This window comes from Alosa pseudoharengus, unplaced genomic scaffold (assembly GCF_046254945.1).
Source record: "Alosa pseudoharengus isolate Yale_2024_CS ecotype anadromous, Long Island Sound unplaced genomic scaffold, YU_APseudo_1.1 YU_APseudo_1.1_scf_13, whole genome shotgun sequence".
In the NCBI taxonomy this organism is placed as follows: domain Eukaryota; kingdom Metazoa; phylum Chordata; class Actinopteri; order Clupeiformes; family Clupeidae; genus Alosa; species Alosa pseudoharengus.
In genome coordinates this window covers 39,764,898-39,829,712 of record NW_027468598.1, presented here as the reverse complement: position 1 = coordinate 39,829,712, position 64,815 = coordinate 39,764,898, and the positions used below count along the sequence as shown (strand labels likewise).

The 64,815-nt window shown below is 43.9% G+C and overlaps 2 protein-coding genes across 8 annotated transcripts in view; both read right to left on the bottom strand.

Moving 5' to 3' along the window:
• Positions 1 to 5,256: 5,256 nt before the first annotated feature.
• Positions 5,257 to 27,727, bottom strand: slc36a4 (solute carrier family 36 member 4). Of its 2 annotated transcripts, XM_076283030.1 has the most exons (12): positions 27,314 to 27,727; positions 26,204 to 26,339; positions 25,168 to 25,270; positions 23,045 to 23,135; positions 22,136 to 22,224; positions 21,788 to 21,883; positions 19,025 to 19,109; positions 17,136 to 17,321; positions 16,071 to 16,169; positions 11,616 to 11,785; positions 10,577 to 10,746; positions 5,257 to 6,268 (listed from the first exon to the last, which is right to left on the bottom strand). In XM_076283030.1, the coding sequence occupies exons 2-12, from the start codon at positions 26,223 to 26,225 to the stop codon at positions 5,910 to 5,912; spliced, it is 1,470 nt and encodes a 489-aa protein (XP_076139145.1). In that variant the 5' UTR covers positions 26,226 to 26,339; positions 27,314 to 27,727; the 3' UTR covers positions 5,257 to 5,909. The 2 variants fall into 2 exon arrangements, with proteins under 2 accessions (XP_076139145.1, XP_076139146.1); XM_076283031.1 differs by lacking the exons at positions 17,136 to 17,321; positions 19,025 to 19,109; positions 21,788 to 21,883; ... (3 more) ...; positions 26,204 to 26,339; positions 27,314 to 27,727 and adding an exon at positions 16,454 to 17,071.
• Positions 27,728 to 55,483: 27,756 nt separating this feature from the next.
• cep295 (centrosomal protein 295) overlaps positions 55,484 to 64,815 on the bottom strand; it is a 67,884-nt gene continuing 58,552 nt past the window's right edge. For 3 of the 6 annotated variants that reach the window (XM_076283032.1, XM_076283034.1, XM_076283037.1), the window contains 7 exons: positions 64,766 to 64,815; positions 63,890 to 64,176; positions 60,287 to 60,598; positions 59,368 to 59,443; positions 59,119 to 59,179; positions 58,840 to 58,939; positions 55,484 to 55,589 (listed from right to left, as the gene is read on the bottom strand). The exon at positions 64,766 to 64,815 is cut by the window's right edge. In XM_076283032.1, coding sequence (XP_076139147.1) covers positions 55,539 to 55,589; positions 58,840 to 58,939; positions 59,119 to 59,179; positions 59,368 to 59,443; positions 60,287 to 60,598; positions 63,890 to 64,176; positions 64,766 to 64,815 — 937 coding nt within the window. In that variant the 3' untranslated portion in view covers positions 55,484 to 55,538. The remainder of the gene's footprint in view (positions 55,590 to 58,839; positions 58,940 to 59,118; positions 59,180 to 59,367; positions 59,444 to 60,286; positions 60,599 to 63,889; positions 64,177 to 64,765) is intronic. The other 3 variants (XM_076283033.1, XM_076283035.1, XM_076283036.1) reach the window with 3 other exon arrangements.

Sequence of the window (64,815 nt, the reverse complement as noted above, 5' to 3'; positions counted from 1 at the left end):
GAGCAATTCTCAACAATATTAGGACAATTTAAAAACATTAGAGTACAGTAATAATAAGTGCATCAGTTAGTGCTGTTTTTAACAGTTACGTGTCAGTTTAAGACGGCTGGTGAGTGCTAGGATCAGCAAGACTTCTTGTAAGTGTTGCTATGAGAGGAGATGTTCTCTAAAGAGCTGGGTCTTCAGGAGTTTTTTGAAAATGGAGAGGGATGTCCCTGCCCTTGTAGGAACTGGCAGTGTGTTCCACCAACGAGGAACAACAGATGAGAAAAGTTTGGATTGGCCTGAGCGTACTGGTGGTAGAGCTAGACGTCGTTCGTCTGAGGAGCGCAGCGGTCTGGAGGTAGCGCATGTCTGTATGAGGGCATTTAAGTAGGTGGGAGCAGAACCGGAGACTACTTTGGCAAGCGTTAGAGCCTTAAATTTGATGCGGGCCGCCATAGGTAGCCAATGTAGCTGGATGAGTAGCGGGGTAACATGTGCCCTCTTGGGTTGGTTGTAGACCAGGCGCGCCGCCGCGTTCTGGATCATCTGAAGTGGTTTCACTGCGCAGGCTGGGAGACCTGTCAGGAGGGCGTTGCAGTAGTCGAGTCGTGAGATGACTATTGCCTGAACCAGAAGTTGGGTGGCATCTTGAGTTAAGTAAGTCCTGATTTTCCGTATATTGTAGAGTGTGAAACGGCATGACCGGGCGACTGAGGCAACATGATCTGAGAAGTTTAGTTGGTTGTCGAGAACAACTCCTAGATTTCTTGCAGTCCTGGTAGGTGAAACAGACAGGGAGTCAAATTTGATGTTGATGTCGTGGTGTATGGTAGGTTTAGCTGGGAGGACCAGCAGTTCAGTCTTTGAGAGGTTCAGCTGGAGGTGGTGTGCCTTCATCCATGTAGCTATGTCTGAGAGGCAATCCGAGATCCGATGATAGTAGCTTAGTCAACACTATGTCAGTTTTATCAACCGAAAAAATAGTAATCCAGATTTCACTTGAAAATCAGAGTAGCTCCCGATGACAGGCCTACGTTAGCTACGTTAGCTATGTTAGCTATGTTAGCTATGTTAGCTACGTTAGCTGCAGACGCAGACAGCTGCAGACAACACGGAACAGTTCGCTGGAAGGACCCGTAGCCCAGGCGCTGCCAGCTTTGGATGCAACTTCATCTTCGCTAACAGCCCCTCAACTTCATCTTCGCTAACAGCCCCTCACGTCGACTCGTCCAGGCACTTAGGCGCATATTTTGTTTGTTCCTGTAGGCTACTGCCTGTCATGTTCAATAATGTGGTTATGTAACCATGTTACATAACCATAACCATGTAGCCTGCGGAAGACTAGGCCTAGCACTATTTAGGACTGAGTAGACTACGTTAGTCCAGCCAGAAAATAGTCTTCAAACTCTTAAGCTTTAATGGTCATGCGTGTATTAAGACGTGGTGTTAACTAAAATCGCAGGTGTATCGCTATTAGACTCCTACATTTTTTGACTCCCAAAATGGCAGTGTTAATATCTCCATTCTGGTTGTTATGGGAACAATAAGCCGGAATCCTCTATACGATTTGTAATGTCATCCTACTCCAGACCCTGTGAGATTGGTGATGTCATCCTACTCCAGACCCTGTGAGATTGGTGATGTCATCCTGATTAGACTGGACAGCCGTGAGGGTAACGATAGGAGGTAGAGATGGGTAGCCTGATGATAAAGTTATTCTTGCTATTATTTAATTAATTCCTATGTTTCATTTATTTATAGCACGTTGTATTTTTATGTTATTTTGTTAACACACATGTGCTTTTGCAACGCTGCTTTGTAGTCTTACTGGAATTTAAGTCTGGTCACACGCCATTTGGATTTGATAATGGGTCGTTTTTTAGCCCAGCCTGGAAGCTTCAATTTACCCCGCTCACAAAATTGAGGATGTCAAATGCTTCAATTGCTGTTTTCTGTTTGTCCTCTGAAAGTTATTTTGCTATTAATATCTCGTATAACAGACATGGTTCTCCAATGGAAGCTGTTGTGTTGTAAACGAAATCAACTCTAGCGCACTTACTTGGGAGTCTCTGGGGTAATAAGTCGTCTCTAGCGAGCTTACTTGGGAGTCTCTGGGGTAATAAGTCGTCTCTAGCGAGCTTACTTGGGAGTCTCTGGGGTAATAAGACGTCTCTCGCGAGCTTACTTGGGAATCTCTGGGGTAATAAGACGAGTCTCTGGGGTAATAAGACGTCTCTAGTGCTTACTTGAGACTCTCTGGGGTAATAAGACGAGTCTCTGGGGTAATAAGACGTCTCTAGCGGAGTCTCTGGGGTAATAAGACGAGTCTCTGGGGTAATAAGACGTCTCTAGCGGAGTCTCTGGGGTAATAAGACGAGTCTCTAGTGGAGGCCCCCGTCCACCATCCAGTCACAATGTATGTGTATGTGTGTGTGTGTGTGTGCATATGTGTGTGTGTGTGTGTGTGTGTGAGTGAATGAGTGAGTGTGCGTGTGTGCGAGTGAGAGAGACCTTGTTGTTCCCTGACCATAGAGAGAAACAGAGAAAGAGAGAGAGGAAGGAGAAATGAAGGGAGGAAGGGGGGGATAGAGAGAGAGACTTAGAGGAAGAGAGGAAGGGGGGATAGAGAGAGAGAGACTTAGAGGAAGAGAGGAAGGGGGGATAGAGAGAGAGAGAGACTTGGAAGAGACTTGGAAGAGAGAAGCATGTTGTCACAGGAGACTAGGGTGGTTAAACTCAGGCAGGAGTGTGTGTGGGTGTGTATGTGTGAGAGAGATTGGGTGTGTATGTGTGTGTGTGTGATGGGGGACTGCATTGTGACGTTGCTGATAGTGTATAGTTGTGTTTCTTTAGACTGATTGTACAGTGTAAATAGACCCCAGAGCAGAGTTTATACCAATACATCTGCAGGGAGGCACACACACACACACACACTCATACAAATACACACACTTGTACAGACACACACACACACACACACACACACACACACTTACACTTATACACACACACACACACACTTTCTCTGATCCCTTTCTGAATGCTTCCAGTAAGTTCTGTACTCTGAGGGCGTGTCGGGACAGATCAAATGTTTTTTAAACAGAAAATTAAATAAACAGTTCAACTCAACAGGTAGCCTCTGAATGTGTGTGTGCGTGTGAGTGTAAGTGAATAGGACTGTGTGTGAGTTAGTCTGAGAGTATGTGTGCGTGTGTGTGTTTGCAGCGTTAATGTGTTTGGTTGTTGTGTGGTGTAAGTGTGTGTGTTAGAAGTGTCTACTGAAGCATGGGTCTGAAGCAACGAATGTGTATTTTAGCAATCTGAAACAGCTAGTGTGTCCAGTCCACATTTGCTAATTTAACGGTGTGATTTTGGGATCAGAGACCGCATGCATTGTTCAAAAGGGTTGTTCTTCTGTTTCTTAATCAGTCATGGGTGTGTTTTGGACGTAACATCTTTCAAAAAAACAATGAGAGTGACATTTGTGAACGTAGCCTGAAAAAAAACAACCTTACCTCAATAATGTTCGAATGACTGAATAAAACTAGAATTGCATCTCCGAGGAACTGTAAGAGTGGGTTTGATCAGGGGCATGGAACCCGGCTTCATTCAAGGATTCCAACAGTACCTCATTTTGGAAAATCGGACATACAAGTCAAAAGTTACATGCAAAAACCATCAAAAACCGCCGAAAAACAGGAATAACGCATAAACGACAAGGGGCAGCCACACAAAAAACGCAAGCAACATACACCTGTTCGGGCCTGAATTTTTAGAGATGGAACCGTGTCGATAGCTCAAACGCTCTAGGAGTCCGCACAAAAAGTGAGTGAACGGAAAAAATAAATAAAAAAAGTAAACTTAAAGGGGTGGTTCAGGATTTTCAACACGTTTCATCCAGACCTTCTAGTTGCAGAGTTCGCAGGTGCTAGGCTAGCGCAAGTCATCAGTATCTGTTAGCCAGCCACTAAAAACAGTCTTACCCACTCCACAGTACACCCAAGGCAAATAAATTATAATGCCAAACTATCGATGTTGATGTCTGTGTTTAGTGTTAGAAATAAAACTACCCTTGCATCGCATTGCAATAGTTATACTTTGTTCCCTGAAGTTGGTAGTAAGGCTACGTTCACAAATGTCACTCTCATTGTTTCCATAAATGCACAAATAGGCTGACACCAGACATAATTTCACTGCATTTCTTACTTCCAGTAACTATATGCATGTGACAATAAACTTCCTTGTATCCTTGTATAAGCAACGGCAGCGGCGGACTGATATTACCTAGGCTACTACTAGGTGTCCCGATTGGAGTGCGCTTCTCTGTTTACTTTTCGGCGCAGTACTACTAACCGGAGCAAGTAAAATTCAACCGCTGCTGAGAAACTAGTCCCTCTAAATGTAATGCGATCATTTAAAATGCAAGGACAGAATAATGTTAGAAATAAAATTATCACCACAGACATTTACATCGATAGTCTGAGAGAGAAGTCCGGACTCACAGGCTCACAGACTTTGGTGCGCGTTATCGCAGAATTCGTAAGGGCTGTCCCAAAGTTACATTTCAATAAGGGCTTAGGGCTGTCCCAAGTCGCATTCGTAAGGGCTTAGGGCTGTCCCAAAGTCGCATTCGTAAGGGCTTAGGGCTATCCCAAAGTCGCATTTTAAATTCGTAAGGGCTGTCCCAAAGTCGCATTCGTAAGGGCTGTCCCAAAGTCGCATTCATAAGGGCTTAGGGCTGTCGCAAAGTCGCATTTCAAAGGGTGTGAGGGTTTGAGTACACACTAACTGAGCCCTTTCAGGGTGTGAGGTACTCTAACTGAACCCTTTCCGTGAGTCTGCATCAGTGCACACTTCACCAAAGGGAGACCATGGGGAATCCGGAAGTGTGTGTGTGTGTTGCTCAGTGTGTGTGTGTGTGTGCATCGGTGCAGGCTTCACCAAAGGGAGACCATGGGAAATCCGGAAATTACAAAGGTAAACAACAGCACGACACACGTGCATGGTGCAAGTGTCAGCAACATCTTTGTTATTAAACATCGCCAAGGTAACCTGTGATGTCGTGAAGTGCTGTCCCAATCCCAGTTATACCCATCTAAGCCCATGTGGCCTCACACACACACACACACTCACTCACTCATCACCTGAGATCAGTTAAGTCTGAGTCCTCAGGGCACTTTGTGATTCAGCAAGAGAGAGAGCGAGAGAGATAAGAGTGATGAGGTATTTAAAGATTGAAAATTCATTTATTAACAATTTATTATTCAAATTCTAGTAGTGTTAACACTCGGAGGCCTGACGCCCAACATTCCATGTGTGTGTGTGCCTCAAAGAGTCCATGTAAACACATACCTGATGAGTGTGTGTGTGTGTGTTAGGGTCCATGAAAGCTGTCCATGTAAACACATACCTGATGAGTGTGTGTGTGTGTGTGTGTGTGTGTTAGGGTCCATGAAAGTAACCCGTGACCAACAGGACAGCTGTGTGTGTGTGTGTGTGTGTGTGTGTGTTAGGGTCCATGAAAGTAGCCCATGTAAACACCTGGTGGTCTGGAATGTAAGCAAGGTCAAATCCAAAACATACTGTACACCCATTTTCATTTCACAGGGTGTGGCACTGTATGGTCCCTCTGTGTGTGTGTGTGTGTGTGTGTGTCTACAGTTTGGTCATTGTGTGTATTTGTTTGCACACAGTTGTTTTGATCAGTATGTGTGTGTTTTGGTCAATGTGTGTGCGTGTGTGTGGGGGTGTTGTTCAGTGTGTGTGTGTGTTCAGTGTGTGTGTGTTGTTCAGTGTGTGGGGGTGTTCAGTGTGTGTGTGTGTGTGTTCAGTGTGTGTGTGTGTGTTCAGTGTGTGTGTGTGTTCAGTGTGTGTGTGTGTGTGTGTTCAGTGTGTGTGTGTGTGTTCAGTGTGTGTGTGTGTGTTCAGTGTGTGGGGGTGGCAGTGGACAGGCCAGTAGGGGTGGGCGTTGTCCAGGTGGCATTATCGTTGTGAAGGGTCTGGTCGCCAGGGGCGATGATCTCCTCCAAGGTGGCGTAGGTTCCGGTGAGGAACCCCAGAATGCCAATCAGCACGATGGTCAGATCTTTGGCCAGGACGGAGAGAGGGAGGGAGGGAGAGAGCGAGGGATGGAGAGAGAGCGAGGGAGAGGCGGACGATGAGGCGGACGACAGAAGCAGCAGCTCCACCAGTGGTGGGAACACCAGCGCCAACGCAGAGCTGCTGAAAGCCCCCACCAGAGAAATGACCACGTCCAGCCGGGGAACCAGCACCGCCATCACACCTGCACACACACACATTATACACACATTATACACACACATTATACACACACACACATTATACACACACATTATACACACATTATACACACACACATTATACACACACACACACACACATTATACACACATTATACACACATTATACACACACACATTATACACACATTATACACACACACACATTATACACACATTATACACACACACACATTATACACACACACACATTATATACACACACACACACACACTCACAGGGATGTTAAGCTAAAGGTGGTTTGCTGGTTAACCAGCTTGTTTGACCACCCTATGATGGTTGACCTGCTAGACCAGCAAATCTCTTGCGAAAACATACCTTCAGCTGGTTTACCCAGCTTATGATGGTAATTCAGATGGTTTTCCTTGTCGTACCACCTCAAGCTGGTCATTTTAGCTGGTGTTGCTGGTCTACACTGCTGGTTTAACTGGCCGTGCCAGCTTATGTTGGTCATTCTAGCAAACCAGCTTGACAAAGACCAGCTAAAACCAGCTAAACCCAGCTACCAGCATAAGCTGGTTTCTAGCTGTTTTTTTCAGCAGGGTTTATAACTCTGCTGAAACCCTGCTTATGCAGGTAGCTGGTTTTAGCTGGTCTTTGCTGGTTTTCTTCCAGCTCTTGCTGGTCTTTGCTGGTGTAGCTGGTTGGGCCACCAGCTGGATGTGCTGGGGTGACCATCTGAGGAAGCTGGTCATGCTGGTTTGACCAGCCTGTCTTGTGGGAAACAGCTGGTGCAAGATGGTCATGCTGGTGACCAGCCTGCCAAGCTTGACATTGTTTGTGTAAGATGGTCATGCTGGCTTGACCAACATAAGCTGGCACGGCCAGTTAAACCAGCAGTGTAGACCAGCAACACCAGCTAAAATGACCAGCTTGAGGTGGTACGACAAGCAAAACCAGCTGAATTACCATCGTTAGGTGGGTAAACCAGCTGAAGGTATGTTTTCGCAAGAGATTTGCTGGTCTAGCTGGTCAACCATCATAGGGTGGTCAAACAAGCTGGTCAACAAGCTGGTCAACCAGCAAACCACCTTTAGCTGGTCAGGCTGGTTTTTTCAGTACCCTGCTGAAAAAAACAGCTAGAAACCAGCTTATGCTGGTAGCTGGTTTTAGCTGGTCTTTGCTGGTTTTCTTCCAGCTCTTGCTGGTCTTTGCTGGTGTAGCTGGTTGGGCCACCAGCTGGATGTGCTGGGGTGACCATCTGAGGAAGCTGGTCATGCTGGTTTGACCAGCCTGTCTTGTGGGAAACAGCTGGTGCAAGATGGTCATGCTGGTGACCAGCCTGCCAAGCTTGACATTGTTTGTGTAAGATGGTCATGCTGGCTTGACCAACATAAGCTGGCACGGCCAGTTAAACCAGCAGTGTAGACCAGCAACACCAGCTAAAATGACCAGCTTGAGGTGGTACGACAAGCAAAACCAGCTGAATTACCATCGTTAGGTGGGTAAACCAGCTGAAGGTATGTTTTCGCAAGAGATTTGCTGGTCTAGCTGGTCAACCATCATAGGGTGGTCAAACAAGCTGGTCAACAAGCTGGTCAACCAGCAAACCACCTTTAGCTGGTCAGGCTGGTTTTTTCAGTAGGGTAGGGATAACTCTGCTGAAACCCTGCTTATGCAGGTAGCTGGATTTAGCTGGTCTTTGCTGGTTTTCTTCCAGCTCTTGCTGGTCTTTGCTGGTGTAGCTGGTTGGGCCACCAGCTGGATATGCTGGCGTGACCATCTGAGGAAGCTGGTCATGCTGGTTTGACCAGCCTGTCTTGTGGGATACAGCTGGTACATGATAGTCATGCTGGTGACCAGCCTGTCAAGCTGGTCATGCTGGTTTGCTAGAATGACCAACATAAGCTGGCATGGCCAGTTAAACCAGCACTATAGACCAGCAACACCAGCTAAAATGACCAGCTTGAGGTGGTACGACAAGCAAAACCAGCTGAATTACCTGGGAAAACCAGCTGAAGGTATGTTTTCGCAAGAGTTTTGCTGGTCTAGCAGGTCAACCATCATATGGTGGTCAAACAAGCTGGTCAACCAGCAAACCACCTTTAGCTGGTCAGGCTGTTTTTTTCAGCAGGGAAGTTACCCGAACACATGGTAAAGACCAAAGAAATTAACAGACAATTACCATATTTTCTGGATTATAAGTCGCACCTTTTTTCATAGTTTGGCTAGCGACTTATAGTCAGGTGCGACAAAATATATATAATTAAACATGTTGTTAAATGTTAATTCCTGCTGGCAGACATGAATCTCTGCACGAACCATACCATTAGCGTCTACAGCCACGAGAGGGCGCTCTAGGCTTGTGACTCGCTGGCTTGTTATGTTAATTTAGCCTATTCAGCTTCCCAGGCACTTCCCATGCGGGGCAGCTGTGGCCTACTGGTTAGGGCATCGGGCTTGTAAATGAAGGGTTGCCGGTTCAATCCCCGACCAGTAGGAAAAAATGTGGGTGCGGGAAGTGGTTGAGCACTGCTCTCCCATGCAAGGAACCTAACCCCTCACTGCTTCCCGAGCGCCGCTGTAGCAGGCAGCTCACTGCTCCGGATTAGTGTGTGCTTCACCTCACTGTGTGCTGAGTGTGTTTTACTAATTCACGGATTGGGATAAATGCAGAGACCAAATTTCCCTCACGGGATGAGTATATATACTTATACTTACTTATGTTCAACACAGCCAACCATTAGCATTTCGCTATTCGCTAGCATCTAGCTAACAAATTACACAGCAAAGGACAACGGCAGTAAGCAAACAAACGTCTAGTCATTGTTAATATTCCTCATCTGGCATAAAGGAGACATCATCTCAACAAACTGCAGCCAGGACATTTTAATTTCCTTGTCACCAAGCTAACCAACTTCAAGCTGAATAGTGTTGCTGAATAACTGTGTTGCATTAACATACCTACCGGACACCTATTCAGCCTGTTGTTCTGTGTGCTATTGTGTAGTTGAATAACTTGCCTTTCCAGATTAAATGTTGGTTCTTGGTTTTGGATTTTGTGAAATAAATGTCTAAATAAATGCGACTTATAGTCCAGTGCGACTTATGTATGTTTTTTTCCTCTTCATGACACATTTTTTGACTGATGAGACTTATACTCCGGAGCAACTTATACTCCAGAGCGACTTATAGTCCGGAAAATACCGTACAATGATTTACAACTAACTTTGCCCTTAAAATTAACTACACGTATTTACAACATTTTAACAATATCTAAATACATTGAATTAAATAAAATATATTAAAAGAATGTCAAATATCTGTCAAATATTGAAACAAACATAATATCTAGGCTACACTTCAGGCAAATGCAAAACTATATCTTTGATTTAGGCTAAATAATTTCCCCATTAAAAAAATAGGCTATAGCCATGCTGTCATGCTATCTGACATATGCATACGCGATATGCCAACTGACATGGGGGAATTCGATGACTATTGCATATGACTATTGCATATGACTATTGTATATTACTATTCAATGACTATTGCATATGACTATTCGATGACTATTGCATTGCACATGGCTGGGGATGTATAAAATATATGTCAAGTTACATTGATTTCCCTCTGAAAAAAATGATGTTATGCTTTTTTTTCCCTGGATTCATTTTGATTTTCCTTGTTGTGCCCCGAGCTTCACAGAACTCCTCACGTCTGTGACAGGCACAAGTAAGATAAGTATAAGTAAGTATAAGTATATATACTCTTTTGATCCCGTGAGGGAAATTTGGTCTCTGCATTTATCCCAATTCGTGAATTAGTGAAACACACTCAGCACACAGTGAACACACAGTGAGGTGAAGCACACACTAATCCCGGCGCAGTGAGCTGCCTGCATCAACAGCGGTGCTCAGAGAACTCAGAGAACAGTGAGGGGTTAGGTGCCTTGCTCAAGGGCACTTCAGTCGTGGATGTGGGCATGGGAGAGCAGTGCTCAACCACTTCCCCCACCCACATTTTCCTACTCCACATTTTCGGAAATCGGTAAACCGGCAACCCTTCGGTTACAAGCCCGAAGCCCTAACCAGTAGGCCACGGCTGCCCCTATAGCCAAATGACCAGCTTGTTTAGGACCCCCCTGAACGCTGTTAGATAGGATGCACTGTGTCCGATGCTGCCTATGAGGTTAGATAGGATGCACTGTGTCCGGTGCTGCCTATGAGGTTAGACAGGATACACTGTGTCCGATGCTGGGGTTAGTATTAACCCTAACCCTAACTGCCTATGAGGAGTTGGTGCACCATCTGGTCTCTGGGCTACTCACAGGTCAGGCAGACGAGCAGAGCCCTGAGGAGCAGCTCGATTGGCCGCTTCCAGCTGTCCGTCACGCGGGCCAGGATGGGCGGGAGCAGGATGTCTGCAGGGACAAAGAACTGCACGACGAAGCTCACACACACCCCGAGAGAGTACAGCACCTTCACCAGCTGGTTGGTCCTGCGCGCACGCACACACACACACACACACACACACACACACACACACACACACACACACACACACACACACACACACACACACACACACACACAGATTAGTATGCCTTGTATTTACTGATGATATTGAGGGGTAGAGTGTGTGCATTCGTGTGTCTGTGTGTGTGTTTGTGTGTACCATCTCTCCCTTCTTTGGTGAATGTATGTGTGTGTGTGTGTGTGTGTGTGTGTGTGTGTGTGTGTGTGTGTGTCCTTGCATGTTTTTAAGGTCTGCCATGGAAAAGGTTGAGAATCTACCAGCTATCGTGCGACAGGTTGAAAGTTTGTGTGTGTGCGTGCATGTGTACCAACTATTGTATAGGAGGTTGAGTATGTGTGTGTGTGTGTGTGTGTGTGTGTGTGTGTGTATCAACTATAATATAGCAGGTTGAGTGTGTGTGTGGGTATGTGTGTGTACCAGCTATCGTGCAACAGATGAGTGTGTGTGTGTACCAGCTATCATGTGGCAGGTTGAGTGTGTGTGTGTGGGTGTGTGTGTACCAGCTATCGTGTGGCAGGTTGATTGTGTGGGTGTGTGTGTACCAACTATCATGTAGCAGATTGAGTGTGTGTGTGTGTGTGTGTGTGTGTGTACCAGCTATCGTGTGGCAGGTTGAGTGTGTGTGTGTACCAGCTATCGTGTGGCAGGTTGAGTGTGTGTGTGTGTGTGTGTGTGTACCAGCTATCGTGTGGCAGGTTGAGTGTGTGTGTGTATGTGTGTGTGTACCAGCTATCGTGTGGCAGGTTGAGTGTGTGTGTGTGTGTGTGTGTTTGTGTGTGTGTACCAGCTATCGTGTGGCAGGTTGAGTGTGTGTGTGTGGGTGTGTGTACCAGCTATCGTGTGGCAGGTTGAGTGTGATGCTTCCTTTGATGTCATCACCAAAGTGAAGGTATCCCAGGGTTGCCAAGGAAACGTAGAGCACAATGACCACACCCATCCCAACATTTAGCGCCTGAGGAAACCGAGCTGGTTCCTTCATCTGGTTCTCCAGCGGCAGCACCTACACACATTATACACACAAACACATTACATACATACACACTGATTATACACACATTACACACACAAACACATACACACATTACACACACACATTATTCACACACACACCGATTGTACAAACATTACACACACAAACACATTATTCACACATACACAAACACATTACACACACACACACACGCACACACCTATTATACACACATTACACACACAAACACATTATATGCACGCCCCAACACACACACATTATACTGTACATACACATACAGTGGTGTGAAAGTGTTTTTCCCGAGTTAAATTTCTCTAGCCACACTCAGGCCTGATTACTGCCACACCTGTTCTCAATCAAGAAATCACTTCAATAGGAAACACTCTGTACTAACACTTAAGTGTAACAAACATGCAACACAATAAGAGATCAGGAAGGGGGCAATAAGAAGTCAGGAAGGGGGCAATAAGAGATCAGGAAGGGGGCAATAAGAGATCAGGAAGGGGGCAATAAGAGATCGGGAAGGGGGCAATAAGAGATCAGGAAGGGGGCAATAAGAGATCAGGAAGAGATCAGGAAGAGATCAGGAAGGGGGCAATAAGAAGTCAGGAAGAGATCAGGAAGGGGACAATAAGAGATCAGGAAGGGGCAAACACTTTTACACCACTCTAGATAAGGTTGGGCATCGTTTGGGCTTTATCCGATACCGGTGCTAAATCGATACTTTTAAAACGGTGCCGTTGCCAAAACTGTACTTTGTTTTACAATAAAATGCTCTAAAGCATGAATCGCTTTTTTTGATTCATAATACAAATTTGAACATGAAATTGAACTGCTATATTGAATTTACTATCAATATCTCATTGCTTCTATGCACAATAAATGTAAGGCTTGCCGTGGATGCAGGCACAATGGTAAGCTCTGCTTTCATGTTTATCCAGTGTAGGCGGCTTGCCATGGAACTGCCAGGTCATGGACAACAGCATTTGCAAGTAGCCTAATCTTACAATGAGGGACTCTGCTCAATTTCGATTTCTTCCCCCATAACACGCAATAGTTTTAAACATGTTAAATATGCCGGTGTCGAAGTGTTTCGATTCCCAGCATTAGTAGGCATTTTAACAGCAACTAACAAAGGCTACCCCCTGCCAGAGCAGCTTAATTAGCGATAACGTGCGGAGATGGTTCCGTAGCCTTTTAGAAAGTTCCAGAATATCAATGCAGAGGTATGTTTGTCATGTCATTATGTTGTACGGAACACACCATGAAACAAAGTTTTCACAACTTTGCTGATTACATTTCAAATAGATGCCAGTTAGCGCATTAGCAGGTTGTTGTGTAAAGTATACTGTTGAAGCCTTTTGCTGTGTATTGTGACGTTCCTGCTCGGTCCGTCTGCTTGCGCTTGTTCTGCTGGTTGTCTCTCTCATTGCAGGTATTGGCGGTGTGGGCGTGGCCAGCGCACCTGTAGGTGCTAACTGGCCGGTGCATAAAGGTTCCGCTGGGAAAGTCAGACCACAACCTCATTCATCTCCAGCCAATGTACAAGCCCAAAGTACAGAGGCTACCAGTTGCCCCACGCACCTTCAGAAAGTGGACACCTGAAGCGGATGAGGCTCTGAGAGACTGCTTTGAGTGCACTGACTGGAGTGTGTTACAGAATGGAGAGGACTTAGAGGAGGTCACACAGTGCACAACTGACTACCTTAACTTCTGTATGGACATTGTTGTTCCCACCAGAACTGTACGCTGCTTTCCCAATAACAAGCCTTGGATAAGCAGCAATGTCAAGACCCTTCTTAACAGGAAAAACATGGCGTACAGAGAGGGGGACATGGCAGAGCTGAGGCGCGTGCAAGTGGAACTCAAAGTCAAGCTGAAGGAGGCTAAGGAGGACTACAGAAGGAAGGTGGAACAGAAGCTGCAGGAAAACAACTTGAAGGAGACATGGGACTGCATGATGGTCATCACTGGCCTGAAGAAGAGCAGCAGCTCTGTGGAGGGGGACCTGGACAGGGCGAACCAGTTGAACCACTTCTACAACAGGTTTGACTGCCCTGCTCCAGCTCCAATGGGAGTGGTCTGTCCTCCACCCCCGGCTGACTCAGACACGGCTCTTGTTTGCGTGCCTGCCCAACCCCCACCTCCCAGCTTCCCAGTCTCTCCAGCTCTGCATCCCGGTGACACCCAACGACCTAAACCATCACCACCTCACGCCCAACGACCTAAACCACCATCCCCTCACGCCCTGCCCTCGCCTGACGCCTCCTTGCCTGTGCCTGTTGAGGTGTCCACGACTCTGGCAGCCTTGACAGGGACATCAAGGAGGTGGTCATCCCCCAGCCCCAGCCCCCAGCCCCCACCCCCACAATACCAGTGCAACACTCACCTCCACATCACAGGATATCGTACCCCCACCATCACTGGATATTGCACCCCTCCCCCACATGGCGATCACAAACAATAAGGTGACAACGACCTCAGTCAACAGCCATCAGACACACAGATCCCAGATGCACCCCTCCCCCTCCCCTCCTCTTACACCCCTCACCATTACAACAGATCAAGTGACAGTCCAACTAAAGAAACTGCACACGGGTAAGGCAGCTGGGCCTGACAGACTGTGTCCAAGGCTACTCAAGGCCTGTGCTGCTGAACTAGGGGAGCCACTGAAGCACATCTTCAATCTGAGTCTACGCCTTGGACAAGTTCCAACACTGTGGAAGACATCATGTCTCACCCCTGTCCCTAAAAAGCCACATCCTAGTGAGCTTAATGACTACAGACCTGTCGCTCTAACATCACATGTGATGAAGACAATGGAGCGATTGGTCTTAGGTATGCTCAGACCCCAGGTACGCCATGCACTAGACCCGTTACAGTTTGCATACCAGGAGAAAGTGGGCATGGACGATGCCATCACTTAACTTCTACACAGGACACATTCTCACCTGGACAAGGGGAAAAGTGCTGTGAGAATCATGTTCTTTGATTTCTCAAGTGCTTTTAACACCATCCAACCCCTCAGACTGGGAGACAAGCTCTTGCAGATGGGTGTGGACGCTCACCTGTTAACCTGGATTATAGATTACCTGACTGAGCGACCACAGTTCGTCAGACTGAAGAACTGTCTCTCTGACACTGTGATCAGAAGCACCAGAGCGCCACAGGGAACTGTGCTCTCTCCAGTCCTGTTCACCCTGTACACATCTGACTTCTGCTACAACACTGAGTCATGCCACATGCAGAAGTTTTCTGATGATACTGCAATTGTGGGGTGTATCAGGAACGGGCAGGAGGAGGAGTACAGGAGCCTGGTGGAGGACTTTGTGCAATGGTGCAAACTCAATCACCTTCAACTCAACACTTCAAAGACCAAGGAGATGGTGGTGGATTTCCGCAGGTCTAAGCCCACTCTGCTACCAGTCTCCATTGATGGGGTCAATGTCGAGGTGGTAAGCACCTACAAGTACCTTGGGCTCCACCTTGACAATAAACTGGACTGGTCAGCCAACACCGACGCACTCTACAAGAAAGGGCAAAGCAGGCTGTACTTCCTGAGGAGGCTGCGCTCCTTCAATGTGTGCAGCAAGCTCCTCAGGATGTTCTACCAGTCTGTTGTTGCCAGCGTCCTCTTCTATGCAGTGGTATGCTGGGGAGGAAGCTCAAGGAAGAAGGATGCGGGGCGATTTGATTTTTTGGACGGCCGAGTTTTTCTTTGTCTGTTTATTTTGGCATCCACGCATTTCACTTCTCAGTCCATATCGCACTCACGCACTTCGTTGGCATACTCACTCCTTCATACACTGACATGGACATTCTCGCTCATTGTGATTAGTTTTTGTAAAATAAATAAGTAAAGTTGATCCCTTCTACACTTGTCCTCCTCTATTCTGGTTATGGCCTCTGAGCCAGGCCGTAACACCACACACACACACACACACACACACACACACACACACACACACACACACACACACACACAGGCCATAACATGGGGGCTCGAAAGAGCTCGAAATATTGCTTACACTGTCCACTAGCCCATGTAGTGCACCCCTCTACTTTAAGCTACATCTAGTGTTTATGTTAGCTAACTGTATCTGGATGCGTGTCTGGATGGACACACACATTACAGCAGTTCCTCCAGCTGATTCTTAAGTGTAAGCATCAGCACACTCACGCACGCGCGCACAAAAACAAAAACACACACACACGATTCTCCAGTGGAGGCACCTACACTCCCACTGTATTAACACACACACACACACACACACACACACACACACACACTCACCACTCCAATGCCCTCGAAGGCGAAGATGGCTGTGCCAAAAAAGAAGGGGAACTTCCTCCAGCTGGACACAAAGGGCAACCGCCCTGGATCACCAACATCCTAAACACACACACACATGATCACCAACATCCTAAACACAAACACACACACACACACACACATGATCACCAACATCCTAAACACACACACACACACTTACGGAGGTGATAAAGATGAGGCTGATGGCCATGGCGGTGTTTGCACACACACACACACACACACACACACACACACACACACACACACACTTACGGAGGTGATGAAGATGAAGATGAGGCTGATGGCCATGGCGGTGTTTGCACACACACACACACACACACACACACACACACACACACACTTACGGAGGTGATGAAGGTGAAGATGAAGATGAGGCTGATGGCCATGGCGGTGTTTGCACACACACACACACACACACACACACACACACACACACACTTACGGAGGTGATGAAGGTGAAGATGAAGATGAGGCTGATGGCCATGGCGGTGTTTGCACACACACACACACACACACACACACACACACACACACACACACTTACGGAGGTGATGAAGGTGAAGATGAAGATGAGGCTGATGGCCATGGCGTTGTTTGCACACACACACACACACACACACACACACACACACACTTACGGAGGTGATGAAGGTGAAGATGAAGATGAGGCTGATGGCCATGGCGGTGTTTGCACACACACACACACACACACACACACTTACGGAGGTGATGAAGGTGAAGATGAAGATGAGGCTGATGGCCATGGCGGTGTTGGCACACACACACACACACACACACACACACACACACACACACACACTTACGGAGGTGATGAAGGTGAAGATGAAGATGAGGCTGATGGCCATGGCGGTGTTGGCACACACACACACACACACACACACACACACACACACACACACTTACGGAGGTGATGAAGGTGGAGATGAAGATGAGGCTGATGGCCATGGCGGTGTTGGCACACACACACACACACACACACACACACACACACACACACACACTTACGGAGGTGATGAAGGTGAAGATGAAGATGAGGCTGATGGCCATGGCGGTGTTGGCGAGGGCTGAGAGGACGGCCATGTTCCTCAGGTCTCTGATGAATGACATCATCACCAGGAGCGGCAGAAGGAAGAGCATATACAGACGCACATCAATCCCCTCCTCGCCGTTACCACGGTTACCCTCCACCACCTACACAAGCACACACACAGACATATTACATTTACGTTACATTATCAGACACTTTTAACCAAAGTGACATTCAAGCTACAGTGCAGAGGAGACCTTAGAGTTACTGAGAGAGCAGACGTTATCTAGACTGGAAAAATTGCATGATGATGGTGCAAGCGATCTACGCACCCAATTAGCAAATGCCAATAAAGTGTCACTGACGACAGATTCGTGGACAGCGCTGACAACCGAGTCCTATCTCACAATCACTGCTCACTTCATACATAACTGGGAGGTGCACAGTGCCATGTCAGAACGGCATACGGCTGAAAACCTGTCAATTGTGCTCACAAACGCGCCAGATCCGTGGGCTCTTGGAGGGAAAGTGTCCGTGGGCTCCGCCTGCGTGCATGACAACGCCAGCAATATGGTTCTAGCCAACACTGGCCTTGACTGGGACTCTCAGCCTTGTTTCGCCCACACATTACAACTGGCCATAAACGACGGCTTCAAACTACAGCAAATAAATCAAGTAATTCCATCTGCCCGATAGCGATGACGAGAGAGACCTAGAAGATGCAGCTGCATCAAATGAACTTGAACCATCAGCTAAAAAAACAAGGAGTGATTGCCTGTCTGCATCTGCAATTGCGGTACTGTTTGGTGAAGATTACAGTGGGGAAACACACACAACACACACACAACACACACAACACACACACACAACACACACACACACAACACACACAACACACACACACAACACACACACACAACACACACACACAACACACACAGCACACACAACACACACAACACACACACACAACACACACACACACAACACACACAACACACACAACACACACAACACACAACACACACAACACACACACAACACACACAACACACACAACACACACACAACACACACAACACAAACAACACACACACACAACACACACACACAACACACACAACACACACAACACACACAACACACAACACACACAACAGAGCTAAATCATTACTGCCCACCTCTCCACATTGATCCCAATGTCAAAACATCATGTTAAATAGACATCATGTTAAACTAAGTTAACTCTTAGTTATCTCCTTTGCAGCAGATCTAACGTGAACATTATGTGATCCATTTAATTGGGAACGCGTCTGCACTCACGAGAGGGAGAGAGAGCCGCAGGTTCCAGCTGGCTTGTGATTGTTGATAATTGATATCTCCTTCTTATAAGAAAGTTTTAAAAGGAAATCATGAAGGCAACAGTAGTTCCCACTACTGACCATTTAAAAACTGTGAGAGGGCCCAGCGGTAGCACTAGCCATAGCGGAGCAGGCAGAAGATCATTGAGAAATAAACGTGAATTAAAGCGACTGTCTTAAAGCGACAGTGCACAATTTATACATTTGTTAAACTGCATAAAATTAGCAGTATTGCAGTATTTTTAAGCAATTCATATTTTAAAGCAAATACTTTTCATACTAAATTATAGGCTATAAAAAATGTATTTTTTTATGTGTGTGTGTCGTGGGGGGGGGGGGGATGTTGTTGTGCGGCCCGCCGGCCAATTTTCAAAACCCAATGTGGCCCTTGAGCAAAAAAGTTTGCCCACCACTGGAGTAGACGCTATGAGAGTGTGTTTGTAAGGTTATGTGTATGTGAGTGAGTGTGTGTGTGTGTGTGTGCGTGCGTGCGTGTCTCTGTATACCTGTTTGATGTTTTCTGCGAGAAAGACAAAGTAAACACTGCAGAATCCCAGCTGTGTTAAAACCAGGAAGAAGCTCACCAGCAACCTAAACACACACACGCACGCACACACATACACACACACACGCACGCACACACACACACATAAGTGCACACACACACACACACGAGAATGAAGGGTTATATGTCCAGAGAGGTATTTCACAGATAAGTGATGGTGTGGTGGAGGTTTGACATGGCGTTGTCTGGTCATCCTATCTCAACTCGTTTCACTAACGCCAATCCAGGATGAGTAGGAGCGACTTGGACAAGCCAGGTGTAAGTAATTCAGGATGTGTGCGCGTTCTCGTTTCTCCCCCAAAGAACTCAGGGTTTAAATAAAAAAGATAAGTCAAATAGCGACATTTACACAAAGTGAACAGCCGCTTTTGATATAGACTAACAATGAAGTGAAGTTTTCCATTTTTGAATGGAGAATCATGGCTATTTCTGTAAATCAGTGGGAGTAGGTGTGGTGGACCAACTAAATGCAAATCTACGTATGCACCCATGTGTGAGTGCTTCCTTATCTCGGAACGCGACATCATTAAGAAAGCGCTTCCCACTGCAAAGATGCACATGTACGACTCTGTATACCATATTGGCTTTATAACCGAATTCGGTGAAAACACCATTGAAAAATTGCCCCTCCATTTCTGATCAACTACCACAGTAGGCAATTCATTAAACGTCTATCAACAAAAGAAGCAAACAACGAGTATATTAATAATTACAAGGTCATCACAATTAAAATGATAACCATATGGTAGTAGGCAAACAATCGGTTGTGTTTTGCGAGCAAATACATTTATTAAATAATATATAAATGGAATAAAGCTCCTTAAAAATGTACACGGAGGTCTGATTTGAATGACAGCTAGTTGAACCAATAAGACAACATAATTACCATTAGAATGAACTAAGCCTGGCTGTTAGCCTGGTTGGGACCAGGCTAGGTGCAGAGAAAAAATCCCCATGGTAACTTATGTGCCATCTCTTTTGTGAAACCAAGTCAAAGCTAAATTCATCCAGGATAACCAAAAAATCCCAGCTTAATCCCTTATCTAGGTTTTGTGAAATACCCCTCTGATTTACAGTCTGTGTACCTGCCTAAAGGAGTCACACCTGTACCTGCCTAAAGGAGTCACCTGTACACCTGTACCTGCCTAAAGGAGTCACACCTGTACCTGCCTAAAGGAGTCATCTGTATCTGCCTAAAGGAGTCACCTGTACCTGCCTAAAGGAGTCACACCTGTACCTGCATAAAGGAGTCATCTGTACCTGCCTAAAGGAGTCACACCTGTACCTGCCTAAAGGAGTCACCTTTATTAGGCAGGTACAGGTGTGACTCCTTGTTTAGGCAGGTACAGGTGTGACTCCTTTAGGCAGGTACAGGTGTACAGGTGACTCCTTTAGGCAGGTACAGGTGTGACTCCTTTAGGCAGATACAGATGTACAGGTGACTCCTTTAGGCAGGTACAGGTGACTCCTTTAGGCAGATACAGGTGACTCCTTTAGGCAGGTACAGGTGTACAGGTGACTCCTTTAGGCAGGTACAGGTGTGACTCCTTTAGGCAGATACAGATGTACAGGTGACTCCTTTAGGCAGGTACAGGTGTACAGGTGACTCCTTTAGGCAGGTACAGGTGACTCCTTTAGCAGATACAGGTCACACCTGTACCTGCCTAAAGGAGTCACCTGTATCTGCCTAAAGGAATTACCTGTACCTGCCTAACAAAGGAGTCACACCTGTATCTGCCTAAAGGAGTCACACCTGTACCTGCCTAAAGGAGTCACCTGTACATCTGTATCTGCCTAAAGGAGTCACACCTGTACCTGCCTAAAGGAGTCACCTGTATCTGACTAAAGGAGTCACACCTGTACCTGCCTAAAGGAGTCACCTGTACCTGCCTAAAGGAGTCACACGTACCTGCCTAAAGGAGTCACCTGTACCTGCCTAAAGGAGTCACCTGTACATCTGTATCTGCCTAAAGGAGTCACACCTGTACCTGCCTAAAGGAGTCACCTGTACACCTGTACCTGCCTAAAGGAGTCATCTGTACCTGCCTAAAGGAGTCACCTGAACCTGCCTAAAGGAGTCACCTGTACATCTGTACCTGCCTAAAGGAGTCACACCTGTACCTGCCTAAAGGAGTCATCTGTACCTGCCTAAAGGAGTCACCTGTATCTGCCTAAAGAAGTCACATCTGTACCTGCCTAAAGAAGTCACATCTGTACCTGCCTAAAGGAGTCACCTGTACACCTGTACCTGCCTAAAGGAGTCATCTGTACCTGCCTAAACAAGGAGTCACACCTGTACCTGCCTAAAGGAGTCACCTGTACCTGCCTAAAGGAGTCACACCTGTACCTGCCTAAAGGAGTCACCTGTACACCTGTACCTGCCTAAAGGAGTCATCTGTACCTGCCTAAAGGAGTCACACCTGTACCTGCCTAAAGGAGTCACCTGTACACCTGTACCTGCCTAAAGGAGTCATCTGTACCTGCCTAAAAGAGTCACCTGTATCTGCCTAAAGGAGTCATCTGTACCTGCCTAAAGGAGTCACACCTGTAGAAAACAAACCCATGAGTCTTGGTGTTCTCCGTCAATGCTTTCCAAGACACAACTATGCATATGGGCAATACAATACCTACCAGTATTTCCAATGCTGTCCAAGACACAACGTCAACCACGACTCAATGGAGGGATGTTACAGTAGTTACTCACCTCCCACAATGGGCTCCTCTCCTGAGCATGTTGGAGGAGCTGGTCTCCATGGCAATGGCCACTGTGTCGCTGTAGCCCAGAGGAGGACGCTTCATCCTGGGAGAGCAACACACACACACACACACACACACACACACACACACGGGCACAGTTTTATACTATGAGAGTGTGTGTGTGTGTGTGTGTGTGTGTGTGCACCCCTGTAAGAACAACACACACACATGGGCACAGTGCTATGCTATGATTGTGTGTGTGTGTGTGTGTGTGTGTGTGTGTGTGTGTGTGTGTGTGTGCAATGAGTGTCACTCTATGCTATGAGTGTGTGTGTGTGTGTGTGTGTCTGTATACCTGTCGCTTAACTGATGACTGCAGTTGACCAGCATGTGCATGCAGTGTAGACACACCACCCCCATCAGCACCAAACACAATGGGCCAAGCTGCAGAGAATAAACACACACACACACACACACACACACACACACACACACACACACACCATCAGTGCCAAATATCAGGCCGAGTTGCAGAGAAACAAACACACACAGACACAGACACAGACACAGACACACACACACACACACACACACACACACACAGCAGTACGAAACACAGACTCACACGCACACACCAAATACACAAAGACAGCAGTGCCAACTTAATAGAAACACACAAAATCAACTGTATGTGTGAGTGTGTGTGTGTGTGTGTGTGTGTGTGTGTGTGTGTGTGCGTGTGTGTGTGAGTGTGTGTCTGGCCCCCGTTGTGGTAAAACACGCAGAGGGTCAAAGTGTGTGAACAGTGTTTTTTTAGTATTGTTCACAACACATGTGCACACACAGACACACACACACACACACAATCAATCATGTGTTTGAGAAAGAGTGTGTGTGTTTGTGTGTGTGAGAGAGAGAAAGAGTATGTGTTTGTGTGTGTGTGTGAGAAAGAGTGTGTGTGTTTGTGTGTGTGTGAGAAAGAGTATGTGTGTGTGTGTGAGAAAGAGTGTGTGTGTGTGTGTGTGTGTGTGTGAAAGTGTGTGTGTGTGTGTGTGTGTGTGAGAGAGAGAGAAATAGTATGTGTATGTGTGTGTGTGAAAGAGTGTGTGTGTGTGAGTGTGTGTGTGTGTGTGTGTGTGTGTGTGTGTGTGAGTGTGTGTGAGAGAGAGAGAGCGAGAGAGAGAGAGAGAGTATGTGTATGTGTGTCGTTGTGCATAAACAGTTTAAGTTCACGTGTGTGTAATGCGTTACTATGGTAACTCACGACAATGCCAGCGTTCTTGAGAGCTAGTGGGAGTCCCAGCAGGCCGGTACCAATGTTCCCCTTCAGCAGGTGGAGCAGAGTCTGCAGGAACCTGGAGAACCAGGGGAACCACAACTAGATAAAACATACGATACATTCTGCAGATGTTCTACTGCTGTATTTTACACACGGAGAGTCCGGATAGAACATACGATATGTTCTGCAGATGTTCTACTGCTATATTTTACACACGGAGAGTCCGGATAGAACATACGATATGTTCTGCAGATGTTCTACTGCTGTATTTTACACACGGAGAGTCAAATAGCAAGGCAGCCTACAGCAGGCCCCGTCTCAACTGAAAATGCTAGAAACTAGAAAATGCTTCACAAACTAAGAGATTTGAAGAGATTAGACCCCAAAATGTGTGTGTGAGTGTGTGTGTGTGTGTGTGTGTGTGTGCGATTAGTCCCCAAAATGTGTGTGTGTGTGTGTGAGTGTGTGTGTGTGTGTGTGTGCGTGCGTGTGTGTGTGTGTGTGTGCGTGTGTGAGAGAAGAGATTAGACCCCAAAATGTCTTAAATCATATATAAAAAGAGGTGGCCACCGCTCACTGTTATATTTTTTAGTGATTTTTATTGAGCAACGCGTTTCGCCAGTTACTTCTACAGTTACATTTTTAATAGAAAGGTTAACTGTAATGAATTGTCTAAATGGTGCTTAAAAGTGTAACTGTCTATTGAATATTTGCTGTTAACATCTGTGTTTTTATGGATTCATGTGATTGCAGATATGTACACAAATATGGACATTTGAATACTGTAAACAATGTAATGGACTCTAATATCAGGATGACTAAATGTGATACTGAAATTGTGAAATGTTGACCAGTAATAGAAAAAGATCTCTATTTAGCCTCTAGTAGGGGAGATGACTAGTTGAGCTGTGTGATAGATTTACTAATTGATGACCTGAGTCAATGGACTATGTGACTAATTGATGTGATGACTTGATGTGATGACTTGAGTCATGTGATGTATCAGTGGCCTATCACCTGTTGGGATGGGACCTTATTTTATTTCACTTGCTTAGTTTTGAATTGAGCCTTATGAAGCAACTGGCGAAACGTGTTAAAAAAAGGAGCCTGATGAAGCAACTGGCGAAACGCGTTGCTCAATAAAAATCACTAAAACAAAGTGTGCGGTGGCCACCTCTTTTTATATATAAACTTTAAAACCTGCAATCCACCAGCACCTTGTTCAAGTTGGCTGTGCAAAGGGATTTCTTCTATTTTTCATGTCTTAAATCATGTTTTTAGGGGAGACAGTGGCCACCTCACACTCTCCTGCTCCACGTGTGTGTGTGTGTGTGTGTGTGTGTGTGTGTGTGTGTGTGTGTGTGTTTGTGTGTGTGTGTTGTGTGTGTTTGTGTGTGTGTTGTGTGTGTGTGTGTGGATAAATTTCACACTCTCTTCTGTCCAGTTCTTCCTGTCCCTCCTCTGGACGCGATCGGCCAATCAGGTTTAAGAGAATTACTACACACAGTTTAAAGGCGCTCTAAGGAAACTTCTGTTGACGTTCAAACAAAACAGAGAGCTAGCTCGCTACTTCCTCCTCCTCCCTCAAACAAAACAGAGAGCTAGCTCGCTACTTCCTCCTCCTCCCTCAAACAAAACAGAGAGCTAGCTCGCTACTTCCTCCTCCTCCCTCAAACAAAACAGAGAGCTAGCTCGCTACTTCCTCCTCCTCCCTCAAACAAAACAGAGAGCTAGCTCGCTACTTCCTCCTCCTCCCTCAAACAAAACAGAGAGCTAGCTCGCTACTTCCTCCCCCTCCCTCATGTGCAATTGAAAACAAAACAGAGAGCTAGCTCGCTACTTCCTCCTCCTCCCTCAAACAAAACAGAGAGCTAGCTCGCTACTTCCTCCTCCTCCCTCAAACAAAACAGAGAGCTAGCTCGCTACTTCCTCCTCCTCCCTCATGTGCAATTGAAACTCTCCTAAACGCGCATCTCAGTGGTGATTGGCTGGAACAGTTTGTTATGTTTCATGGTCCAGGCTGCAACAGGATGTTTCTGTTGTCATTTTTGGAGACTCTCACTTGGCCAATCAGGTTTAAGTTGCATGACTAATTAGCTGTCACTCACGTGATCCGCTGCTCCTCATTGGCCTGCACAGTGTTGGGCTCCGCCTCCTCTTCAGAGTTGTCCTCTTGGGCTGCCTCCATTAAAGGAGTCATGACCTCCATATCTGCCAAAGGTCAAAGGTCATATGGCAAGTTGAGAGTAGACGGCTATATCTCATTGCCCCCTAAGGCCTAAACCCTGAACCCTCAAAGACAGTATGGGAGTCCGTACTGGGGAACACTGACGTTCAGACAGAATATTGAACTGAGGATCATGAACCCTGGGAACATAGAACACTGGGAACATAGAACCCCTGAGAACATAGAACCCTGGGAACATAGAACCCCTGAGAACATATAACCCCTCATTAAGGATGGACAGAGAAGAGTAAATGTGTGTGTGTGTGTGAGAGAGAGAGAGAGAGAGAGAGTGTGTGTGTGAGAGAGAGAGAGAGAGAGAGAGAGTGTGTGTGTGTGTGTGTGTGTGTGTTATGTGGAAGACAGAGAGACAATGAAGAGTGAAAGGAATAAAGAGAGTTGAGAGAGAGAGGGAGGAAAAGAACAGGAGGGTGGAGAGAGAGAGAGAGAGGAAAAGAACAGGAGGGGGGGAGGAAAAGAACAGGAGGGTGGAGAGAGAGAGAGAGAGGAAAAGAACAGGAGGGGGGGAGGAAAAGAACAGGAGGGTGGAGAGAGAGAGAGAGGGGGGGGGGGGAAAGAACAGGAGGGGGGGAGAGAGAGAGAGAGAGAGGAAAAGAACAGGAGGGGGGGAGGAAAAGAACAGGAGGGTGGAGAGAGAGAGAGAGGGGGGGGGAAGAAAAGAACAGGAGGGTGGGAGAGAGAGAGGGGGGAAGAAAAGAACAGGAGGGTGGGAGAGAGAGAGGGGGGGGGGAAAGAACAGGAGGGGGGGAGAGAGAGAGGGAGGGAGGAAAAGAACAGGAGGGGGGGAGAGAGAGGGAAGGAGAGAGATATATGAGGGAGGGATAATTAAAGAGAAAGAGAGAGGGAGGGAGGAGAGATAAGGAGTGGGCTGAATTCTATACATTCTATTCTATACATACCTAACTGCTCTGCTGCTGTCATCTCACCACATGAGAAGGTCTTGCAGGTGTGTGTGTGTGTGTGTGTGTGCGTGCATGCGTGTGCGCGTGTCACAATGTGTAACGATGTGTGTGGCTGTCCCGTTTATACTACAACCTGTGAATAAAAAAATACCCCAAAAGATGGATTAGCGCTCTGACTGACAAAAAGTATAAAGTTGCACGTACAACTTTTTTTTTTTTCAGAGCACATTTAACCACAGCTCACACTGACCAAAGTGCTGTACATAGTGCATTAGCTAAAGAATAATAAAATAGATAAAATAAAATTGATAATACATAAATAAATACACAAACAGTTCAGTGATTTGAGCTAAGACGACATCAACAGACAACACTTAATTACACACATAACAGGGTAAGACAATTAGACACAGGGAAGGCCAATGTAAAAAAGTGCGTTTTGAGCCTGATTTTGAATAGTGTGATTGAAGGGGCATTTCTGATGTCAAGTGGCAGTTGGGTGCACAGCTGAGGGCCAGCAACAGAAAAGGCTCTGTCACCTTTTTGCTTAAGCCGGGAAGACCTTGGCTGGAGGATCTGGGGGACCTGGCTACATGGAGATGAATGATATCAACTATATAGAAGAGAAAATGCTCTATCTCAGACACACACACACACACACACACACACACACACACTTGAATTCTTAATTTAAATCCACCAATCAGAAAACTTCAGATCAGCTTTGTCACTCATAGAAAACAGAATGTTTTAAAGAAAACATTACCTACACCACACAGCAAGGCTGCCTATGACAGCTGATACAGAGCAGAATTTTACCAGCTGTTTGGACTTCACACACACTCACACACACACACACACAGGGAGAGGACAGGGCTTCAGAAGAGATGTATGCTAACTGGCTAGCTAGGCTCGAGCAGCCACATCAGTGAAGCTGAGCTGACGTCAAAAATCCAGCCGAGATTCTAATGGAGCGCGAGAGAGGCCCGTGATACATTGTCGCGACAGGACAGAAAGCAGACAGTAGCGGAGACCGACGGATAAACACACACACACACACACACACACACACACACAGACACAGAGGAATATAGACGAGAATCTTACCATCATACTGCACGACGTGATTAGTTGGTCTGGAGAAAGGGGCGCGAGACGTGATTCGCTCGCTCGGCTGCTCGCCGTTTTTCTGCTCTCGGTAGATGGAGGAAACGACCGGGAGTAGATTCCATGGGAATGACACACCGAACTTCACCGTCACACAGGTGGATTACGGTTCAGTCCAGTATAGGTTGCGCTCGCGCTCCTTCAGCGGGTTTAAAGGGTGCAGCATATCCGCGAGACGCCCCGCCGACGAGAACCGAGGAACGCGTCACAGGGGCCAATGGTCAGACGAGTAGACTTCTTAAAGGAGTCGCGACCTGCTCTCACCTCACACTCAAACACAAAATATCACACACGGTCTGGCGGCTGGCCGGGACCTTCTCCGGCTACAGACAGGAAGACAGACTCTGCTTAGTGTGAGAGCTCTGCTCCTTTGCTCACCGGCTGTTTGTCTTTGAACAGTGAGGTTAAGCGGGAGACGGCAAGTACAAGCCGCTAGAGGGCACTATTGCACCAGACTGAATAAAACGGTCGATGGTGTTTTATGTCCCCAACGTCGTCTTCGGTCTTCCAGGTAGCGCTGCACCGTCGACTTAAAGGGACACCAGGCAAGCCTGAGTGTTTTTTCCTCAACGAAGCTAGAGGGAGAGCAGATAGCTAACAAACGTTCAGAAAAAGTCCTGTTGGCAAATTTGAGGAAAAGTCGGTAAAGGGGCTATTTCACACAATTTGAGGGTGCTGAATTCAAATATGTTGTTTACCAAGCTCAATTTGAAGCATAATTCACATACTTTTTGGTTTTGCCATCAGATATCATAGGAATTGCAAAAAAAACAATGCATTAATATACTCTTTATGTATCAGATATATTGTAGGATAGGATAGGAATTACCCCAATGACCCTCAAGTAGCAAATGAAAATAAGCTAAAATGAAAATATAAATTGAAATAATAGCTAAAATTCAGTACGACGTTTAGAAACAAAATAGATTCCTTGATAATAAATTGATAGAATAGTAGGTGACTGCTCATTTTTCTGTAGAAAGTCCTTTGTCACTAACTATTATGAACAGTCTTTAGGGCAAGGACAGTCAGTCTTTACAGAGGATTTACAGTGTATTTTTTTTGCCTGTGCTTGCCTAGTTACAACTTCTCACAGGTGCTCTTTCCTATCATTCAAATTCCAGCCATGCAGAAATGGAAGAGTGTGCATGTTTGAGGAGTGCTGAAGAGTGTTATGGAGATTGCATTATTTGCAAAAAAATTAGACAAGATATCCTTTATAGTGCAACAAAAAGAAACATTCTCCAGTGCATCATTACTGCATATGATGCTAAAAGGGAAGTGGACCTAGGCCAAATCCTCAGCTATGAACTGATTAATGTCACTGTAGGCTACTGTAGCTATTGCAGATAGCAATGGTTATTTGTGAAGTGGAAATAAATCTACCCTCACTCAAGCACACTGCCCCCACCTACCCACACACACACTACACACACACACACACAGTCACTGCTCCACTCCCCTCCCGCCCACACACACATCTTCACTGTCATCACTCACATACATCATACATACAGTACTCTGCTTGCAATAGTAAGTCCCTTCACCATACTTGCAGCACACTGCCCCCTCCTCTCCCCTACATACACAGCACATTATTTCATCAGGAAGCTTCTCCAACACACATCCCCAACTTAGAGCACACTGCCCCCCCCCCCCCCCCAATATACAGCACATTGTCTCATGAGGAAGCTTCTCCAACACACATATTGCACATTGCCCTCTCCCCACATACACAGCACACTATCCCATCTCCCCTGTCATCCCCCCAACACACACACCAAGACCCCTGGCAGTTGGGTTAGCCCCTTGAGCCATGGATCTGCCCAAGGTTTCTTCCTTAGTAAGGGAGTTTTTCCTTGCCCCTGTTGCTCTTGGGTGCTCCTTGTTGGTGCCCCCCCCCCCCATTCCCAATCCTCCCCCACCTTTCTTATGCAGCCCTTGCCACTTAATCTACTAAACCCCTCTTCTACTGCACTCCCCCCCCCCCCATAAATGCACAAATAGGCTGACACCAGACATAATTTCACTGCATTTCTTACATCCATTAACTATATGCATGTGACAATAAACTTCCTTGTATCCTTGTATCCTTGTAACAGCACTTGCCCACAGAAGACCCCTCCCCCTCCACACGAGCAGCCCCTGTGCCTCTCTGCCGACAGCGTGAAGAGGACACTTGCTGCTATCAACACCCGTAAAGCAGCAGGCCCAGACAACATCCCAGGTCGTGCGCTGAAGGACTGCGCTGAGGAGCTTAAGGATGTCTTCACAGACATCTTTAACACTTCCCTGAAGCAAGCCATCGTCCCATCATGTTTCAAAGCTGCCACCATCATACCTGTGCCGAAGAAAACTGCTCCATCCTGCTTCAATGATTACCGCCCCATGGCACTGACACCCATCATCATGAAGTGCTTTGAGCGGCTTGTCATGTCACACATCAAATCCATTCTCCCCCCCACCCTGGACCCCTTCCAGTTTGCATACCGAGCCAAACGGTCCACAGAGGATGCAATCTGCTCTGCCCTCCACCCAGCCCTCACCCACCTGGAAAAAAGAGACTCATATGTGAGATTGCTGTTTATAGACTTCAGTTCTGCATTCAACACCATAATACCACAACAACTCATCTGCAAACTTGACAAACTGGGACTCACTACCTACCTCTGCAACTGGCTCCTGGACTTCCTCTGTCAGAGGCCTCAAGTAGTACGTGTTGGCAACAATATCTCAAGCAGCATCACACTGAGCACGGGGGCCCCCCAAGGCTGCGTGCTCAGTCCGCTGCTCTTCACCCTGCTGACGCATGACTGCACTGCAACCTACAGCAACAATCACATAGTGAAATTTGCTGACAACACAACTCTGGTGGGTCTCATCACCAAGGGCAACGAGACTCAATACAGGTTGGAGGTCGACCTTCTGACCACGTGGTGCAGGGACAACAACCTCCTGCTGAACGTCAGCAAGACCAAGGAGATTGTTGTTGACTTCCGGAGAGGTCACAGCCAACACCTGCCACTGACCATCGACGGTGCTGTGGTGGAGAGAGTGAGCAGCACCAAATTCCTGGGGGTGCACATCAGTGAAGACCTCTCCTGGACCACCAACACTGCATCACTGGCGAAGAAAGCTCAGCGCCGCCTGTACTTCCTGCGGAAACTCAGACGAGCAAGTGCTCCACCAGCCATCATGACCACATTCTACCGAGGCACCACTGAGAGCATCCTCTCCAGCTGTATCGCTGTGTGGGGCGGAAGCTGCACTGAATACAACAGGAAAGCCCTGCAGCGCATAGTGAACACAGCTGGAAGGATTATTGGCGCTTCACTCCCCTCCCTGAAGGACATTTACACCTCCCACCTCACCCGCAAGGCGACCACAATTGTGAGTGATGCAAGTCACCCCGCTCACAATTTGTTTGATCCACTGCCCTCTGGGAAGAGGTACAGAAGCCTGCGCTCCCGCACCACCAGACTCACCAACAGCTTCATACACCAGGCTGTTAGGATGCTGAACTCTCTCCCCCCTCCACCCTCAGCCACATAACATCCTGGACTTTTGGACCCACAATGGCTGCCTTGCACTACTCCACTTGCACTACTCCACTTGTACACTTGCACACTTTGCAACTTGTTGTTGTTGTCCTGTGTCCTGAAAACACTTCTGAACACACTTCTGCTGCTCTTACATAACTTGCACCACTATGCCACCCCTGCTGAAAAAACCAGCTAGAAACCAGCTTATGCTGGTAGCTGGTTTTAGCTGGTTTAAGCTGGTCTTTGCTGGTTTTCTTCCAGCTCTTGCTGGTCTTTGCTGGTGTAGCTGGTTAGGCCACCAGCTGGATATGCTGGCGTGACCATCTGAGGAAGCTGGTCATGCTGGTTTGACCAGCCTGTCATGTGGGATACAGCTGGTGTAAGATGGTCATGCTGGTTTGACCAACATAAGCTGGCACGGCCAGTTAAACCAGCAGTGTAGACCAGCAACACCAGCTAAAATGACCAGCTTGAGGTGGTACGACAAGCAAAACCAGCTGAATTACAATCGTTAGGTGGGTAAACCAGCTGAAGGTATGTTTTCGCAAGAGATTTGCTGGTCTAGCTGGTCAACCATCATAGGGTGGTCAAACAAGCTGGTCAACAAGCTGGTCAACCAGCAAACCACCTTTAGCTGGTCAGGCTGGTTTTTTCAGTAGGGACTTGCATACTTACTGTAGGTCAAACAGAACTACCTCAGCCATTTATTGGCCTGACTTTTGCACTATATTATTGACTGTCTACTGTATGCACAATTGCACAATTTCAACCCATTTTTTTGCTGCTCTTATTTCTTCACTGTATGTGCCTTCTTATTTACTTTTTATATTCCCTACTGAAAAAACCAGCCTGACCAGCTAAAGGTGGTTTGCTGGTTGACCAGCTTGTTGACCAGCTTGTTTGACCACCCTATGATGGTTGACCAGCTAGACCAGCAAATCTCTTGCGAAAACATACCTTCAGCTGGTTTACCCACCTAACGATGGTAATTCAGCTGGTTTTGCTTGTCGTACCACCTCAAGCTGGTCATTTTAGCTGGTGTTGCTGGTCTACACTGCTGGTTTAACTGGCCGTGCCAGCTTATGTTGGTCAAGCCAGCATGACCATCTTACACAAACAATGTCAAGCTTGGCAGGCTGGTCACCAGCATGACCATCTTGCACCAGCTGTTTCCCACAAGACAGGCTGGTCAAACCAGCATGACCAGCTTCCTCAGATGGTCACCCCAGCACATCCAGCTGGTGGCCCAACCAGCTACACCAGCAAAGACCAGCAAGAGCTGGAAGAAAACCAGCAAAGACCAGCTAAAACCAGCTACCAGCATAAGCTGGTTTCTAGCTGTTTTTTTCAGCAGGGTTGTTTAATTGAATGTTATGTTTTGTCTGTGGACCTAATTGGTAAAATGTCTTGTCTCCACCGTGGGATAGTGGGAAACGTAATTTCGATCTCTTTGTATGTCTTGACATGTGAAGAAATTGACAATAAAGCAGACTTTTGACTTTGTAAGTGCTGTCTAGCAATGTGGAATATCCAGTAGTGATCACTGCAAAAACTGCTCATTCAACACTGGTAATATGCTAAAGATCTAGTTATGTCTTTAGCACACCCATCTGACTGCAGCACATTTATGAAGTATGCAGGAAAGTTTGTAAGACACTTTTGTATTGTTATTTGGTATTTGTTATGTGGTAGCAAATGATGTTAACTATCAAAGAAATAGACCTAATGTAGAAATACACACAGATATTGCAACAGATAATGGTGTAGGCCTATCTGATTAAGACCTGAGTGGTTGAAACATACTTATTAAATTACAGTGGGAGCAAAGAAGACTATCTTCACTTTTTCCACTTTGCAACTGTCAAAGAAATCCCATAAAAACGGGGATGCCTAGGGTAGCCTACATCAAATGGCCTTAAGATTAAGATAAGGCTCTTCTGCATAGCATTAAGTGATTTGCATGCAGTAATTTGAACACTGACCTTGATCTAGCCTACTTTGGCTATTTAATGGTAATTCATTGCCAAAACACCACACAATATAAATGAGCTATAACAAACAATAAAGGACTTAATCACACACAAACTACTATTTTACTGACTACAAAAATAATAATTAAATAGGAAGTTTAAAAGTTTAAAACCCAGAATTGACCAAAAGTGCACCAAATTCAACACAAATGACTGAATACACTTGGAGGAGGCCTGCGTCCTTTTTTTTCCAGATATTTTAGGATTTGGATATCGTTTCAGTATCGAGTATCAAGATATTTATGGCAGGTATTGTATCAAAGTCATAATTTTGGTATCGTGACAACACTATGTCAGAGCCACTCTGTTTTCTAGATGTCGATGATCGGAGGCATTACCACCAACAAGTGATGCAGCTCAATGGCATATTAGAAGAGCACATTATCAAGCTCTAGTATGGAGGCAAGGACACATACCAAATTCAGTGTTACTAGAAATTAAAATGTTTTTTACTTGTCGGTTGTTGCTAACGGTAGATGCAGTTCTGCATTAGGCTTATTCCCGCTATCTAAGTTCATATGTAGCCTAGGCTACTGTAGGATATATCTGAGTTGAAGGTTATCTGTGCAACTTGTTATTGTGATGAAATGCATTAAACACCACATGAGGGACTCACTATGTTAGCAATACAAATATGGTTGTGTTTTGATTTGAATTTCCAAGTTTATTACATGTTAACTGTAATCATGTTCCCATTAAATATGTTAATAAACTATAGTATGGGTTCTTTAATGCTCAAACATGTATTTAGAGAACACTTTTATTTGGTTTTAGTGATTACTTTTGAAATCAACCCAATTTAGGGAAAAATAAGCAAAAACAATCGCTATTTTATGTTAAAATGCTGATTATGCGGCTTAGAACTCAGAATTGAGCTTGGTAAACAAAATATTCAGAATCAGCACCCTCAAATTAGGTAAGAAAGGTGGTTTACCAACTTTTCCTCAAATTTGCAGTCAGAGGTTCACTTCTGTGAAGCTGCTCTCCCTCTATAGTGTCTGTGAGTAAATGCGTTCAAACACACTGTCGTGAAAACGAACTGTAGTCTGAGCGAATTAGGGTTGAAGGTGGAAGTAAATACAGCAAAAGGATATTTGGTATCAATCAAACCGTAATTTCATGTAGATTAAGAATTTCAGGTCCCTACAGTGCAGATTTGTACCAGAAAAAAGATATACAGCTTTGATGGACCATGGTATAATGATTATTGGGCCAAAATCGTATATTGTCACATATAGATATTAGCTGATATCTCCCATACTGGTAAAAGGATGTTTACCAAACTTGATGAAATTAGTAGGTGTTTAATGTCTTGGGGTCAAAGGTCAAGGTCACGTGAGGTCATAGTTGACATGCAATGTTTGTTTTATACCTTTCAAGTAGATTGAAGGATCCTCATTAAACCCAACACAGTTAATTAAGCCTAAATTAACTAATAAGGCATTAAAGATCATGGGGTCACAGGTAGAGGTTAAAGGTCATGAGGCTATAGCTGGCTGAGGCATAGAATCAACTATCTGAATTGACATTAAAAAAAGATTAAGACATTTATTAAAGCAAAACAAACTTTATTTTCTGTATAAAAACTGTTGTTTCAACCTCCACATCTTATTTTAGTATTGTAGTAGTAGCCTCTCTGAAACCAGGGGAAATCTAAATAATTTGCTGTTTTAAAAATGCAAACATCTGTGTGAATACCTGTTTTAAAATAACTGTTTCGGTTCAGAGTTTTAGATTAAATCCAAACCATTTCTGTCAGACATCTGATAAACATTGTCATCTACAGCTATTTCCTTCAACTTTAAATTATAACGCCAGACAATTGATGTAAATGTCTATGTTGATAGAATACTGTTAGAAATAAAAACTACCCTTGCATCGCATTGCAATAGTTATACTTTGTTCCCTGAAGTTGGTAGTAGGCATATAAGCAACGGCAGCAGCGGACTGATAGGATTCTACTAGGTATTATGGTGGGTTTTCAGGATGTGAAGGGATGTAATCATGGGTTTCATAAATTACAGGGGGTACCAGGATGAGAGGATCTCCTCCTTACATGGTTAAGGGAGAGGGGGTGTTATCAAGCTGGTGAGGACTGGACAGGACAGGGATGAGGAGGCCACTGTGCCTTACGAGTTAGGGCCTGTCTAGCTAGGAAGAGAATAAGATAAGGCCTTATTTTTAAACAAACTGGAAGGAAACAGAAAAACTTAGGGCTACACTATTTACATATGTTACCTATGAATTACATAGGTTTGCATATAGCTTTATGCATGATGGGAAGATGGTTTCCACCAATGTAAGCGACCCTGCTTGGTACTGATTGGTGAAGGGTGTTGATGGAGATGGCGTGAGAGAGGGTGGCACTTCTCAAGGGCTGAGGAGTATAAAATATAGTGTATAAGCCTAGCCATCCGTAGGGGAGATCTTGTCGGGGGCCCCAGCTGATGACATCTCCTCCCTATTGCTTTGATGGTTGGTCTGGACTTTGGTTGGGCTGTACTATCATTGCAATACGGTGAATAAAGATCAACAGTCTTCGGAAAATCTTCTATCTACATTGTCTCCTTCGGACGCCTTGTTCCAGAGTGCTAAATTACTAAATAGTCAAGTGGTAATTGTTAATTGGACAATTGGATTTGGAAGTGGACATTTTCTAGCCTGGAAAATCCAGACCCTGGTAATCTAGAAAGATTAAGGGTCTGGCCACGAACAATGTAATGGCCCAACTCGAGGGGCGGCACCAAGCGTGCATTTGAAAATCTCACTGCACGCAATTGGATAACACTAGACCAATGTTTACTCCACTCACATCCATCTGGGATCGCTTCCGTCGAGAGTGATTTCGGCACCAGATTGTATGGTAGAGCCAATCAGGACGCAGGGCGGGAGTTTCATAGATGTGACGTAGCGTAGAAGCGACTGTGAGACTGTTCTCAGCGTCAGGGGTTGGCTTCAATGTGAGTGGTTGAAGTAGCATGTTAATAGAGGATGGACAAGTGGCTTATCCAATCATATGCAAGGATTTTTGATAAGGCCCAGCCTTCTGAAACACCACTCCAATGGATCGATCCCAGATGGATTAGTGGAGCTAGGCGGAACGAAATTCATCTGGCGAGAGTCAGGTTAGTCCCATTACCCATTGCAGTGAAATGGAAAATAATGAATCAAGACAGTACTGAGCACAACTAAATACTGACATTCATCCCAGGGGAAAACATTGCTTCTTACAACAGTCTCATCTTTCAGAAACAAAATTTAGAAAATGAACTGCTATCCTAATACTTTGTGTCCCTTAATGTGCTTTGTAAGAAATTATAAGGTGGCTTGTAACAAATTCGTATTTAATTATATAATTGATATCTACCGTCAAAATCTTCCAAACTATTTAGATATTATTTTTTGCCCACCCCTAACTTCAACTGAACAGATAACAACGGACATGCCACATTACTAACATCAAAACTGGAAGACAATGCTAGTCTTCAGGGTCCCAGAAATTGCCAGGAGAAAGTGGACAACACATGAAGGGAAAAATAGCAAGGGCCACAGTTAACAGTCATACTAACTCAGTGTTTCTCAAACTGTGGGTCGTGACCCACTACAGGGTCGCGGAGACATGCCAGGTGGGGCGCGAACTGACGTGAAAAACAGGAGTTTTTTAATTTATTTTTTTATCTGTAGCCTGGGCCCAGGTAGCACCCGATGCGCAATGGACGCACTGTGTTATTCACAGGGAAGCGCTCGTGTCAAGGCAGCTTAGTTAGTCCCGACCTACATGAGATTTTAAAAGTTGTTGTGAGAGTGGTGAATTTTTTCAAAACCCGGCCATTAAAAGCGCGTTTATTCTCCACACTTTGCGAAGAGATGGTAGCTGACCAAAAGGCTGTACTGTTTCACAGCGAGGCAAGGTGGCTTTCCCGAGGTAAAGTGCTGTCGCGCGTGTTTGAGCTCCGAGTCGCCTCTTCTTGGAGGAAGAGTGTGGCAAGCCGATTGAGCATTTATTCAGATATCTTGATATCAGGCATAATTGTCATGTACATGCAAGCCATTTCTGTCCACTAGTTAACTAGTGAGCCATTTCTGTGTGAACTAGTTAACTAGTGACAGCCAAAATGCTCACTAGTTAACTAGTGAGGCCCAAATTCTCTCTTGTTAACTAGTTCATATGTTTCATATCTTACTAGTTAACTAGTAATGCTCAGCATGTTCACTAGTTAACTAGTGGACACTGAAATGTGCACTAGTTAACTAGTTTAAAGACTTCTATATTTTACTAGTCAACTAGTAAGGTACAAAAATGTTTACTAGCTGACTACTGAATGTCAAATTCCCACTTGTTAACTTCTATGTAATTTGTCCAGCCGCTTGGGCATTTATTCTGATATCTTGATATCAGGCCAACATGCAAGCCATTTTTGTCAACTAGTTAACTAGTGAGCCATGTTTGTGCACACTAGTTAACTAGTGACAGCATAAATGCCCACTAGTTAACTAGTGAACACATATTAGCTTCACTAGTAAACTAGTGAGAGCCAGAAATGTCCACTAGTTAACTAGTAAAGGCCAAAATGCATACCAGTCAGCTAGTTGAAGGCTTTTGGGTCTCACTAGTTAACTAGTGACAGCCAAAAATGTGCACATGTTTACTAGTGAAGGCAAAACTTAGTTAACTAGTTGGAGTAGGTCAATGTCACTAGTTAACTAGTGAACCATAAATGGCTTACTAGCTAGCTAGGTGATGGCAGCAGGCTCACTAGTTAACTAGTTGATGCATCCTTTGTCCAAACTAGTTAACCAGTGAGGTCATAAATGTATACTAGTAAACTAGCCCTAAATTCATACTAGTCAGCTAGTGGCGCAGAATTAAAATTAGGAGGCGGAGCACTCTGGAAATTGAGGCTTTCTATTGGCTCCCTATGTCCAAATAGAACATAACAACCAATCACAGCGCAGAATTTCACAAAATCCCACCCACAACATTTGCATGTGGCACACAAGTTAACATGCTGGCCAAAGGAACTTTAACTAGTAAACTAGTGGCTTCAATGTGACACTTACATGTAAACTAGTGAAGGCAGAACTGCTCACTAGTTAACTAGTGAAGACACAAATGCCCACTAGTTAACTAGTGAGGTGCAAAAAGTGTCACTAGTTTACTAGTGTGCCCCAAAATGCCCACTAGTTAACAAGTGAAGGCCATTTCAGCCCCACTAGTTAACTAGTGAGATGCCAAAATGGTCACTTGTTAACATGTAAAGGCCAAAATACCCACTAGTTTACTAGTGAGGGTGTTGTGGGCCTTACTAGTTAACTAGTGGCATGTATATTTTGTTCACTAGTTAACTAGTTACACCTAAAAACACAAACAAGCTGACCGTTTTTGTCCACTAGTTAACTAGTGGAACAATTTAAGTCTCACTAGTTTGCATGTGTGGCAGTGAAGCAGCTCACTAGTTAACTAGTGCCTGAAACGGCTATTATGCAAATTCTAATGAGAGGGTGGGTAGAAGACTCCTATTGGGTATTATGTAAGAATCCCACCCAGTCTAAATGTAAATTTACTGTTCATAGCCTCGCGATCAGGTCCTGATGGGTGCCCCTAGTGGCTAAAGTGACACACTGCTCTGCAACGGTACTTCAGTATAGATAGTAGGCTAAAGCAGAGCCTGCAGTATGCAGTATCTCATATTCTGTCAAAATGTTTTTTAATAATAACAGGGAAACCCCATGCTTTAACAAGTGAGCTCTTAGTGATCCACACCAAAGATTCAAGGGATCGATTTTAATATTAGGCCTATTCTTTGTTTATTGTTGCTAGGCAACCACAGACATAAATGTATCCATTCAGTCACGCTTTTCTGATTAATAACTGAAAAACAAAAGATTGTACACATTAACTGCACATAGTTTCAAAAGTAATTAAAAACTCATGCACTTCTAAGGAATTGAACCCTGGTCTCCCACATGATCTCCTGCTGCTTAACCACTTGAGCTAGTCTTGCCACATCAGCAATGCTATCATCAATGTTCATGTTACTGAAACGTTTTGTTGCTAGGCAACCATATACAAATGCCTCCAGTTTTATCGCGATTTTCAGACTAATAACTGAAAAACTAAAGATTGTAGACATTAACTGAACGAAGATTACAGCAATACACCACAACTTTGTCACTAGACGTGTTATCAAAACATATTTTTATGCTCAAACGATCTTAGTTCATAAAAGTTTGCTCTTAGAACAGCCTGGACGAAGTCAGCCATGTTTTCTAGGTTTCTGAGTCCTAAATGGACCAATCAAAATCCTTGTTCCCCCTTCTTCGCATTAGTTAACTAGTGGCCAATGTTACGTCCCACTAGTTAACTAGTTGCACAAAATGCCAGCCGTTTGTGTATTTATTCAAATTCCACTAGTTTACTAGTGTGAGGGGCATTTTTCTCCTGCTAGTTCATTATGGACAGTGTTTTGTCCTCACTAGCTAACATGTAAGGCTCAAAATGCCCTCTATAAGCTAGTGAAAGGCATTAATAATGCAGATATGCTCACTAGTTAACTAGTAAGCATGTCCTGTTCCATTACTAGTAAACTAGTAAGGCCAAACATGTCAACTAGTTAACTATAAGGCCAATGTGTTAACTAGTAAGAGTACCTTTTGCATTACTAGTGAACTAGATAGCTCCGAAAACAGCCACTAGTGTGTGTCTTGTGCGCACTAGTTAACTAGTGAGCTGCTTCACTGCCACACATGCAAACTAGTGAGACTTAAATTGTTCCACTAGTTAACTAGTGGACAAAAACGGTCAGCTTGTTTGTGTTTTTAGGTGTAACTAGTTAACTAGTGAACGAAATATGCATGCCACTAGTTAACTAGTAAGGCCCACAACACCCTCACTAGTAAACAAGAGGGTATTTTGGCCTTTACATGTTAACAAGTGACCATTTTGGCATCTCACTAGTTAACTAGTGGGGCTGAAATGGCCTTCACTAGTTTACTAGTGGGCATTTTGGGGCACACTAGTAAACTAGTGACACTTTTTGCACCTCACTAGTTAACTAGTCGAATGGAAATTGCCATCACTAGTTCACTAGTGGGTGTTTTGGTGCACACAAGTAAACTAGTGACACTTTTTAGACCTCACTAGTTAACTAGTGGCCATTTGTGTCTTCACTAGTTAACTAGTGAACAGTTCTGCATTCACTAGGTTACATGTAAGTGTCACACTGAAGCCACTAGTTTACTAGCTAGAGTACCTTTGGCCAGCATGTTAACTTGTGTGCCACATGCAAATGTTGTGGGTGGGATTTCGTGAAATTCTGCGCTGTGATTGGTTGTTATGTTCTATTTGGACATAGGGAGCCAATAGAAAGCCTCAATTTCCAGAATTCTCCGCCTCCTAATTTGAATTCTGCGCCACTAGTTGACTAGTGTGAATTTTGTATTGAACTAGTTTACTAGTATACATTTATGACCTCACTAGTTAACTAGTTTGGACAAATGATGCATCAACTAGTTAACTAGTGAGCCTACTGCCATCACCTAGCTAGCTAGTAAGCCATTTATGGTTCACTAGTTTACTAGTGACATTGACCTACTGCAACTAGTTAACTAAGTTTTGCATTCACTAGTAAACATGTGCACATTTTTGGCTGTCACTAGTTAACTAGTGAGACCCAAAAGCCTTCAACTAGCTGACTGGTATGCATTTTGGCCTTTACTAGTTAACTAGTAGACATTTCTGGCTCTCACTAGTTAACTAGTGAAGCTAAAATGTGTTCACTAGTTAACTAGTGAGCCTTTTGGCTCCCACTAGTGAACTAGTGTGCATATTTTGGCACTCACTAGTTAACTAGTTCACAGAAACATGGCTCACTAGTTAACTAGTTGACAAAAATGGCTTACATGTACATGACAATTATGCCTGATATCAAGATATCAGAATAAATGCTCAATCGTCTTGCCATAAAAAAAATTGAGTATGGGACAGGCGCCTCGATCGTGACAGTATTATGCCTTTGAGATTTCTGAGCGAAATCGCTGAAACGTCTGATTGGGAGGCACTCTTGTGATCCCATGTATTAAACAGTAGGCCTACATCACATCCCTGCAAAGTTTATTTCAAAAATATTTCCCAACCAGCAGTGCTCAGTATGACTGGATTATGGATCCATTTAATGCAGCATGTTGGTATTTCATTGAATATATTGTACAATGCTGTAAAATGGCCTATGCTTCCTAATACAGTATGTTGCTGGAAAACAGAAATATGTGTGTTATGTATTTATTTATTATTATATCTGCAGCACCAGCTGTTGAAGAGAATATATTTAGAACTTGTCAGTCGTTTTCTTAGAGCGATGAGGGACAGGTGGGGCTCGAGAATGCCCCCTTGATCAAAGTGGGGAATGAAAGAAAAAGTTTGAGAACCACTGTACTAACTTATGGAAAGTCACAACAGCAGAGAAAGCTATAATTTACAGCTGGAAGTAGCACTGCTTGTACTGTGGAAAGGACTGCATGGGCAATATTGAAAGAGATATTGGTCAGGTCATGACTATTCTAGTGGAAGTATTTCACTGTATTTAACTGCTAAGCACATTTGCATACAGTAATTGCAATCAGATTCTTTATTCTTATATACAAAGGAGGGGTATTAAACTCATTGTGCTGTAGATAGGGACTCCCCATGTCAAAAACAACCAAATCTATGTTGTGCAACATAAAAAAAAGTTCACTATATTTACAGTAATTGAATTGAACATGGCATGTTGATTAGCATGTCTCCACCGTCTATAACCTTGTATGTCAGGGGATGAAACTGACCTTAACCTTTGACCCCATGGCCCTGAGTCCCTACGTTCATCTAACTTGTATAGACAATAAATGTACTAGGGTTAATGAAGATCCATCAGACTGCTTTGGAGATATGAACTAAATACTGCATGTGAGTTATTTGTGACCCCTTGTAACCTTGACCTTTGACCTCAAGACCTAAATTGTCTTGCCAGCTCTTTGATAACTTGTAGTGGGTAAGTAGACCAAGTTTGATGAATATCTTTCAATTGGCTTAAGAGATATCAGCTAATATCAAGATGTACTAACATACGTTTTTGGCCCAAAAAGCATTGTGCCATGCTCCATTCAAAGCCCTATATATTTTTTTTCGGTACAAATCTGCGCTGTAGGCACCACAAATTCTTAATCTACAGAAAATTACGATTCAAATGATACCAAATATGCTTTTGCTGTATTTACTTCCACCTTTGACCCTTTTCTAGGCTAATTCGCTCAGACTACTGCTGTCCCTCCCCCCTCCAAGTACCCCCTCGCCACGAGCAACCCAGCTGATCAGCTGTAAACCTTGCTGAGCAGAGGAACCGGCTATTTCAAATCCAACTATGTCTACCGAGGTAAGTAAAGTAATATTTTCTTTCCAACTGATGGCGAGTTTGTTTTTTTACTGTGTTGTCATGCATAGGCTGGCCCCTACTAGTATTTTTTTACTGGGAACGAACGATAGCCTATGAACGAGGCGAACTAGGCTACTGCTTTCGTGTTGTTTTTGGGAGAGTGGGCATGAGCATAAAAATATATATATATCGGAGGCTAATATTTGTCTAAAGTTAAATGACGGTTTACATTTGCTTGTCTAAGATAATATCAGAACGTTTCTTCTAGCTCGATCATGATATATGTGCAACGTGTTTATTGCCTATTATCAGACGCGTTGACTTAGTGACATAAAATAAAAGTGTAGGCCATCGTAATTCAACTCATAAATGTAAAGTAAGTGAGATATTGTCAACTGTTTTGTGATATTGCAGGAATCAGCCTCAGCCTCAGCCTCGGAGGACACTGCTCAGGCCACTGGTGGTAGAGTACACTGCTCAGGCCACTGGTGGTAGGCCGACAACTTCAAGGCCAGTCAGACAGAGAACCCCCAGGACGGGGAGGGGTGCTAGACTGGATGCTGAGGAAGAGAGAAGACCGCAGGATCTTCAAGAAAGACTAATCAATGAAATGAAGGTTTGTCAAATAGTGTAACTAGACCAGAGATGCCTTTTTATTTTGTTGAAAGACCTGTGTAATCATACAGATTATTTTGTGTTTTAGGCACCTTATCCTAAACCTGACCCTAACCTTAACCCATGCCTCTAAACCTGACCCGAACCTTAACCCATGCCTCTAACCTTAACCTATGCCTCTAAACCTGACCCTAACCTTAACCCATGCCTCTAAACCTGACCCTAACCTTGACATTGTGAGCAATTTATTGGTGAATCCCTGGGGAGAGAGAGAGATTAAAGGAGAGAGGGAGGGACAGAAACAGAGGTGAGGTGGCAAAAGAGAATGACAGATATTCCAGCCAATCATTTTTCATCATTTCAGGTTTTATTCATTGCATTGTATATCAGGATTAAGGCACATATTAACATTCAAGTCCAGCTAGAATGCTGCATTTCTGTGTTTGTGTGGGTGCATGCATGCATGCGTGTGTGTGAGTGTGTGTGTGTGTGTGTGTGTGTGTGTGAAGTTCCATGATTGTCTTCTTCATAGTTTGTCCTCTTAGTGTAAGAAACACTCACACACACACACACTCACTCACTCACTCACTCACACACACACACACACACACTGCTCTGTCTGGACTGGTCTTTGGGTGGAGTGAGTTCGCAGGCACTCCCCCGTGGTGGGGGCGTGGCTTCGTGCTGATGGGGGTGTGTCCTTGTGGTGGAGGCGGGGTTTGTGCTGAGTGACATCTTGGTTCATGTAGAGGCTCAATCTCTGCTGTTGCCCCTGGCAACCACGAACAACAACGCCAAACAATCCAGATGCAGAGGGAAGGGGAGAGGGAGGGAGGAGAGAGAGAGAAAGAGAAAGAGAGAGAGAGGGAGGGAGGAGAGAGGGAGGGAGGGAGGAGAGAGGGAGGGAGGGAGGAGAGAGAGAAAGAGAGGGAGAGAGAGAGGGAGGGAGAGAGAGAGGGAGGGGGAAAAAAGAGTGAGGGGGAAAGAGAGAGGGAGAAAGAGAGAGAGGGAGAAAGAGTGTTCTCAGAGCTCCTCCATGGCGGTTGCTACTCGAGGTCGCCGGGGCGGGTTGCCACGTAGACGAAGAGCACGATGAGGGCGACGAGCAGCAGGAGCGTTGGCACGACGACGGTGGTGACCTGCTGACGCGCCTCCAGCATGGCCTGCTTCCGCTCCCGCTTGTCCTTCCACGACTCCTTACGAGGCTTCCCCTTCAGCTGACGCATGCTGCACACACACACGCACACACACACACACACTCTCACACATGCCCTGTCTGCAAGGAGAGAAACACCGCAGCTAGTTTAGTTTTAGTTATGTGTACATACATATATATGTATATGTGTGTGTGTGTGTGTGCATTAGGGGTGTCACGATTCTCCAAATCCTGGATTCGATTTAATTTTCGATTTGATTTTCAATCTTTTTAAAAAATATTACTATTAGATAGATAGATAGATAGATACTTTATTGATCCCCAGGGGAAATTCAAGGTCTCAGTAATGCATTGCTTATGTTATTTACTTTATTTTGCCCTTTTCCTTTTCTGGTTCGTGGGGCTTTTATTTTGAAACCGCTTTTTATTTTGAAACGTTCCAACCGTGAGGTTGTAATGTAAACAGAACAAACATTAGGCTAAACAGATAGTGAAATGAAACACATGAATGATAATTTGATTGTTTCAGCACACTCCGAAGAGACCCAAGGTTAGTGTTCATGGAATATGTACTTATCAATGTGCATTTTAAGCCTTAACGTTTTTGGACTGTAACTTGATCATCTTTTCACTTGCTACGTTGAGTAGGCTAAGTCAACGTTAGTGTGAATTTACGTGAATGAACGACAAAATACTTCCACGCGTTTGTGCGTCTTGGCGTAGCCTACATGTTGGACGTGAGATTGGGGGTGTGGCTGCATCATCGATTCTACTTTTGAGTTCGAAGTTCGAGATTAAGATATAATTACGATTAAATCTGATAATAGGATATAAAATATCCGAAATCCGAAATCGTGACGCCCTAGTGTGCATGTGTATATATATATATGTGTGTGTGTATGTGTATGTACATATGTATGTGTGTGTGTGTGTGTATATATTTATGTGTGTGTGTGTGTGTGCATGTGTACAGTGGGTACTGGTTAAGAATTGACACTTCATTCACGATCAAGGTGATTCATGCAGCTGGGTGAAATGTAAGTACAACTGCAGCTGCTTGGGGGCAGCATAAGTCTGCGTGTTCGACAGCAAGGGCTGTGATTGGCCGAGTTTTCAGTGTGTTGTTTCTCTGTGTTTTTAGCAGCCCCTGCAACATGCTAGTCCACTGTAGCCTATAAGCTTTGTACATAATGTTAAACATAGTTTTGGATTCAGTGGCAAGATGTCTTGATTGTACAGTGCCTGTCTCTCAGTAACGTTTTAAAATGAGAGCTTCGTCAGCTGGCAGTAGGCTACTTTGTCGGCAGTCATGAGAAGTTTGCTTGCTAACAGAACATAAATATGCTGCCCAGAAACCTTGTGAATAGTTCTGATTTTTTTTTACTACACTAACAAGGTTGAAATATAGCCTTTGCCTACAGCATCTCCTTAACAGTAATGTTAACAAAATGACAGCATTCATATGACAAAGGAAAACGAATTCGGTCACTCAAGACTGTGCCACAGCAACCAGTGTAGGCTACAGTCCTACCCAATAGGCCTACTCGAAGCAGATAGCGTTGTCTGACGGTCGAGTGGGTTAATGCACGTAGGCTATTTCCAGAACAGGTCTGCAACTTTCAGGCAGTTCTGAGTCCGAATCTAGGCAGGAGTAATACTACAACGGTTTTCCTTTAGAAATCTTTTTTATTGAATCGGAAGTTGTAGCTTACTACAGACATTCGACGAGGTGTTCTGCAATGAGTCTGGTTTTAACCCAGCTAAAAGATAGCCCAGTAAATTAACTAAACTTATCCCAGTAGCAAACAGTTTTTCTGGATCTAGGCTACTTTGAAACTTCTGCGGGGTAACAGGAGCATTTGTTTTTAAAACATAGGCCTAACTTGCATCTTTCCATTCCAACCATTATTAGGCCTAGGCCTATTGTTATCATTTTTTGCAAGGTGTTGCTCCTGGCAAGACTTGTTTATAAGACGTTTGGTGATTAGTTGATAGCTGTTTTTGGGACACGTTAAACGTTCTTTATAATGAGCGCATACAGCGAGTAAAACGACTTGTTGCAGTTTTGGGACGTAAGCTACGTTAAGCTTTTTTACGTCAAGGTGGTATTTGTTGTTACATTAGCTTCAGAAAGCTGCAGGGGAGCGTGGGGCACAAAGTAACGCGGGGTTAAATGTAACATGGAATTTTTTCCTAGTTGCAGATGGTTGATCGGGGCATGCTATTCAGTTAACCACATTACTATGAGACGGTGTTCCACAACTTTTCAGTCAGTATGGACGTGTTTTCACGTAGATCTACAGCAAAACGACTTTTAAAGGCATCAAAGTAAATAGGTGGTAGGCTACTTGTCTTTCGATTACTGAGTTGTGGGTGCAGCTCACTGACTTAATATGGGTATGGGCGGTCCTTGTCATTCCGAAGTGCCCGTTTACGGAGAGCCGGATCACTCCCTATTAACTCCATTGTACCTGCAATCTGTTGTAGTTCCGCTAGGGGCGATCACGAATAAGTGCAAAAACAATGGGGGTCTATGGAGCTAGACGGCTAAATTTGTCTCTTTCACCTGGTTGTCGTTGAAAAATCGAAGATTTGACCAGACCGGAAGTTGCCCGAGAGTGGCGGTTCTCCCCTTATTAGACATTCTCTGGTATGGGATGACCAGAGCCGTCTTCGCTGGAGCTTGGCTATGGACGGACTAAGCCTATGTGCAGAGTTCCTGACACAAAAAAAAGTGCGTGGTCCACCATGAAAGCCTTATCCCTCACCCACGCATCCTAAATGGAACTTAGTTTTCTGTCTTTGACTTAGCCTATTTTATGGAAACGATTTGGAAGAACATTTGTGCTATTCAGAAAGCATCTTGTATCGTCTTTCCAGGCGCACACAGCTCGTTACCATATAGCCTATCGACTGCCTTAACCCTTTAGCCGCCAGGGTTTAAAAAGAATATATTGGATTTGTACATCAACATTTCAAAAGGCCATGGCTTGCAAGTGGTCAGAGATAAAGTCCTACTGTAAATGTGAAAATCATTTAGTATGAACAGAAGTTTATGAAGGGGGTAAATGTACTCATCTAATTTGCATATTATGACGTCACTGGATGGTAACCACCGTGAATTATGCACATTTCAGTAAATACTAGATGTTGAACATATTTGAGCAGTTTTACTTTCTTTTTTTGTCATTTCACCGACATAACAAATGAACAGGAATACAGTCACATGTAAACCAACAATATATACAATAAAGTACCCTGGTCAAATCAGTTCCATATCACGGGTGACTTTGTAGTTCTTCAGAGCCCTATTTTTACTACCCCTGCTGTCTATACCACGTCCATTACGGACACTATCATCACTATTGCCACTGGCACCTCCAGCTATGTTGGGCAGAGGGTTGAAATAAGCTTGGTATGCTTAGTGGACACCGTCGCAAAGACGTACCTCCATTCACAGACGCACCGTGACTATCAGTCAATAGACAATCGATCATATTCTCCAAAAGGCAGATATTCTCCTTCAGAATCAGAATAGGTGATTAACAGATCCAAGACTTCATCACACGTAAATTTTTTTTTCAACATTTGGTGTATTTCTGCTTCAATTTGTGCAAAACTATGGCCCGCATCGCTTCCGCGTTATGGAGGAAATGCACGTCTTCTTCGTGTGTTTCTCGCGTGTTTTTCACATGCTTCCTGAAAACTTTGAAAAAAAAGGTTGAGCTTGAATCGAAGCTCTGGGTGTCTGCCAACTAGTGGTCAAGAGTACAAATGAGATTTTACACTGTACTCGCGTCTATCGTCTGTTTTATTCAGTAATGACGCTTGTCGCAATATTGCGACATGGGCGGTTAGAGGGTTAACAGATAGGCTCTGCTCTTGGGTTTGGCCTCACAGCGAACTCAACCCTCTTGTTGCTTGCAGTTTGTTAAATAAAGCGATGCAGATTGCATTATTTATTTCTGATTAATTGCGTCTTTTGATGTCTTTTGCAACATCTGCTTGTTAGGCTGGGCTACTGTCAATGTCCTGTACAGGTAAATGTTCAACAATTGCTGGTGTAGGCCTACAGGCTATAATCATTAGCTAAATCATTTGTCCAGCTGTTTAAAAAAATTTTCGTGCTACATTCAAATGCAAAAAGTGCTTTGATATATTTTTCGTTGTTGTTTGAACGGCAATCAGGCATGTTGCGGTTGCAATTTAAGTGAAATTTATACAATATCCAAACCTATCCCACTGATATTTAGAGTTGTTTCGTTAAGATAAAATTCTTATGATTTAAATTTTGGGTTCGGCAAAGGATGTTTTTTGCCTTTTTTATTCATGCCTTTACAGCAACAGGACACAATATCCCTCACTCTGCCGCCACTTGTTGCCTTCATATTTTTCTTTTCAAATTTGTGATATCACTCAAGTCTTGCTTTAGTTAATTAGCAAGTTACTACCAGAAGCCAAAAATCTGACTCTCTCACTAGCTCAAAAATGCCGTCATGTAGGCTACTTTCTAAATATTCAACAATCGGAAGCAGCTGTAATTGTAACAGGACATTTTGAAAGAGACCCCAGCTCGCGCACCCTCCTTCACAATGTTGAATGATGACACGCACACAACTCGCAAAACATTGAACTGCTTTGAGTGAAGTGCGCTTGCGAGTTGCGTTCCTTCTGTAATTAATAAGATGCTCTTCTTCACACTGAAAACAGTGGCAGTCCTAGATTGTAGCCTATAGCCTAAAATATTTTTTTGGAATCAATTTGTGGTGTGATTGACATCAGACTAGTCATTAGCTAGTTAGTTGTGCACTGTTTCCCACTCAGTAGTAAGGTAACAAACAGCCTACTCCGATGAATTCTATTTTTCTTTGCCAATATTCTTGTCGCCCTCCCAGAATTCTGAATATCTTTGCTCGCACACTGTACTGTAACGTGATTAATGACGCGTTACCATGGTTACAACCAACTCTGCTCAGCTAAGACTAGAGAAAGAATCTCCCGTGTGTACTGTACTGTAACGTGATTAATGACATGTTACAACCAACTCTGCTCAGCTAAGACTGGAGAAAGAATCTCCCGTGTGTAAGTTCACTCCAAGTTGGCCTACCCCATAAACTGCATGGCAGTAGGCTATTTCTATTTATCTATAAAATTACCACATGCGTTTGTTAAACTTTATGAAGCAGAATTACGCAGGCTATTTGCACACATTTTGTTTGCGCAAGAAAGAGAAAATACAGCGCACACGATTTTGGGCTGCACTTTGAAATTCGTTCCGGCGCCCCTGCCTTGTTGCCTTTGATTTCCTTATAACTTTCTTACACTAAATAGGAAATGCAAACAATGACCGGCCCAACCCTGGAACTGACGGACTCTCTGTCTCTCTTTCGTGCGCGCGCTCTAAGCAGCCTACGTTTCAAATGATGGTAGCCTAAGTTCAAGTTAGATCTGCTGCATGAAGGAGAGTGAGAGGAAACCCGTGTTCTGCTTTTATATTTGACAAATAGGTCCACCTCTTCTCACAGTTCCAATGCATGATCCGAATAATGGTTTATTTGTCAGTCAACTTTGCAAAATACATTTGAGGCTACACTCGAAACATTCGGGGCTGAAGCCCCGCCAAAATCGGCTGGCGACGCCCCTGATACGATATATAAACTCACGCTATTGTATTATGTTTGGTAATGGCTCAACTTTCTCTGATTGTTCTACTGACTTGGACTGACTTGGAAACTGTCAAGTCGCATCAAAAATAGTAGTGGCAGAACTCCCAAGTGACACCTTGTGGTTGTTTGTGTCAACTGCAGTTTGTGCCATTTCTGCCGAGAAAATGGGGTGAGTGATTCATGAAGGAACCCGTCCAAACTTAACTGGTACCCACTGTATGTGTATCAGAGGAGGCTCCTTCATTGAGGAAAGGGAGGAACACCCTCCCTAAAATTTCAGAGAAAAATAAAAAATATATAAAGTGAATTTACTAATCTGATAAATTACTGTTAATATTACTATTTTTAACACTTTGAATGAACAAAATCGTTCCCCTAGGTCAAAATGCCAACAGCACCCCCTATCGCAATTGAAAATCACTGTATGGAGGAGCTTCCTCCTCAAGCCCCTCATTGAAGTCCATTATAAACGGCTCTGACCCCAGCGGCTCGTGAATCACGTCGTTTTCAATGACCAAGGGAGGAAGCTCCTCCGTACAGTAATTTTCAATTGCGATAGGGGGTGCTGTTTTTAGCGGCGACGGTGCAAGAACGTTATCTGCAGTCATACAGCTAAGAATCTTGTGTTGAACGGAAAGCTTGTTTTTTGCTCGTGAAATAAACAGTACAATGGAATCAGAGCAGTGTTTCCCACAGAATTGGATTCAATTTGTGGCGGTAGCTGACTTTGACAACGGGGGGGTGGGGGGTGGTATTAAGATTGTCTTGGTAGTGTATAGGTCTAATTGAGTGCCTGTCACTTTTTAAGACGAGGAAACCCTTGAAATTGTAACACAGTTGAAAGGCTGCTGATGTGTGGATGCAATTCATAACGTTTTTTACATAGTTAAAATAAAGGTTCGTACTTCTCCTTGGGACAAGCACTTTTGAATTTTGGAAAACACTTTTCCATTTACATTGAGATTTTGCAAACATTCAGTGTCACTCAATAAAATGAGCCCTTCAACGAAATTGACAAGCAGCTGTAAGTAGGCTAAGCATTCTAAATTCGACATCCAAACAGTATTCTAACGTTAGCTTTGAGATACTGCTTGATTTCATAACTTAACTTAGTTTAGTCTTTTCAATGTAGCCTACTATGTTGTGATAAGACCTTAGCAGAGTTCACTTCAATGCAGCAGTTTTGAACAAATTTGCGCAGCATGGTCACGATGCTAAGCGTATTTAATAGCAATTTAGCCAGACGTCTTCTATGCAATGCTTCTATGTGGCAACAACAATCCTTCAACAATCGTGAATATTTTGTTAAATGCACATGCAGAGGGGCAGCTGGCTACGAGAGAGAGCAGGGCGGGGCAATGAAAGGCTGCGTGCGTAAAAAGCGCAGCTCAATGGCAATGCAAGGATTTGACCTTATATTTAAATTAAATTTAATTAAATTAAATTAAACATATAATATTCATCTGTGGCGGCAGATTTTTATTTCGTGGCGCCCCGCAACAAATTAGTCAATGTATGGGAAACACTGCAGAGGACAATATCCATCTGTTATACTTTCAAATACAGTGCGAAGGTTAGGATCAAAGCAGGAAGACCAGTTCCAAAAATTCCTATTCCAAAAAGAAATGGTAAGGCTAGTGTAGGCTGCTGAATGCTACATAGTATGACAAATGGCTAACTGGTAACGTTAGCACAGAAAACAATCAGCTATAGCCTACAGCTGCTGTCCTGTCACAAACGTGGACAGTTCATTTGGTGATAGGAAGCTAAAACATTTTTGGATAGTTATGCGTTGCTATAATCATCCAAGTTATGCCTTAACTAAACAATTGTTAAATAATGTTCTTGTTGTTAATATGTTATTGTTACTAACTGTATCTTTCTATGGTAACATTGTTAATGAATGTTTCAGACCATGATGCATTCCTGTAATGACGTCTTCAGTAACATTTGCCTTTTGAGTATAAATTCTCACCTAGCTTACAACCTGTCTTTAAATTATAGCGATTTGGCTTTAAAAACAATAGCATGTTACAAATAACCACATTTAAGGTCTATTTTTTAATGGTAAATAGTTACATGGTTTTATAAAACAAGTGTCTATTTTTAGTGTTAAAGACTTTTCTGCAAATGTATTACATTGAGCAAAACCTCCAGACTTTTCATAATTTTGCACATCTGGAAAACAGTATTTCATAACTAGACCTACATATCTTCCCTGACTTCCCAGACCTAAATTTACATTTATTTACATTTACATTTACATTTATTAATTTAGCACTATTATCCAAAGTGACTTATTGCACAACATTGCCAGTTAAAATGCTACATAGTACTGCTGCTATAAATGTGCCGGGGTAGGTGGCCTACATCTATTCACATATTGCCACTAACACCAATCAAGCGGACATTCCTTCCTCCGTTATTTTTTTAACCACCGGCCGCCACTGATGTGTATGTGTGTGTGTGTGTGTGTGTGACTTGTGCTCACACACACACACACACACACACACACATATACAGCTACAACACAACTACACTTTGCTTAAACTTCTGCTCTCCTCATCCTGGCAGTAGAATTAATTGTAGTAGTGTAAACGGTCTCCTAAAATCTTCTTTGCATTGTAGCTTGAAGTCACGTTGGATTAAGTGTGTGTATGTGACGTTGGATTAAGTGTGTGTATGTTAGCCATGGTGGCATAGTGGAGCTGGGCCAGCAAGTAGCCTGAAAGGTTGAGGGTTCAATATCCAGCATCCACTGTTATGCCCTTAAGCAAGGCACTTACACTCGAGTTTCCCTGGCAACACTTACACCAGAGTTGCTCTGGCGACAGTGGCCCTTGTAATGCAATTATAATCTGATTAAAAGCGTCTGAATTGAGTGTTTTAGCTTCTGCTAAATAAATAGAATTAGCAATAGAATTGACATATGTAAGTTGTTCTAGTTAAAAGCATCTGCTAAATAAATAGAATTAGCAATAGAATCGACATAAAATAAGAGGTGGGTAAACTATGAATTCTGTGCTCATGGTAAAGTAGACTGCGTCATGCGGAGGCATTCAGAACATGTTTTATGATGGTGGAGGTTGTTGTCCAATGTTTATAACAATACCAGTGGTATTAAATGGTTCCTAGAGTGTTGATGAGTGTACATCAGGGTTGTGCACAATTTGAATTGCAATTCTGCTTCCTGTTTGCTACCTCAATTGAAATGCAAGTGAAATTCAAGAATTGAATAGCCAGTTTCAATTCAGTTCTGGAATTTTGCACAAGCCTGGTGTACATATTGTGAATGTGGATAATACAGTGTATTTTTTGAATGTTAAAAGTTGCAATTGGTGAATAAACTCTTTTGAGAGGTGGATAAACTATTTCTGAAATTTCAGGTGGATAAACTACTTGCGTTTAGCCTCCACTACATCCCTGTATGTAAATTGCTCTGGTTAAAAGCCTCTGCCAAATGAATGTAATATAATCGACATGTCAGTTGCTATGGTTACAAGCGTCTGCTAAATGTAATATAATCGACATCATGTAACTCGCTCTGGTTAAAAACGCATGAGTAAATAGGCTGTGTGATAATGTTCCAGAGCTATGACACTGAATTTCTTGAATTTCCCCTGGGGATCAATAAAGTATATATCTATCTACACTGGTTCTGCTGCCACTGAGAACTTTCTGGTGTCTGGAAGCCTATAGTTCTAATCCTGAACTTTGGTGTCTGGAAGCCTAGTCTTGAATTTCCTTGGGGATCAATAAAGTATCTATCTATCTATCTAGTCCTAATCCTGAACCCCAAGACGCCACCGGAGACATGTATGGTAAAATAGATTATGTTTATGATATAATGGCACGTGTCTTATATTGGCATAGTAGCCCAGTTCACTTTACAACGAAGCACAGCAGGAGTGTAGACCGGGCGCGTGTACTGTGTGAACACGTAGAGTCGGGCCAAGGCGCTTCCTGTCATTCAACAGGTGGGCGCGCACCCACTCCGAGCACGCGCGTGTCAATTCCCAGTCCCTTGCACGTTTCTTCACGCGACAGCTGCTGTCAGCTCCGCACTCAAAAGTGCACGGCACGGGACGTCCCGTGCGCGCTCCTGACTGGCGTGGCATACGGTAAACTCATTAGACCACAGAAATGCGGAATAAATGCATCTAAAGGGTCTGAATGTGTGCCCTCGCCTCTATTAGCCGACCATACTGACCAAATCTGAACTTTAGGACACCAGGAGAGGTCCCCGTCCGTAAAGTTTTAAGTTGTCTGAAGCGGAAACGCTCCTCTACTCCCAGTCAACTCTTGCAGCGCCTCGCGCTCCGATATTCCAACACACTTCCACAGCTTACTTACGGAGACTCCCGTGAGGGTGTGTTCGCCGGTTTTTAGGTTAATTTCAAGCTGCACCTCCCGGAGTGAGTTTTGTTTTGTTCCCAGTGACGTCCGTGAGAAGAGTTGTTGTGAGAGATCAGGGCTCTTACTCGAGATTACGTGGCAGAGCAGACGGCGTGAATCTCGAGCCCCGTGAGTAGAGGAAGAAGGCGTGAGCCGCGAGCGCGCTCTACAGGACAGGAGCTTCCAGACATAGTGCTCGCGCCCAGGTATCGTTTACTGTAGTGAACAAAAATAAGTGAGCAACTTTTGTTTTTGCTCCCATTTTCCATTTAAATTGAAGTGAAAGGAAGACTTCTGTGCACACAAAATGTTTATTTCACTCAAATTCTCAGGAAAGAGCTGGTGGACATTCCCACAGTCAGCCACAAACTTGTGACATCCAGGATTGAAGGATTTTTGTCATACATAAACTGTTGTAAAACATGTAGTGAAGGCATTTCGCTGCTCAACTTTTCTGTGCATAGGTGTCTATTAAGGTCTAGAAGATTGAGAAGAATTTAAATAGATTGAGAGAGAAGGGGGTTATCAAGAGTGGTGTTTTACTGAGACCAGTCCAAGGTACATATGGGCAGCTCTTTAATAGTATCTTTGATATGCCACACAAGTCTCTCACACACACACACACACACAGTATACGCCACACCAGTCAAGTGGATGGATAGGTGAAGTAGTTTTTAGGAATTTGATAAATAAGCCTTTGAATGCACAAAATGAACCACACAACCCACAGATCTTTTACTTCAATTCTTGAGAAAGGGAAGGAAGGAAAAGGGGAGCTAAATCAAGTGTTGTGACTATTTCAGTCAAGTAGCTGCTGTGTTGAGACTATTTCAGTTAAGTTGCTGTGTTGTGACTATTTTAGTCAAGTAGCTGCTGTGTGTTGTGACTATTTCAGTCAAGTAGCTGCTGTGTTGAGACTATTTCACTATTTCAGTTGACTAGCTGCTGTGTTGAGACTTTCACTATTGCAGTTGAGTAGCTGCTGTGTTGAGACTATTTCACTATTTCAGTTGAGTAGCTGCTGTGTTGTGACTATTTCAGTTGAGTAGCTGCTGTTTTGAGACTATTTCAGTTGAGTAGCTGCTGTGTTGAGACTATTTCACTATTTCAGTTCAGTAGCTGCTGTGTTGAGACTATTTCAGTTCAGTAGCTGCTGTGTTGTGACTATTTCACTATTTCAGTCAAGTAGCTGCTGTATTGAGACTTATTTCACTATTTCAGTTGAGTAGCTGCTGCTGCTGGAGAGATTCAGTCTTCGCCAAGTCAAACACACACACAGACACACAGAGAATGTTTAAATAAAACTTTAATGAATAAAATGATTTTAAAACAGGTGTGTGTGTGTGGGGGGTCAGTGTTCAGCTGATTGTGTCGGCTTGGCCCGGAGTTTCTGTAGAGTTTTCTGTGAAGGTGGAGAGAGAGAGAGAGCGAGCAAGAGAGAGAAAGAAAGAGAGAGAGGGAGTTAGTGACATCAGATCAGTTGCAGTTCTTGCTATCAAACAGCAGCATGTTACCTCCCACTCTTTGCTACGGCCTACACACACGCGCGCGCACGCACACGCATTCACGTTTAGGGCTGGGCAATATGGCTGAAAACTGTATCACGATATAAGGGTTTCATATTAGTCGATATCGATAATTATTATTATTTTTTTACCTATTTCAGATAAGGACCAGAAGAAAAAAGTTAAATGTAAACATTTTTATTTTAAACTTAACCTTCATCTGATTTGAATCACCTCAGCTATCAATCAAAGCAAATAGAGAAAAGAAATGTCAACATAATCGTGAAAAACACTCAAATAAATGTGCATATAAGTCTGAATGAAAAGCAGTAAAGGTTTAAGCCTGGAAATATTGTAAACAAAGTAGCTTAATTGGCTAGTTTATCATAGTCTACTGGTTGGACTGTTCAGTTTCCCCACGTGTGTTTAAGTTTCAAATGAATTCTTCTTGGGACAGGCCTGTTTTGAGTCTTGGAAAATACTTTTCCATTTACATCGGGATTGAGATGATAAGAACTTAGCAGTCAACTTGAATGCAACAGTTTTGAACAAATTCGTGCAGCGTGCTAATGAGGCTAACCGGATTTTGTTTGTTTGTTTGTTTAATTTAAGGCCATTTCCGCAACTAAGGCTATTTAATGGCCAGAGCACTGTGTGTTACAGAAACTTAAATATGTTTTTTAAAATCTATGCTAATAAGATATTCTAAAACCTTCAAAGGTGGGACCTTACTAAAAACATCAGCTATAGAATTTTGATGATAAAATTGTTGTCTTTTGGTTCTCAAGGCAGGGCGGCTAACCGGATTTAGATAGATAGACAGATAGATAGATACATCATTGATCCCCAAGGGGAAATTCAAGGGTTAGTAGCAATTTAGCCAGTCGTCTTGCACGATGTGCATGCTGAAGGGGGCAAGGACTCAGTGAGAGTCTGTGTTAAGGTAGGCCTACTACTAGTTGCACATACTAGCTACAATGCGAGATATATTTAGCCTATTTATTATTTATGGACAACGTAAGGCGGGAGGTGTGTGTTGCTTTTAATTATCGAATGTTATATCGAACTTATTCCACTGCTTTGTTGAATTTCCCATTGTCCTACGTAATTTAGAATGACCATTAACCCTTAGAACCCGATTGACGCAAAGTGCGTCAAAAAACACCCTTTCTTCTCTGTTACATTGCTCCGGAACGGTTCATCGCAGCGAGATGAAACCTTTATTGCACGACAGAGCAGAAGTGGGGCTTTCCAACGAGACTACACACTTGTCTGTACGATCAAGTATGAAAATTTAAAAAAATCATGAAATTAAATCAAATTGCATCATATTTACAGTTTATACTTCTCTGCATTCACCTGCACACACATTACTCTAGTTTGAATTACTCGCGAACCCGTGATCGCATCGATATGGCAAGCATATCAGATGAAAGAGGGGGCACAGGGCTATCCATTGGTACCATGTTTATCGATCCTTCTGGCTTATAAAATCAGACGAAGTGACTGCAAAATAATAACGTCATGTACACAAACCAACGCTGCACACTCATTACTCTCGTTTGAATTACTCGCAGACCCGTGATCGCATAGATATGCCACGCATGTCAGATGAAAGAGGAGACTCAGAGCTATCATTTGATACCAAGTACATCCTTCTGGGTTATAAAACAGACGAAGTGACAGCAAAATAATAACTTCATATAGCTGGACTTACCCCACGTTTTTGTCTGTTCTTGTGGCAAAGCATGTTTATAATCCAATGCTATCATGTGTTTCTCTATGGCAAAGCATGTTCATATTCCGGTTTTGAGATCCTAGCAAATTCCTGCATGGCATCCAATTCAAGGCTCACATTGCATCCCAATTTGTTCAACAAATAAACACCTTTTTTGCCTTTACTTTGTTCATGGCAATGCAGTAAAGAGTTGAGAATTATTATGACTGCATACACACAGGCATGCAGGCTAACACGCAACCTCGGGTCAAGTCAGGTCAGATCAGTTCGTGTCACAGATATGGAGCGCAGAAAGGTCATTTTTCATCACTAAATAAAAAATGGCATTTATTTCCGTAAATCACACAGCAAATATTTCTGTAAATTGCTCGGCCCCAGAGTATCCCTCCAACATGGCAATTATATTGCCCGATTCAGGACAGTCTGCCCTACACACACAAGAAATGCATGTAGAGCTGTGAGCTTGCAGTGGTGAGATACATGTCGAAATATAAGAATTTTTATAATACACTTTTTATATTTAAATTCTTTAAAAATCAAAATAAAATCAATGCTAGTATTAATACATGAAATGATGGCAGATCTGAATAGCCTAAACTCTCCTGAAAAAAACAATATATAATATATGTGTGTGGCACTTACAATGACCAGAATAAATCCTTATGAATAAAGGTAGTGAAAATGCCCTAAAAACAGCTTAGGGTTCTAAGGGTTAACCGTATATTATTTGCACACCTATGAAGTAGATCCATTTTTTTGGCCGTATCACACTTGTATATTAATTTGCCGAACTCGTTAAGTTTAAATGAACTGTCACGTTGCATCCGAGCTGTAAAATGCAGACGTTCAGAACATGGCAACATTGTAGCATATGACGGAGGTGGCTTTTAGCTAGATGGATGACAGCAGGCTAAGTAAAATAGCGATGTTTTAAAGCTAAAGTTCATCAGAATCTTGGGATATGCCTGCTTGACAACGGGAGAGATAGAACTAACGACTGGCCTTTGGCCGTAGCAACCATCCATTTAGAACTAGTAACGGCAGTTTGTTCTGCAAGTTGAGAAATTAGTTGATATGTGTCGGAAGAAATGAGTTCTACAAACAAGACAGTTTTAGCGATTAAAACGTTTAAATTGTAACAGTAACTGAACACAACGCAAGTGGCAACAGTGGAATAAACGGGATAATGGACTCCACGGTGGTCTGTTCACAGAAATTAATGCACTTACGAGGTTTAAACGGCCCTCCGCTTCAAGTCGGGGCCGTTTTACAACCTCGACCGTGCATTAACTTCTGTGAACAGACCACGGTGGAGTCCATTATCCCTTACATATTTTTATTGATATCGATTACATGCCTATCGCGATATATATCGCTATCGTTTTATCGCCCAGCCCTACACACGTTACCTGCTGGAACTCTCGTGCTCGTTGGCGGTTGACAATGCTGGTTGCCTGGCGACGGTGCATCTCCTTCCTCTGCCTCACTTCCTCAAGCTGGTTATGCAACCTGCAGAACACACACACACACACACACTTACTTCCATAAACATCACTGACTAAGAATTAGGCAGAGGTTTCAGAAGAGCACACACACTAGTTCGCTCGCTTGTGGATATGTGTGTGTGTGTGTGTGTATATAGGTTTGTGTGTATATAGGTGTGTGTGTGTGTGTGTGCATGTGTTTACCTGTTTTTGTGTTCAGGGCTGATCTTCACCTCTCCCACACGCTTCAGTACACCCTCACCTGCTGAAACACACACACACACTTCACTACATCTTTACTTGCTGAAACACACACACACACACACGGGGACTTCAATACACAGACACAAATTAAAAAGTTAATATCACGATTGATTATATACACATACACACACACACACACTCACCCTCTGTCTCTCACACACACAAACAATGACTCTTTCCCACACACACCTGCTTGGAGTGAAAGTTCCGGACTGTCCTTGTTCTCTGGGTTCGATAACAGAACCTGAGTCGGGTAAAAACACACCTGGATCAGACAGACAGACAGACAGATACTTTATTGATCCCCAAGGGACAGACAGACAGATACTTTATTGATCCCCCAAGGAATAATTCAAGGTCCCAGTAGCTTATGACACCACACACAACAACATAAACAGGACTAAAATGAACAGTAAAAAACCCAAAACAAGGATCCACATGAATGTACTGTACTGTATAAGCATGAATGATCCACATGAATATAGGCTAATGTAATGTATAGGCTAATGTGTAATGTATAGGCTAATGTAATGTATAGGCTAATGTAATGTATAGGCTAATGTGTAATGTATAGGCTAATGTAATGTATAAGCTAATGTGTAATGTATAGGCTAATGTAATGTATAGGCATGAGGTGCTTGCAGTGACAGGGCAGGGACTGACTCTGTGATTCAATATGCCATGGTAAGGTACTCAGTAAGGTGTGTCATGATGGTAGTGCCAACAGTGCAGGGTTAAAGTCTAGCGACCAGCAATAAATATGGGCAATATAAGAGACCAGTATTAAATATGGAAAATGTAAAAATAGTAACATAAGAATTATAGCAGCAGTACAAGGATAGCTTTGCAGTAATAGGGTACCCAGATAGCAAAGGGGCGTTGAATCCACATTGAATCAACCTCCGCCGCTTCAAACAAACGTGGATTCAACGCCCCTTTGCTATCTGGGTATCAGCCATTGGTCAAGTATGATGTGATGTTAGACCACAGTCCAGACTGGGAGATGGAGGGAGGGGTTGTACATATGGGCTAATATAGCCAGTAAACAGTGTGGACAGTGTAAGCAGTAGCACAGTGTGTGTGTGTGTGTGTGTGTGTGTGGTCTCACCTGTGCTCTAATTTGGTTTTCTCCTCCACTCTGTTTGTGTGTGTGGTGTGTGTGTGAGGTGGGTGTGTCCACCATCTCCTGTTCCTCTTCCTCCTGTGTGTGTGTGTGTGAGATGTGTGTGTCTGTGTCTTTTCCTGAGGATTCCAGTGTGTGTGTGGCGTGTGTGTGAGGGGTGTGTGTTGGAGAGGCGTTTCTGGGTGTCTCTTTTCCTTCATTGATCTCGTCTCCGTGGAAACTGCTCAGTGTGACGTCACTCACACTGACCAATGAGAGCATGGACTCTTCCAAGATGCCCCGCCCACAGTCCAGATCCTATAAAACAACACACCCGTCACCTAGACAACACACCAGTCACCTAGCAACACACCTGTCACTCAACAGTTACAAGGGGTGTCAACACACCCGTCACCTAACAGTTACTAGGGGTGTCACGGTTACGATATTAAGCAGTTACTAGGGGTGTCACTATTACCATCTTAAAGGAGAATTCCGGTGTGATATTGACCTAAAGTGTGTTGAAACATGATACCGAGTGTGAATGTATGTCTCATAGCCCACCTCGGCTTGTCCCCTGCACTCCAAAATCTGGCGCTAGTTAGCCGATGCTACCAACAGCTTTTTCAATGGTGGCGCTTCGGCATCGGGCTAGCCATTCAAATAAATCATTGTTTTACACCATTTACGAGGCTCAATGTATCTCCACACTTCATTGGTAGACTTCCGAGGGCCCTGACATTTAAAACGAGACATTGAGAACTTTGAAAAAGCACTGGTAGTTTACTTACAAGACGATTTATACAGACAGTACCTTCACGAAGTTTAGCGTTTGCAGCCATCTTGAATTTAGTCACGATAAGTCGAGCGACGAGTAAGAATGAACTGGTATGATAAGGGATCAGATTCCAAAAATAATTCCGTGGAAATGCATGGATTTCTTTCAGTAGCAGCAACTGGAATCCATGCATTTCTACTGAATTATTTTTGAAAATAATTGAAATTTCATCTTGATCTCGAACTTCGAATCAACGATGTAGCCACTTCCAACACGCATGCCAATAGGCAAAACAACACAAACACCTGTTGAACTGCGGTGCATCAACAAACACTCCGCTAACACTCCTCTAACGTTAGGCTGCAGCTAGTTAAAAAAAACACATCAACTGACCGCCCCTACTGCTACTCTGAGATCACCAGTATGGAAGCATGTCATTCATTCACGTCAGTTACTAGCCTACTAACTTACTCAATTTAGCAAGTGAAAAGACCTAGTTTCAGACAAAAATTACTTAAAGGCATAAAATATTGCCCAATGATAGGTGCAATATTCCATGAACACTAACCTTGTGTCTCATGGGAGTGAGGTGAAATTAAATGATCGTTCTGTGCGGTTTCATGGGAGTGAGGTGAAATTAAATGATCGTTCTGTGCGGTTTCATGTCACCATGTTCACACTATGTTATGTCTATTTAGCCTACTAGCTCATGGGATGAACAGTTTCAAAATAAAAAGCGGTTTCAAAATAAAAGCCCCCTGAAACAGAAACAGAATTGGAAAAAAAGCCAAAAAAGTAAACATAATAAAAAATGGATTAATAATAATAATATAATTAATCGTGACACCCCTAACAGTTACACACAGTATAAGTACCAACTCCACCCATACACAAGAAAAAAAACTCCCAGCCACACACACACACCCATTTTCACTGACAACATTTCAAAACTTTTCCATGACTTTCCGATGACCTTGAAAGACATTTCCATAATTATTCATGGCCTTTGAGTACAAAATTGCTTCCTTTACACAACAGGTTGAAATGGGACACCATGCTCTCTCCCCTTCCTTTGTGTCTATGAAGGAAGCAGTCCAGTTCTGGACATGGCGCATCTCCTAGTAGTGGTAATCGCCAATCGTTCGCCTTGTTCAGTTCACCAATCGTTCGCCTTGTTCAGGGGTTGTATAGGCTACACATAGTTACAAATAGTTTCAGAATTGAAATTTTAATATCAAATATTGACCGAGATGCCAACCACTTGTGTAGGCCCTAACAGTTGGTTTTACAGTAAGAAGATAGATAGATAGATAGACATTTTATTGATCCCCAAGGGGAAATTCAAGCAGCAAAAAGGCCGTTTACCGTTAGATCCTCATGGTTGTGGAGGATGATCGTTAGCAGCCGTGAAGTGGTTTATTCTCAAGATGGCCTAATGGTGTAGCCTAGGCTACTGTCTACGAAGACGTAAGCTAAATATACAACTATGCTGATCCTAGCACTTACCACCTGTCTTGAACAGACACTTCCAGTCCTAATATTGTTGAGAGAATTGCTTTAAAACTTAAACTGTTTACCATGTTGTTAGTCGCTTTGCTTAAAAATGCGTCAGCTAAATGTAATGTAATGTAATGTAAACTATCAAGATAAAGAAACAAGAAATAAAGACCCAATACGCTGACCGACATGTTTAAAACCTTGGCAAAAACGTGATGAATGAAAAGGCTTCAACCCCCTTTGATCATACTGCAGTTATGTTGGAGGCCATGAACGAGAACATCATGAGAGGAAAGAACAAGAGACTGAACAATAACGCCATGTGCGGGCGGAACGAGGCAGTTGTGATTCAGTAGATATGTTTTTTTTTTCTTTCATGGAAATGGTTAACCTGGCCCTAGCCAGATGAATGTCGTTCCGCTAGCTCCGCCTAGCTTCACTCACATCCATCTGGAACCTCTTCCATTGAGAGTGATTTCTCCAACCAACTTTATGGTTTAGCCAATCAGGACGCAGGGCGGGAGTTTCATAGATGTGACATAGCGTAGAAGCGACTGTGAGACTGTTATCAGCGTCACGGGTTGGCTTCGATGAGAGTGGTTGAAGTAGCACGTCAATAGATGACGGACAAGTGGCTTATTCAATCATATGCAAGCATTTTTTGATTAGGTCCAGCCTTCTGAAACGACATTTCAATGGATCGGTTCCAGATGGATGAGTGGAGCTAGCGGAACGACATTCATCTGGCTAGGGCCAGGTTAGGAAATGGTTGCTATGCTTTCTCTCACTGGCCAAAATTTGATGAGAACGTCCTAGACTCAATACAGACAACAGCATACAATTGGCTGGCTCTCGCCCTATGAAGGCATACGATTGGCTGGCTCTCGCCCTTTGAAGGCATACAATTGGCTGGCTCTCGCCCCCAAGGAAGCGGAGCCATAGAAATAAAGCTGTTCTCAGTCACTCTTTACCACTGAACACAGAGGCCGAAAGATCGAACGGACTGTCGACGAGAAGTGGAAACTGTATCAGTTCAGTTGGTTCTTATTAAAGACACGTTTGATCGAATTGATTAGTTCTTATTAAAGACACGTTCGATCAGTTTTGTCGTTCTTATTAGACATGTTCAATCAGTTCAGTTGGTTCTTATTAAAGACACGTTTGATCGAATCGATTAGTTTGAGGCCGAGCCATCTCTATCTCCTACCTACGTCCCTGGGATGACTAAAAGAAACCTTACGACTTTCCCAAAATTTTCAATGAATTTCCTTAATTCCATGACCGTGGGAACCCTGCATAAACACAGACACACACACACACACAACCACACCCACCAGTATCCGGTCCCAGAGGGGCATGATCTCTGTTCCCTCCTCTGATTGGCTAAGGAGATGTTTCCTGTGGGTGGGGCTGGCAGGGAGTGCGAGTTTTACTTGAGGACTCGGGTTGTCATGGAGACCAGAGATGGATAGCTGTAGTGGGTTGAGGGACAAGGACGTCTGGAAGAGTGACTGCTGCACGGCCTGCTGGGAGGAGTCTGCTCTCAGAAGGGAGGGGTCATCCTCCGCATCAACACTCAGATGGCCAAGTGTAAGCTCCGCCTCCAGAGGATGGAAAGAGTCTACACACACACACACAGTAAGTAAGTATAAGTATAAATACTCTTTTAATCCTGTGAGGGAAATTTGGTCTCTGCATTTATCCCCATCCGTGAATTAGTGAAACACACTCAGCACACAGTGAACACACAGTGATGTGAAGCACACACTAATCCCGGCGCAGTGAGCTGCCTGCATCAACAGCGGTGCTCAGAGAACTCAGAGAACAGTGAGGGGTTAGGTGCCTTGCTCAAGGGCACTTCAGTCGTGGATGTGGGCATGGGAGAGCAGTGCTCAACCACTTCCCCCACCCACATATTTTCCTACTGGTCGGGGATTGAACAAGCTCGAAGCCCTAACCATTAGGCCACGGCTGCCCCCAAACACACACAGACACAGACACACACAGTTAAAATGTCACTCTTCAGATCAGTTACGGGTATCCATTTGAACAGCATGAAGATGAACCAGTTAGTTCAACTCAGCAATGTGTGTGTGTGTGTGTGTGTGCGTGCGTGCGTGCGTTTAACAGCGTGAAGATGAACCAGTTAGTTCAGCTCAGCACTGTGAGAGAGTGTGCGTGTGCGTGTGTGTGTGTGTGCGTGCGTATACCTGAACTCTGCTGCAGGTCAACTGGTGGTCCAGCTTGGAAGGTAGGGCCC

Coding starts and splice junctions, on each gene's coding strand:
- slc36a4 (XM_076283030.1), bottom strand. CDS start 26,225: ATGACAGCAGCAGAGCAGTTAG. Junction 23,136..25,167: donor AATGAGGAGCAGCGGATCAC/GTGAGTGACAGC, acceptor CTGGTTCTCCAG/GTTCCTGCAGACTCTGCTCC. Junction 6,269..10,576: donor TCTGCTCGTCTGCCTGACCT/GTGAGTAGCCCA, acceptor GTGTGTGTGCAG/GTGTGATGGCGGTGCTGGTT.